The 72089-nt window shown below is 38.6% G+C and overlaps 3 protein-coding genes and 2 long non-coding RNA genes across 5 annotated transcripts; 3 read left to right on the forward strand and 2 right to left on the reverse strand.

Annotated features, from left to right (window-relative positions):
• Positions 1-30627: 30627 nt before the first annotated feature.
• LOC126597477 (uncharacterized) lies at positions 30628-35220 on the reverse strand. Its single transcript, XM_050264272.1, has 10 exons — positions 34983-35220; positions 34779-34873; positions 34593-34657; positions 34451-34494; positions 33925-34002; positions 33551-33704; positions 32580-32747; positions 31281-31340; positions 31071-31198; positions 30628-30993 (listed from the first exon to the last, which is right to left on the reverse strand). The coding sequence occupies exons 1-9, from the start codon at positions 35126-35128 to the stop codon at positions 31088-31090; spliced, it is 921 nt and encodes a 306-aa protein (XP_050120229.1). The 5' UTR covers positions 35129-35220; the 3' UTR covers positions 30628-30993; positions 31071-31087.
• Positions 35221-36659: 1439 nt separating this feature from the next.
• LOC126597480 (uncharacterized) lies at positions 36660-37981 on the forward strand. Its single transcript, XR_007614263.1, has 3 exons — positions 36660-36844; positions 36958-37043; positions 37747-37981. It is a non-coding gene; the product is annotated as an uncharacterized LOC126597480 (long non-coding RNA).
• Positions 37982-47626: 9645 nt separating this feature from the next.
• On the reverse strand, positions 47627-48654 carry LOC126597479 (uncharacterized). The gene is made up of 4 exons (XM_050264274.1): positions 48421-48654; positions 48111-48292; positions 47958-48044; positions 47627-47891 (listed from the first exon to the last, which is right to left on the reverse strand). The coding sequence occupies exons 1-4, from the start codon at positions 48482-48484 to the stop codon at positions 47856-47858; spliced, it is 369 nt and encodes a 122-aa protein (XP_050120231.1). The 5' UTR covers positions 48485-48654; the 3' UTR covers positions 47627-47855.
• Positions 48655-51806: 3152 nt separating this feature from the next.
• On the forward strand, positions 51807-55468 carry LOC126597476 (probable serine/threonine-protein kinase WNK9). Its single transcript, XM_050264271.1, has 7 exons — positions 51807-52236; positions 52352-52389; positions 52642-52869; positions 52971-53191; positions 53413-53570; positions 53654-54092; positions 54178-55468. Exons 1-7 carry the CDS (start codon positions 52162-52164, stop codon positions 55230-55232), a joined length of 2214 nt encoding a protein of 737 aa, XP_050120228.1. The 5' UTR covers positions 51807-52161; the 3' UTR covers positions 55233-55468.
• Positions 55469-65801: 10333 nt separating this feature from the next.
• Positions 65802-66724, forward strand: LOC126597482 (uncharacterized). Its single transcript, XR_007614264.1, has 2 exons — positions 65802-65918; positions 66464-66724. It is a non-coding gene; the product is annotated as an uncharacterized LOC126597482 (long non-coding RNA).
• Positions 66725-72089: the final 5365 nt, after the last annotated feature.

Below are 72089 nucleotides of genomic sequence, written 5' to 3' on the forward strand. Positions count from 1 at the left end.
TTTCCCCTTCTCCCGCCGTTGTTCAACCCTCGGTCGAGAAACAGCCTGCCCCGGCCGCAGAGACAGGTCGACCGCGACCTGTCTCTGGGGCTGGTACACCAGTTGTGCCTCCATCCGTCGAGGAGGCACCCATTCCAAAAAAGGTGGTCTCTGCGACCAAGGGAGCAGCCCCTGAAAATCCAAAACCCTCGGTCTTCATCCTGGAAGAGAGTGAAGGGAGTGACGAGGTCCCGCTGGCAGATCGCCCTCACTCTCGTCGGCAACCTCCCCCAAAGTCAGAGATGGTGGTTCAAGCCGGTCCCTCCACGGCTGATCGTGGCAAGCGCCCAGTCGAGGAGCCGACGGCAGCGGCCGAACCCCTCGCTCCTTCCCAGGATCAGGATGTTCCTACCTCCTTCGAAACGGCTGTTCCGGTCGGCCCATCTGCAGCCGACCGCGGCAAATGTCCACTCGAGGAACCCGAGGCGACGGCGGAATCGCCCGTCCATCCTCAAGACCAGGGCTTCCATATCCCTCCACAGGAGGTTACCTCGGCCTTCGTAAGTATCTTCTACCGTCTTTCCTTGATTGTTTTTCTGCTCTAGAATTCTAAACGAAGACAATACTAAATGTCAAGTGACCTTACATTCTTTTCACCGTCAATTCTACGCGCCGAAGGGTGTTATTTATATTTCTTGGCCGCCTCAGTGGCCATCAAACGTAGATAACCTCCATCGGCCGCGTGAATTGAGAAGCAATCTAAGACACTGGGCTCGGCCATTGAGTTCTTTAGGTTCGAGCAACGATCCTGGGGACATGGCCGAGGTCTCCTCTCGGCAGGTTAAAAAAAACGAAACCTTCTTGCTATTCTTGTCATGACTTTCTTTAAGCCTAACCTTGTTTGTACATGCAGGTTTCGTGGGAGGTCGAATTCAAAGCCCTCCTCTCCAGCACAACTGCAGAGTCCGGCCCTTCGGCCGCTCCAACTGAAGCTGCCGATCCAAACGCTTTAACCCAGCTGCGGGAAGTTCTGTCGCTCTCCGCGCCTCAAGTGCTAGAGCGCAATGGTCTTGATCAGCTTGGCGTATGTCTGAACGATCTTGGGGCCGACGGTCGCCTAAGTGGAGATGCCATCGTTCAGGCGTCGTCTGCCTTGGAGCGGGTTCGGGAGACATTTAGTGTCTTCCAGACTGCTCTAAAGGCCGAACAGGATCTACAGACTGCCACGGCCGTTCAAGACACTCTTCGCCCGAAAATCGATGATCTGAGGGCAAAAGGAGAAGTACTAGCCGAGCTCGATTGTCAGATGGCCGAACTGGCAAAACGTCGGTCGGCCATTGCTTCCGAGCTTGCTAGAGACTTTGAATCGGGCGGAAAGGATCGCCTTACTGAATACGTGGCTGCAAGAAAGCGGGTCGAGCGGTTGAAGCTGGACAAGAAGAACCGGCAAGCTGAGGTTATCATGGCCGACGTGCGGTGGTTGGAGTTGAAGGCCCTGCTCAGCACTCTTCTTCCCTCTTCTCCTTAAATGTATCTGAATGTAAACCAACCGACCTACTCATTTTGTAAATACTTATCAATTTTAATGGACTGGTTTACTATTCCCGCATTTCCCATGTGACCGGATAATATTTCTTCAAAAACTTCCCATTAATCGGTAATCTGTGGACCGCACCGGTTCGGTCTTTAAGATGATATGCCCATTTTCCATATACCTTATGCACAATAAACGGCCCTTCCCAATTCGGCGACCACTTACCGAACCTAGGATCTTTTATTCCTACGGGCAACACCGTTTGCCACACTAACTCACCCTTGCCGAATGTTTTCTGTCGCACCTTTTGATTATAGGCTTGCTCGGCAATCTGTTTTTTCGCCACTAATAAGTTATAAGCGTCAAGTTGTGCTTCTTCCAAATCTTCTAATTCCTGTCTCATGGACTGACTATATTCGGCGCTAAACAAACTACTTTGTTCAATTAATCGCAACGAATTTATGCTCAACTCGACTGGTAGCATTACATCGTGTCCGTAGGTTAATGCGTATGGGGTTGTCGCAGTTGCCGACCGGGGCGACGTTCGGTATGCCCATAATGCCTCGTTCACCTTCAAATGCCACATGCCAGGCCTTTCTTTTATTATTTTTTCGAGGATACCGATCAACACTTTATTACTTGCCTCGGCCTGCCCATTCGCCTGTGGATAATACGGTGTGGACTGTTCCAGCCGAATTTTCAAATTGGCCGTGTATTCCTTAAACCTTTCGGCTGTGAAGATTGTTCCATTGTAGGTTATGATCATTTCTGGCACACCGAACCGGGTCACAATGTGTTCCTCCACGAAATCGCAAACTTCTTTAGATGTTAACTCGGCATATGATTTTGCTTCGACCCACTTGGTAAAGTAATCCGTTGCGACTATTATCCATGCATGCTTAGCAGCTCCAGAAGTCGGCGTGATTTTGCCGATTACATCCATGGCCCATCCTCTAAACGGCCATGGCTTAATGACCGAATGTAATGATTCGGCCGGGACCCTTTGTATAGGCCCATAGATTTGGCACTGGACGCATCTTCGTGCAAACTCGATACAATCTTTCAGTAATTTCGGCCAAAAATAGCCGTGTCGTCGGAGTAGCCATCGCATTTTCCGTCCTGATTGATGAGCTCCGCAAATCCCTTCATGAACTTCCGAGATCGCCCGAGCACCCTCTTGGGGGCCGAGGCATAGCAGTAGTAATCCATCCTCCCCTTTTCGATATAACTCGTTCTGGTACGTGACATAGTTCGTGGCGTGAACTTGTGTCTTGCGACTATGTTTTCCATTGGGATTATCAAGGTACTGCATAATGGGTTTTCTCCAATCATCTGGTGTTGCCTCGACGGTGCAGACCTCTATAGTATCTTGTCGGTCTAACAACGAAGGTAAAGACATGACTCGAGTGCGTATTACATCGTTGCGCCGGAGGATTTGCTGGTTGACCAAGGCCGGGTATAATTGTCGTAGCACCGGTATTTCTCGGCCTAGCTTGCCCCCCAGGAGTTGTGCACCAGAGGCAATTTGAGCCAGTTCATCTGCGTCGGTATTATGGATCCGAGAAACATGCTCGAACGTAATACCGGCAAAGGACTCGGCCAAATAGCTGGCAACCATGTGGTAGGGTGCCAGGGTACAACTCATGCATCGAAAAGATCCATTAAGTTGGTTGATCACAAGTTCAGAGTCACCGAGGACGAGGGCACGGGTGGCCCGCAAGTCATGAAGGAGGCCAAGGCCGATGATTAAGGCTTCATATTCGGCCTGATTATTGGTGCAGTCAAAATCCAACTTAAGCGAAAAATACCAACGATCATGATTAGGAGATTGAATGACAACTCTAACGCCGGCCGAGGATGAAGTACTGGACCCGTCAAAATACATCGTCCAATAGTTGTCACGTGCTTCAACCATGCCGATTTCGACATCGGTGTCCCCAAAACCATAGGGGGAAGGATGGTGAGCCAGGAAATCGGCCAATGCTTGGCCTTTGACAGCTTTCTGAGGCACGTATTGTAGGCTAAACTCGGACAACGCCATCGTCCACTTCCCAATTCTTCCTTTTACGATCGGCCGGGTAAGTATGTACAGGATGATGTCGGTCTGGGCAATAACTTGTGTGACCGACGGAAGCATGTAATGCCGGAGTTTGGAGGCGGCGAAGAACACGGCAAGATAGAGCTTCTCCACGGCGGAATAATTGATCTCTGGTGGATTAAGATTTCGACTGAGGTAAAAAATAGCCTGCTCTCGCCTGGCATCATTGTCTTGGGTAAGGAGGCAGCCGATGGACTCTTCAGCCGCCGAAATATATAGTTTGAGGGGTTTACCGCGCCGAGGTGGAACAAGAACAGGCGGCGTCGTAAGGGAGACTTTGATTTGTGTAAATGCCGCCTGATGCTCGGTCGTCCACGCAAATGTATCCGAGTCTTTAAGTTTCAAAAGCGTGGAAAACGCTTTCATTTTTCCTGCCGAGTTAGCTATAAATCGGGGGAGAAAATTTATCTTGCCAAGTAAAGACTGCAGTTGTTTCTTCGTAGTCGGTGGTGGAGCATTGACGATTGCACGTGCCTTATTCTCATCGACTTCAATCCCCCGATGATGTACGAGAAAACCAAGAAAATTCCCGGCCGAGACACCAAAGGCACACTTGGCAGGGTTCATCTTGAGGTTGTGCTGACGCATGCGAAGGAAAGCCTGTCGGAGATCGTCCAGATGTGTCCGTTGGCGTTTAGATTTGACGACAACATCATCGATGTAAACTTCGACGATGGTACCAATTAAATCATGGAAGATGGTGTTCATCGCCCGTTGGTACGTGGCGCCGGCATTCTTGAGGCCGAATGGCATAACAACCCATTCGTAAGTGTCGAGTGCCCCCGGGCAACGGAAAGCAGTTTTGTGCACATCGGCTTCGGCAATAAATATTTGGTTGTACCCGGCATGTCCATCCATAAAGGAGAAGATCGCATGATTCGCCGCGGCGTCGATTAACAGATCTGAAATCGGCATTGTATACGCGTCTTTGGGAGTTGCCAGATTCAGATTGCGAAAATCGGTACAGATGCGCAATGCACCATTTTTCTTTAATACAAGAACGATATTTGCCAACCATTCGACATATCGAGCTGTCCGAATGAATCCGGCTTTCAAAAGCTGAACTAGTTCGTCCTTGATACTGAGTTGTACTTCGGTCGAGAATCGACGAGGTGGCTGACGGAAAGGTTTAAACCCGGGCTTAATACGTAATTCATGCTCGACCAGAGTACGATCTAAGCCGGGCATTTCATGATAACTCCAAGCAAAACAATCTTTGAATTCCATAAGCAAGGTACGAAACTCGTCTTTCATTCGTTGGGGGAGTAACGCACTAATAAACAAAAGCCGTGGGTCATCGGCCGTCCCAACATTAATCTCTTCCAAAGGGTCCTTAACGAGGGGCCGATGATCTTCGAGCTCGGCCGGGGCGGCTTGAATTTTATCAAAAGATAATACAGGCCCATTATCTCCCTCAGCAAGGAACTCGACGAGGTTGACGCCCGAATTTGGTTGTTTAGATATCGTATACCAATGGGCCAGCAGTCGTTCCATAGTAGATGAAACCGCGGCCCTACGTGCTTCCCGATCGGTGTCAAACATCGGCTTCGGGGAGAAAGTTAGCTAATCCGAGTCTCGCCGAATCCTGCTGGACAGTCTCGGCGCCAACCTCGATAGCTTTCTGAACGGAAATCCGAGTCGGCCGTCCCTCTTCATTGAAGCCTTGCAACTTAATATAGCCGACGTGATCGTCATAATACCGTGCTTGAATCATGTTGGCTTCGAAGGGCTGGCTATCGGCCGGATGAACAGTGACCGATTTGCCGTCCCAAAAGACAAGCACTTGGTATAATGAGGAAGGAATACAATTGGTTTGATGAATCCAATCTCGGCCGAGCAGTGCATTATACTCGGTTTTGGAATCAACCACGAAAAAGGCGGTCATATGGGTGCGACCGGCAATATTCACAGTTAACGGAAGCACACCTTTGGTGTGGGATTTGTCGCCGACAAAACTACTCATTGTGATTCCTGACGGAATAAGCTCGTCATTTGAACGGCGTAAGGCCTTCATGATGTTCAGGGGCATGATATTGACAGTAGCTCCACAATCGACAAAAACTTTAGAAACCGGATATCCCTCGATGTGTGCCGTTACATACAATGGCTTTAAATGGTGAAGCTTGGCCGATGATAAACGAGGGAACAATTCGGCCAAAGCAGCCTTTAGACTATCATCTTTTGTTGTTGGCTCGCCTTCAGCAATTGATACGAAATCAACATGGCCGGGTTCCTCAGTAACCACATCTCCATCGAGGAAATTTGGTTGAGCCGTGCTTGATTGAAAATCGGCAGGTAACACATGGACCATACTGATTTCCATATTATCCAGGACTGACGGGCCCAACTGGTCAAGACCTTCCTCGTTCGGTTGGTCAGCGACTACGGACTCAGTTATCGTCAGAGTCGGACAACGAGATTCTTCCGTCCCTTCTTCAATAATGTCACTCGGCGGAGCCGCTTCGGCCATTTGTTGGTTCTGCGTGACCGCCTCAGGTAAGGTCGAGATTGACAATGAACTTGGGGTCAAAACCTGAACCTGCTCCTGGTAGTGTAGCCGAGCATCCCTAGTGTCAAAATAAGCATCCAGACGGGCAATACGTGCGATTTCATCGGTCGTAAAGCCGAAGAGAGAAACCGCCGAAAATACTTCAAAGTGATACCGTAAATACTGAAGGTCCTCCAGCGAGAAAGGAAGGTCAGCGACATCGATATCGGTATACGGGTCGACTTCAAATCCAAAAACACGAGCTTCTCGTATGTGCTGGAACCTTGCTTTCAATCCTGGATCTGAGGTCTTCTGGATGATCCGCTCAGCATCCGGACAAGTCAGGACAAGATCAATGGTGTCCTGACATGCCTTCGGCAAACCATACAGATCGTTGGCCGAATGTTTCTTATGAAATTCTCGCATATACTCCAAAGACTCCCCAAGGAACGGGGGATGCAAATTCCGTCGAATTTTGACCAAAGGCTCTTGTATAACTAGCGGGGATAATTTGTTTTCGGCCTCTTGCCTCAAATGTTCAAGACGTGCCTTCATTTCCCCTGGTCGAATGAGAAGTTTGATCCGTTTATCAGCTTCTTCAAACATGGTCTCGACGTCTTGATCGACCAGCCTTTTCCCCTGAGCCAACTCTGTCATAATTGCTGGAGGTGGTCGCTCCTTATCAGTGGCAACTGTATCCTTCGGCCGCCACTTAGGGGCCGAAGTTTCTTGGGCTGCTTGTCGGCGAGCCATGCAATCTATCCGTTGATGCCGGCGTTTCTGAGATTTGGACAACGCGGTGTAGACGCCCTTCGAAGAATGGTATGTATACCAAGTTGATCTCTAGGCTCGGGAGGCTTGAAGGTCTTTTGACTCCGTGATGATCCTGAACTGCTAGAATTACGCTTATAGTAATCATCGTCATAAAATGAAGTTTCAAAATCGAGGCGCCGCCTGACCGGGGGTGTCTCTTCCATCCGTACTTTAGGACCGAGCCTCCCAAAAACCCCATGATGTTGGCCTTCATTGGCTATCTTTTGCCGAGTTACGGCCACGGGTTGCGAAGAAGGCTTCTCCTCTGGTTCACTGTCGACCTTCGCTCTACATTTCCTGCACAAAACCGCCGTCCCACTATGTTCGTCGGTGCTATAATCCATCATAGGTTTGACAATAGCGGGCCCCGTTAAAGCCGTAGGTAGTTTATTTGAACGAAAATCGGCCATGAACCGTGGCCAAACATTCTGATTCCGCGGGCGTTGTGTCTCAACCACTTCAGCCTTGCCTTTCCCTTTGTCCTTGGGTAGGTACGCGTCGACCATGTTTACTGTTGCCGTGGGGAACGGATCAGTATCAACACTCATCCTCTTTTCGGGGAACTTCAGTTTGCCATTATCAATCCAGTTTTGGACGTTATCACGAAATACGACGCAATTGTTTGTCGTGTGTTTGCTCGAATTGTGGTATTTGCAATACACCTTTCCTTTAAGCTCTTCGGCCTTAGGAATGTTATGACCGGGCCGAAGCTTAATGATTCTTGCTGATAACAGTTGGTCAAAAATTGCGTCAGCCTTGGTAATATCAAAAGTATAAACCTTTGACGGTTTCGATGTTCCTTCAGTGGCCGAGCGACTTTTGGCTTCTCTAGAATCAACCTGAGTCAATGCCTTGCAAATGTATGGCTTATCTATTACTATCTCAGCCGCATCCACACTAACACATTCATCATCGGTTGATGCATAATTGACAGTAGGGTTCTTGTAAATCGTTCCCCGAGTTGGAGTCTTCGAAATCTTTTCCTCGCGGAGCAAATAATCATACTGCTCGACATGTTGGGCCAATTCGTACATATCCCGAAAATTTGCCCCCAAGAATTTCTTTTTGTATTCGACGTCAAGGCCATTCAAAGCAAGCCTGACAAATTCGACTTCGGGTAAAGGCACTCGGCACCAATTCCTAGCCGATTTGAACCTGGTAAGATAATCCATTGGTGACTCATCAGATGCTTGAGCCATCCGTGCTAATGAAGAGACTGACATCTCCATCCCCGGCCGATAAAACTGCTCGTGGAACTTCTCTACCAACTCCTCCCAGTTTTGGACGGAATTAGGCAGGAGATTGATGTACCAGGCAAACGCCAAGCCGGTCAATGAAAAATTGAACAACCGTAACTTGTGGAAATCACTATTAACATCTCCGCATTGCGCGGTGAAACGAGCCACGTGCTCCAACGAAGACAGGGACGATTCACCAGCAAAAAGACTAAAATCTGGGATCTTGAAACCCTTCGGGTATCCAAACGTCTCCACGTAAGCTGGGTACGGATGAATAAACTTGGGAAACTTCGGCCCTTTCTTCATGGCCGAGTCGATCATCCGCTGAACTTCGGTCATATCAACAGGTGTTGCTTCGACCCTCTGGTCGGTCCCGTCTGACCTACTATTCGACCCTCCTCCTTTCTCCAAGTTAATTGGTTTGAGCGGGGTAGGAAGAGGCTCGGCCGGTACAATCGGTACCGGGTTGTTTCTTGGTAAACAAGGTTGGCGAAGATCGAAAGGCCTGCTGCCACCAACTTGACTAACCAGCATTTCGAGCAGCCTGGTTTGTCGATCATTGGAACTGAGTATCGCGTCATGCAGCTTGTCAATGCCTCGGCTAAACGTCTGTTCGACTGACCGAGACTGCTCGTCCAGTCGCTTTCGAATAAGCGACCTTGTTGGTGGGTCAGATCCTTCACCACCATCCTCGTCACACTCCTCTACTATCCCTTCATTCAGAACGCATGTGTTCCTGTTAGGGATCTCTAAACCACGGAGTTGACCGCCGAGATTAACTTCTCTCTCTCGGCGAGTCGCGCTCGTGGACTCAGGTGTCACAGCGCTAAGGGGATTCTGCGCCTGTGGCACACTTTGTCCCAGGCTTTGATTCGGCAAATCGGTTGTCGACTTTCCCATAGTTGTTTTCTTTTTTACCGATCGTGTTTCAATTGGCATGAACTTCGTAGTTTAGCACTAGGTCCCACTGGGCGTGCCAAAATGTTGACCCTAGAAACTACAAAGCCTACGTGGCGCGCAGGCCGAGTAATTAATGAGCTAACTACGTCCTTCGGTGAATGCGGGGCGTGCCAACTCGTCGGCCAAGCTCGGTCGAGGAGTAAATTTGTTGATGTTGCGTTGGGTCGCGCTACTGACTTCTGCGTCTTGCGATTGCGGCCGAGAAAGGAACACGTCTCGGCCTCTTGGGTTCTCGAACCTGAAGACAAGGTTACTATTCTTACGAAGTTCAAAATCAAATTCGGCTTTCAATGTGCCGAATGTAATAACTGTAACACCTCACTTCGCCGAGAAGGCTGATGAGATGACCTCGACCAATAAGGATTTAGAAACCCTTCTCGACCGAGACTTGGATAGGTAATCAATCGTTCTCGCCGCAGTGCTGTTGATGCCAACGGAAGATACTGCGAGACCGACTGACTCTACGGTGACAGAGCTATCTATGCCGACTTAAGATATCACCGGTTGCTTCCACAGTGCTGTTGATGCCAACGGAAGATGTGTCAGCGAAAAAGGAAAAAGAAAAATCACAAGTTGTGAGAGTTTGCGCAGGGCAATTTTGTATTGATTTGTGGGGCTCTCACAGTTGCTGAATGGCTTGTATTTATAGTAGCAGCACATCGAGCCCGAGTTCCAATCTTATTCGGACTAGGTCTCCTTCTCCGGATTAACATCCCCTCGATCAGTCCTATCTCCGCTAGGACTACGAATCTAGTCCTTAACTGAGCCGGATTCGCTTTCTAGGTTATTGACCTCGTCGAGAGTCCCTATTGCACTAGGATTCGACCTCTTGCGTTATGACCTAGCCGACCTGGGTTTGGAGGCCCACATACTGAACAATCCGTGATATTCTTGCCGCAAGGCCTCCAGGGCCGAGAATGACCCTACACTCGGCCCAAACTGTTATTTTGGGCCCAAACACATACATATATGTATCTTAAATTACTAGCCTTGCCACTAAGATCTCCAGATTATCCAACTCCTAATTAACCTCAAAATTATCTCAAATTTAAATCACGCACACCAAATATGTCAGTTATTTTAATTTTCAAATTTGAACATCTAAATCTGCACTGCTCACTATTGTATACAAACCCAACTAGAACCCACAAACAATTTCCTTCTGTAAAATTACCCAAGCACTCCAAAAGTTGTAGGTACAAAATCATAACACCGTTAATTGTAGTATATATGAGGTATAATTGTTTTTGTTTTAATCTTTGCACCAAAGAACCAAATTTATATTTGGTCTTTCTACTCACAAAGTGAAAATTAAACCAGCATTTTATGTTCATTTTTGTACACATTTTAATAAACGCAAGAAACTAAAAGGTTAAAACGATTCCAATTCGTATTTGCTACAAATAACATGCCTTTAACTATTCTACTAGCTCTTTTACTCATGTTTGTATTACTTTTTTACCATGCAGAAGTGAGAAGCCCATGAATCAAGTATGCATTATCGTAATTATTGCAGATCATTTCCAATCACATGGCGAAATGCAGGTGCCCTGCCAAATGAGGGCTGCATCTCTAAATGGTAAAAATAAATTACATCATCTTGTAACTTGTATGAGATATGGGGAGGTCAAACTTTGGGAGTGGAGATGGAGCATCTTTATTTCTGGATTTTGGATGAAATGATTGGAACCCTGTGTGAAAATCAATAATTATTGGAAATCCTTGTACTGTAGACGATCTCTCAGTCAGCCTTACAGATGATTGTATTGGTTCTATCAGCTGAGCTTTCGCCTTGGGCCAGAGGATTGATCCGGTTTCAAGGACACTGATTGAACCGTAGGTTCATAGTCTAGATTATTCAGGCATGGTATTGGCACATGTGTATCTGAAAAGAAACTTACACATAGCATGACATTATTACAACGGGTAGTGCGGTAGTGGTTATTCATTCTATACAAATTGCTTTCGTTTTATAGGCTTTGACCTTAATTGGTAGGATTAACTCACCAGTGGTGCAAGGGCAACCCAAATCCATTGAATCCGATTCAATTTTTTGTTTGTGCGTGAAGAACTATTCTACATTGAAAGTTTACGAAATATTGTATGTGCATATATGAAATTGAGTTACTCTTCATATTGTTAGTTGGTTTCATGGTTAAACTTCAACTACCTTCATAGTATCTAAGTCTGGTTTAGGGATGGGCAAATGCCCATCGATTATGAGTAACCGCGCGGTTAGCCGCCCATTTAAATTTCACGATTACAGTTATGGATAACCGTTTAGATAAATAAACAGTTATGGGTATAACCGTTTACCCGCGAAATTTAAATGGACAGTTATGAGTATTAACCGCGGTTATAAACGGGTAACCGTTCACCCGTTTATTTTATATATATATAATTAACACAAACCATGTTCTCTATCAGACAAAACTTAGATCAATGCTATTGACTATAGTGCAGGGTTTCTGTAACTAATATAAGATAATTTTCCTTAACGACTTTAAATTGTATGGTCCATTATATATATTATGTTAATACTTTACATTTCGAGTTAAATAACCCAAGAATATTGTATTTTAACAAATTTTGTAACCAAGAATACTTAGCAAATTTTATATTACCTTCATTGATAACAGTTACAAATATTGTTTGTAAAGTATTATTTCAATTATTAAAATGGTACAAGGACTTCAAAAATTAAAATGCGGAAATGTAGTATGAATGTACCTATAACGGTGTTTAATTGTCAGAAAAAAAAAATTATGACAAATTTTTCTTTTTTAATTTTCAAGTTGTTAAAAAAAAACACGTAGACGGGTGAAAAAAGTGTAAATGGTAAAAAAGAAAGGATAAACGGGTTAAAAAATGATAAATGGGTAAACGGGTACTAAACGGTTATGATTAAATAGGTACGCGGTTATAGGTATGGTTAATCATTTATAAACGGTTATGGGTTTGGGTATAACCATTTAGGCAATTATCCAACGAGTAAACAGTTATACGAGTATGAGAATAAACGGTTATGGATAAATAACAGCAGTTACCCGCCCGCTATAACCGTTACCCATCCCCAATCTGGTTAGCCCACATATGAAGCTTAACGACCACAAGTGCTCCACCATATCGAACTAGTGTTGTTTATGTGTTATATATGTCATACATGAAGAAATGCCTCACATAAAAAGTATAACATATCTCACATATCCGTATAAACAGGTAAACTCTTATGCCCATTTTGCTAATTAATTTAGAGTAGAACCTGAACTTTCCTTAAAATGTTTTGGCACATACACTACCTACTTCATAGAGGAAAAGTAAACTATGTATATATTTTGTGTTTCTTATTAAAGATGAGGATGCCAAATCATGACATACATTATGTTTTTAGTTAGCCAATTATAGTGTGCCATGTGTACAAAGTTTGTTTGATCTGTTAGAAAGATTATTGTACATAGTTGTGGCTATATATACAACAACTGGTGTAATTATTTGATTCATTCAATTAAATAGAAAACATTCAGAAATATAGTCTTCTTAGTTTTCTATATGGTTTCATCGCCAACCGTCTCATGACCTCTCTCGATCCTTCTCTCTTCTGCTTTACTTCTCTGATTTCTGTCCAATTCGATCGATTTCTTCGTTGATTTTGTACTCAGATCATCAATCTTGACATGTATTCTTGATCTTTAATGGCGTCTGCATCTGCGTCTTCTTCCCCCTTTGACTTGGTGCCAATTTTGAATCCCTATTCCTTTTCAAACCCTAATTCTTCTCAACCTTAACCTTATACTTCTCTCACGATCCAAAACATTGGCAGCATGGTGCCTATCAAGCTCAAGCGATCCAATTATCTGTCATGGCGCACTCTGTTGCCCCTAATTATTTGACGATATCGGTTTCTTGGTATCGTCGATGGCACAGAACCTTGTCTAGTGCCATTTTTGACCAATCGCTCTCTAAATCCGGCGTTCAAAATTTGGTATGCGAAAGATCAAAACCTCCTGATTTGGTTCAATTCCACATTGTCTGAAGAGGTCATTCCATTCACGGTTGAAGTTTCGTCCTCTCGCAATCTCTGGCTCAAACTGGAGCAAAGATTTAAGGGTGTTTCTGATACATATATTCATCAGCTTCGATCGCGACTTCAAAGCATTCAAAAAGGTTCACAGTCCATGTCTATTTACTTACAAGAACTTAAAGAGATCTCCAACTCTCTCACTGTCGCTAGAGCCTCAATATCTGATCGTGATCTGATTGCAGCCACTATTGTCGGGCTTTCTGATGATTTTAAGTCTTTTGCCGATTCAATCATGCTCTGGTTATCATCAACTTCTTTGGATGGATTGTGTTGATGCACAAAATCAGTGAGGGCTTTGGTACAACAGAAAATTTTATGTTTGTGACCTTCGCTAGATTGCTTCGGTCACGAGTGTGGATAAGTATGTAAATGGATAGAGACAGAGAAGCAAACACAAGATGTACGTGGTTCACCTAAATTGGCTACGTCCACAGAGTAAAGGAGTTCTCATTAATTGTGAAGGGTTTACACAAGTACATAGGTTCAAGCTCTCCTTTTGTGAGTACTAGTGAATGATTTAGTACAAATGACATTCAGAAATATTGTGACAGAATGATCTCTATTTATAGAAGAGAGTTTCTAGTTTCATTCTGACATTGACATGTGTCGTGTTGTGATTGGCTTATAATGTTGACACGTGTTGCGCTATGATTGGTTTCTAATGTCGACACGTGTGGCGCTGTGATTGGCTTCCTGGTTGGAGGGAAACTCTTCTGGGTCCTTGACGGTATAACATTGATCGGTGCACAGTAGTTTCGGGATTGGTCAAGTATGGTACATACAGTGCTCCCCTAAGTTCCCGAGTGAGGGAAGCTCCTCGGTTAGGGACTTGCAAGATTCAAGCCATTGAGTAATCACAAAACTTCTAAGTACCAAAGTGTGGTATCATTTTCACTTGCCTTATCTATCTCATATGTAGATATGGCATCTTCTCTGGAAGTACTTTTCCTCTATCCAAGGGTGGTATCTTTAACCGATGAAGATGCACAAGGTAATGTATCAATTTCACTTGAAGCTTACTTGTAGTTTCAGGCTTGGTCAAGTGCGATACAAACCCTATAGTAGGAGTCCCCCAAGTCGCCGAGCTAGGAGATTTACCGAAGGAGGTAACAGACAAGGTAAGCAATCAGACTTCCAAGCAAGCAACCTGGATCGGAGGTTCGACTTCGGCTTCCGGTTGATTGTTCTCCTTCTCCTTTTGTCGTAAATAGCACTAAGGATAAGAAGAAACAAATCGAGAAGAGATGATATGAGATACTTTTGCTTTTGAAGAAGTAACTTTCCACAGGCTTATTCTTGAACTGGGCTGGAGGGTTTTCTGGTTTCCTTCAGAGTATAAGGCCGACTCAAGAATTTGTGGGTCAAAATAAGTCCATCAAATCTAGAGTACGTTTGACCCTGATGATATGGGATACTTTTGCTTTTGACAAAGTAGTAGATGTATTGGCACGTGTTCTGTTACGCTTGTCTTCACATGCTTCATTGTATCCTTCTCACTTGCCCTATATGTTCCTCAAGCAGATGTGGTATCTTCTCTAGAAGCATAAGATGTTAAAAATGAGTACTCGAGAGCAATGCTAGGTAAGTAATCAGGCAAGGGGTTCCAGGCAATTAGTTCCTGACTGGAAGCTTGATTCCAAGTGTTGACTGATTGCTCTTTTTCTCCTTGTCTTGCAGGTAAGAACAAGGCCAAAGGAAAAGATAGGGAAAAAGCATGATATGGGATACTCTTGCTTTGGTATGGCTTGTTTGCAGAGGTATTATCTGAAGAAAAAGAAGATGAGTATTTTGAGTAACTCTGCTAAGAGTGCCCTCTCGGATGTGAAGAAAAGTTGAGCATTTTTTTTTGCAGGTTTGCCTGGCTGTGGAGGATGGAGGTCGACATAAATATGGGTCTCCCTAACAACAAGTAGTAGTGCTATTCCTTTACCCTTCTTGGTCATAGCAATGTAGTGGGAGTTGCAAGCTTCAAGTGTTTTAACTTTGTCAGAGCACCTTGAAAAAGTGATCTGTGGTATTTGGAAAGCTAATGTTGCGTGTGAAGATTGCAGATAAGCTTTATCCAAGGAAATCTGGCTCTCGTAGTGAGTGGTGCCTCTTCGATTTTCGAACAAGCAATTTTGTCGGGGATCTGGCTCTCGAGATTCAGAGAATTGTGCCTCTTCGATTTTTGAGAAAGCAATCTTGTTGGGAGTTTGGCTCTCAAGATTCGGAGAGCAGTGTCTCTTCGATTTTTAAGAAAGTAATCATGTCGGGAGTCTGGCTCTTCGAGATTCGGAAGGCGGTGCCTCTTCGATTTTTAAGCACATAATCCTATTAGGAGTCTGGCTCTCGAGATTCGGAGAGCAGTGCCTCTTCGATTTTTGAGAAATCAATCATGTTGGGAGTCTGACTCTTGAGATTTTGAGAGCAGTGTCTCTTCGATTTTTGAGAAAGTAATCATGTTGGGAGTCTGGCTCTCGAGATTCGGAGGGCGGTGCCTCTTCGATTTTTGAGCAAGCAATCTTGTTAGGAGTGTTTTCTCGAATGTGAGTAAAGGTTGGGCATTTTTGCCAGTCTGCCTTGCCACAGAGCACGGAGGTTGATACACATTGGGACTTTCTAGTTATCAAGCAGTGGTGCTGTTCCTTTACCCTTGTGGGTAATAGTAGGGTAGCTGGACCTTCAAAATTTATGTGTCTAAACTTTGTCAGAGATCTTTAGGGTAGCTGGACCTTCAAAATTTATGTGTCTAAACTTTGTCAGAGATCTTTGGCAAAGTTATCTGTGGTACCCGAGGAGCTGATGTTGCGTGTGGAAAGTGGTGCCTCTTCGGAATCCGGAGAGTGGTGCCTCTTCGATTTTTAAACCAACGACCATGTTTCCCTTTCTTTTATAAGGGCACCAATTGTGTGCAAGAAGTACATTCAGAGAGTAATTACTTGTAGGAATTTTCCCTTTACTTCAGAGATTTATTGCACCTCATTTCTCCTTCATCATTTCTAAGATGTCTGGCCCATCTGACCGTCGTTTTGACTTAAACTTTTGTGAAAAGACAGCCATGCCTTCTCAAGACAACATATGGCGCCCATCCTTCTTATCCCCTACTGGTCCTCTTACCGTTGAGGACTCTGTGATTAAGAATGATATAACCGCTGCGGTGGTGGCCAGGAACCTTCTCACTCTCAAAGATAACAGACTACTTTCCAAACGGTCTGATGAGTTGGCTGTTAAGGATTCTCTGGCTCTTAGTGTTCAGTGTGCAGGTTCTGTGTCTAATATGGCCCAACACCTATTTACTCGAACCCGCCAAGTTGAATCATTGGCGGCTGAAGTGATAAGTCTCAAACAGGAGATCAGAGGGCTCAAGCATGAGAATAAACAGTTGCACAGACTCGTACATGACTATGCTACAAACATGAAAATGAAGCTTGACCAGCTACAGGAATCTGATGGTCAGATTTTGCTTGATCATTAGAGGTCTGTGGGTTTGTTCCAAATGCATTTATTGCCTTCGTCTTCTAAGGCTGTACCGTGTAATGAAGCTCCGAATGATCAACCTTCGGTGCCTCCTCATTCTGGGGTTCTGCCCAGTACTGAGGCTCCGAATGATCACCCTCCGGTGCCTACTCTTTCTGGAACTCTGCCGACTGCTGAGACTTCTTATGAGCAACCTTAGTGAAGGCTCCCTCTTGTTTGTTTATTTTGATTCATGTATATGTACATATTTGTAACTTATCGAAGATATCAATAAACAAGCTTTGCTTCATTTCAACGTATTGTGTTAAATACACCAAGGCCTTCTTCACTAAGTTCTTTGAATTTTTTCTTTTGTTGAAGCTTGTATGTTGAACCTTTAAAAGTGAAGCATGTATATTGAGGTAGTGCTCCCTTAATTTCCCGAGTGAGGAAAACTTCTCGGTTAGAGACTTGAAAAATCCAAGTCACTAAGTGGTCGTGAGACTTCTGAGTATCAAGGTGCAGTAGCATATGGTAGGTGTCCCCTAAGTCTCCGGTCGAGGGAGTTAACGAATAAGGCATTTCCTTTCTAAGTGGTAGCCCAAAACTCCTCCTTCATATATATTTGTTATGAAAGTTGTTAGGCCCAAAGAAGAGGAGGTCTAGGCAATTTTTTTTTTGATTTTTTTTTTCAAATTTTCGAATTTTTGAATTTTCAAATTTCCAATATATATATATATATATATATATATATTTTAAAGTTTTGTAGGTGAAGCTTTGGTGTTGAAGCTTTGTAGGTGAAGCTTTGAGGTTGAAGCTTTGTTGGGTACCATGAATTGATTTTGCTTCACACTATTTTGATCAAGATAGTGTGAAGCTTTTGTAGGTGAAGCTTTTGTGTTGAAGCTTTGTAGGTGAAACTTTTGTGGGTGAAGCTTTTGTGGTGGGTGAAGCTTTTGTTGGTGAAACTTTTATGGGTAAAGCTTTTGTGGTGGGGGAAGCTTTTGTGGGTGAAGCTTTTGTGGTGGGGGAAGCTTTTATGGGTGAAGCTTTTGTTGGTGAAGCTTTTGTGGTGAGTGAAGCTTTTGTTGGTGAAGCTTTTGTGGTGGGTGAAGCTTTTGTAGGTGAAGCTTTTGTAGGTGAAGCTTTGGAGTTGAAGCTTTATAGGTGAAACTTTGGAGTTGAAGCTTTTGTTGGTGAAGCTTTTATAGGTGAAGCTTTTGTTGGGTACCATGAATTGATTTTGCTTCACACTATCTTGATCAAGATAGTGTGAAGCTTTTGAGAATTTGTAGTTGTCCTCCATTGATGAAGCTTTTGTTGGTGAAACTTTGGAGTTGAGGCTTTTGTTGGGTACCATGAATTGATTTTGCTTCACACTATCTTGATCAAGATAGTGTGAAGCTTTTGAGAATTTGTAGTTGTCCTCCATTGATGAAGCTTTGTTGAATTTCCCTTTTTTTTTTCTTTTTTGGGAAACTAGAAATTTGAAAATGTGGGAGAGACAACATATACAAATTTTGCTTCCATACTGTTGAGCAAGAGATTAGGATGCAAGCCACACCTTGTAGTAGTCGAAGGTTTGGATGAACCATATAAATTGAATTTGCTTTGAACAGTCTTGAATTTGCTTCGAAGGTTTGAGAATTGTAGTTGCCCTCCATTGATGAAGCTTTTATTGGCACCATAAATTGGTTTTGCTTCACATTGTCTTGATCAAGAGTGTATGAAGCTTTTAAGAATTGTGGTTGAACTCCTTTGATGAAGCTTTTGTTGGCACCATAAATTGATTTTGCTTCACACTGTCTTGATCAAGAGTGTGTGAAGCTTTTGAGAATTGTGGTTGCCCTTCATTGATGAAGCTCTTGTTGGCACCATAAATTGGTTTTGCTTCACACTATCTTGATCAAGAGTGTGTGAAGCTTTTGAGAATTATGGTTGCCCTCCATTGATAAAGCTCTTGTTAGCACCATAAATTGGTTTTGCTTCACAATGTCTTGATCAAGAGTGTGTGAAACTTTTGAGAATTGTGGTTGAACTCCTTTGATGAAGCTCTTATTGGCACCATAAATTGGTTTTGCTTCACGCTGTCTTGATCAAGAATGTGTGAAGCTTTTGAGAATTGTGGTTGCCCTCCTTTAATGAAGCTCTTGTTGGCACCATAAATTGGTTTTGCTTCACACTGTCTTGATCAAGAGTGTGTAAAGCTTTTGAGAATTTTGGTTGAACTCCTTTGATGAAACTCTTGTTGGCACCATAAATTGGTTTTGCTTCACACTGTCTTGATCAAGAGTGTGTGAAGCTTTTGAGAATTGTGGTTGCCCTCTATTGATGAAGCTCTTGTTGGCACCATAAATTAGTTTTGCTTCACACTGTCTTGATCAAGAGTGTGTGAAGCTTTTGAGAATTGTGGTTGCCCTTCATTGATGAAGCTCTTGTTGGCACCATAAATTGGTTTTGCTTCACACTGTCTTTATCAAGAGTGTGTGAAGCTTTTGAGAATTGTGGTTGAACTCCTTTGATGAAGCTCTTGTTGGCACCATAAATTGGTTTTGCTTCACACTGTCTTGATCAAGAGTGTGTGAAGCTTTCTATAAGTTGTAGTGTTTGCATTGTTACAGAGGGGAAATGTTTAAAGCAGATGCAAGAGGGCTGAATAGATTGATCTTCATATGCCATGCACTGAAGTTGTTGTTAGCTTGCAATAAGACTTTGTTGGTGACTATAACTCTTGTTAGGCATAAATGCTCCCCTAGTTGAGTTGTTAAGCTTGAGGGTTTTTGATTATTTGTGAATGCTAGGAGTTCACATGTACAAGTTGTACCACTCGTCTTCTGGTAGGTGTAATGAATGGTGAGTTGCTTTCATTACTTGGTTGGTGGTACGAAGGTGAGTTCCTTCATCACCTTTCATCACATTTCATCACCTGGTTTATGGCACAAGGATGAGTTCCTTTTTCCCCTGGTTGGTGGCATGAATGGCAAGTTGCCAAATGATATTCGAGTACGGGTTGTACATTTCATCACGTGGTTGGTGGCATGAAGGAGAGTACGGGTTGTACATTTAATCACCTGGTTGGTGGCATGAAGATGAGTTCCTTCTTCACCTGGTTGGTGGCATGAGTGGCAAGTTGCCAAATGTTATTAGAGTACAGGTTGTACATTTCATCACCTGGTTGGTGGCATGAAAGAGAGTATAAGTTGTACATTTCATCACCTGGTTTGTGGCATGAAGATGAGTTCTTTCTTCACATTTCATCACCTGGTTGGTAAGAATAAGGGCAAGGTGTCGAGGCACATTGTAGCAAATGTCGAAGACACAAAGTATGTTGAACCCTTTCGAAGCACAATTGGCTTATGTATGGATGTGTTGGAATGTATGATGTTTATGTATGAATGTGTTGGAATGTATGATGTTTATGTATGAATGTGTTGAAATGTATAATGTTTGTATTGATTGATATGAGTGATGCTTATGAATGTTTTGTTACGCATGAAGGGATCCATGCTTTTGATATGTGAACCATGTTGGTTGTAACACTTAGTATCACATACTTTGTGTCAAAGTACGCATGTTGAAGCTCTGAGTTGGAGTATAAGGGTAGGTCAGCGTAAACCAAGTGTTCCAGTGCTAGGAACGCAAAAGACTCAGAAGAAGTTGTCTGAATTCCCTCTTATTTAAATATTTGCCGAATGGCTTGTGTGATAAAAGATCTCAAGCGGTTGAGAGTCAAAACATTTGTAATGTGTATGCCTTCTATAATAGCATTTCTTTCAATATTTAGTCCTCCACTTTGAAAGAGTGAAGCTTAGACCCATAGTCATAATAGTTGACGGTATCTTCACCCCTGGTTATCTTGATACGAACTTGTATCCCTCTTGTTGTAATGGGCTTGCTGAGAGTAAAAATCCTTCCTCTTACCAAGAGACAGATACGTTTGGTGACTTAGCGAGTAGCTAAATGAGGCAGGAGATGATGCAATGGGTGTCTGAATGGCCAATATCTCCTCACTTGGTAGAACTTGACTTCCACTTCCCATTTGTTGATAGGGGTTAACCATATAGGGGTTCCCTTGGTGTGTCCTTGCTTCGGTAGAGGCGTGGTTGTAAACTTATGCCATCACCTCAGAGTAATTTTTCCAAGTATTGGCATTGATCATGTACTTGAAGAAACAATCACGTAGGCCTGCCGTGAAGGCCTTGAGGGCGATCTTGTCATCTACCTCAGCGCAACGAGAATACTTATGGCTGAAACGACCGGCATACTCTCGTAGTGACTCGTCTGGTTTCTGGCGAATAGTGTACAAGTCATCTGCAGAATGCAAGTGATCGGTCTGGAAGATGTGTTGAGAGACAAACAATTTCCTCAATTCTTCAAATGAGTCTACTGTCTCAGGTGGAAGACGGCAATACCAGTTTAGAGCTCCGCCAGAGAGGGTGGAGGGGAAGAGAAGACATCATTCTTCGTCGGTGTGCATCTGATATGCTATGGTAGACTCAAAGAGGTTAAGGTGTTCAATTGGGTTCTTCCTTCCAGTATAGAGTTGTAAACCAAGCTTTTGTTTTGTTTTCTCTTGAAGGGGGTGTCGAGGATCCTTTTTGTGAGAGGGCCAGGCCTGGGTTGGTTCCAGTCAGGTATCTCGGCCTGACGTTCGGCCTTCAACTTGTTTACTTCCTCAAAGAGCTGTAGGACAAGGGGGTCTTAAGTGGAGTCATGTACCACTGGAATTTTCTTTCGTAAGTCTCCATCGCCTCTTGGAAGTAGGAAAGTTTGAGCAAGGGCGTGTGGTTTTTTCTTGGACTCGCCGTATTGACTTTTAGGGCGAGCCTGTTAGAATACCTCAGAGTCCCCCGTACCTTTATGTTCCTCTAGGACTTGTCGTTCCTTCCCTAGATTGACAGCTGGCCTGGGTCGTGGGAGGGGACCAAGTCTTTCAGAAACCCTTGGGTCATTGATCTTCGAGCATATGTAGAGGGGATTCTCTCGACGTTGCTTTAGGAAGTCTCGGCAGTCACGATAAAAGGCTTCGATCCTTCCAACCCTTCTGCAAGGAGGTGTCTTCCTCCACTTCTTCTACTTTGGGTCGAAGCATCTGGGATGAGAGAAGTCTCATGTTGATCAATGTTTTGATGATTAGCTCGCTCCTTATCAGGGATACCCATGTCGAATGGAGATGACCCTCCGTGTTGGAGGGCACCCAGATGATGGTTGATGTCCACATGGGCAACAAGCTCGCGTGTTTGAGTACTCCTAGTTTCGTGAAGCGTCTCAAAGAGCTTCTCATACTGCTCCTGGAGGTCATCATTCTTCATTGATATCTTGTTGGTCTGAGCTTCTAGCTCATCAACTTTAGCTTGAAGAGCAACCCTTTTTCCTTCCTTCTTTCGTTGTTTCGCACTAGGTGCTAGATGGGTGTCATACTGTGTGCTGTGGCTTCCTTCGCTCCCCATGTTGGAGAGGGATGCTTGGTCAAAATAGAGTGTACGAATAATGGAAACCAGCTTGGCAAAGCTAAAGAAAGTGGGAATAAGTGTCGTTCCCACAGACGACGCCAAATGTTGATGCACAAAATCAGTGAGGACTTTGGTAGAACAGAAAATATTATGTTTGTGACCTTCACTAGATTGCTCCGATCACTAGTCTGGATAAGTATGTAAATGGATAGAGACAGAGAAGCAAACACAAGATGTACGTGGTTCACCCAGATTGGCTACGTCCACGGAGTAGAAGAGTTCTCATTAATTGTGAAGGGTTTACACAAGTACATAGGTTCAAGCTCTCCTTTTGTGAGTACTAGTGAATGATTTAGTACAAATGACATTTGGAAATATTGTGAGAGAATGATCTCTATTTATAGAAGAGCGTTTCTAGTTTCATTCTAACATTGACACGTGTCGTGTTGTGATTGGCTTCTGATGTTGACACATGTCGCGCTATGATTGGCTTCTGATGTCGACACGTGTCGCGCTGTGATTGGCTTCCTGGTTGGAGGGAAACTCTTCTGGGTCCTTGACGGTATAACGTTGACCGGTGCTTAGTAGTTTCGGGATTGGTCAAGTATGGTACAAACAGATTGCATGTGTAGTTACTTACCAATAAGCTCTCTATGAATCGTCGCAAGAAAGTTGTCTCATCCAGTAATATTGAACTTTTTCATGCTTTATCTGTCTAAGCTCAACCACCGCTCATTCCCACATCGCCTCAGGCGTATGCAGTACAAAATCCACATCTTCAGAACTCTTTTCGTTATAATTCAAATTGAGGAAAGACCAATCGTTACAATAATATTCATGGCACTAAAGGTATCTCTCGAGGAAATCATTATACCAATGGCTTCAATCGCAACAATAACATCTCTCATTCTCGTGGTCAACTTCTAGTCCTCGAGCTCCATGTCAAATATGTGGCAATCCTAGTCATGAAGCCCTTGACTGTTTTGATCGCATGAATCCAGAGATCTTTGGTCATATTTCTTCTGCCAAACTTTAAGTAATGTGTGCGCGCTACACTGCAAAGCCCTCTCCTTCTTAGCTGATCGACTTTGGAACCACCTCGCACATCACCAATGAAATCTCAAACATTAACTCTCTTACTCCCTACACTACTGAAGAAAAAGTATACATCAGTGACAGTAAAGGTCTGTCAATTTCACATGTTGGTTCTTCTAAATTACGGACACCTGATGCTTCTTTTAAATTGAACAATGTTCTTCATGTTCCTCACATGAAACACAATTTGTTGCCTGCCTTTCAATTTCTCTGAGACAATTATTGTTCATTGACCCTTGATTTTGATGGATCCGTTGTTAATGATCGTTTTACGGGGAAGACGCTTTTGCGGGGCTCAGTTGAATAAGGTTTCTATCCTCTGCAATCTACTCCTATAACTAGTCATTCTACTTCTGGTATTGTTCCTCATTCACTCACTGCATCAGCTTTAGTTAGTATTAAAGCTCCAGTAAAGATATGGCATAATAGATTGGGTCATCCCTCTTCTCCTATATTTCGCAAAGTTATCTCTGGAAATAAACTTTATGTGCAAGGTGCATCTTCAGTTGAATTTTTCTGTTCTGATTATGCTATAGCTAAAAACCACAAGCTTCCTTTCAAGGCTGCAAGTTCCTTTGCATCTCAAAGTTTGGCATTACTTCACTGTGATGTTTGGGGACCTGCCCCTATACTTTTTGTTAGTGATTTTCGCTATTACTTGTTGATAGTAGATGATGATATTAAGTAGAGCTGGTTTTTCCCATTGAAAGCAAAATCTGAGGTATTCTACATTTGTAAACTTCAAAACATATGTAGAAAATGCTATTGGAAATAAAATAAAGGTTATCTGTTCAGATTTAGGGGGTGAATTTGTTAGTTCTTCATTTCAAGCTTATCTCCGTTTGCATGGTATTTCTCATCAACTTAGTTGTCCATATACTCCTAAGAAAAATGGTTGTGTAGAAAGTAAACACAGACATTTAATACAGGCAGCTCGAACTCTCTTAGTTGCATCTCATGTTCCTCACAAATATTGGGTTAAAGCTATATCTACTACTTTTTATTTGATTAATCAATTGCCTATTTCTGGTATTCTTTGTTCTCCATGGGAATTATTGTTTCATATCTCCCCCCAAGTATACTAGCTTAAGGTCTTTGGTTGTAGCTGCTACCCTTAGTTAATACCCTATCTTTCCTCTAAGTTGGATGGTAAAAGTAAGGAATGTGTCTTCCTTGGATATAGTTTGCAACATAAGGGCTATAGATGCTTGGATTTGCTCATGGATCGAGTATACATATCTCGGCATGTCTTGTTCAATGAGAACTCTTTTCCATTTCAACAAGTTCATCCTCCACAGTTCTCACAATCCATTATCATTGTTCCTTCTATCATTGATCTTCACTTTCCTATTTCTCAATCATCACCTTCGTCTACTACTCAATCCCCTACACCTGTTGTTCAACATGTTCCCTCAAGCTCATTATCTCAACCTATTGATCAAATCCCTTCTCCTACTTCTGTTGACCATTCTTCTCATGCACTAGTCACCAACATTCACCTAATGGTCATTTGGTCCAAAAATAGTATTTTTCGACCCAGAGCCTTCTCTGCTACTAAACATCCTTGTCATCCACTATCGATTATTTCCCCCTACTTATAATCAAGCTTCCAAGCATAGCGAATGGAGATTAGCTATGCAAAATGAGTTTAATGCCCTTCAATCCACTAGAACTTGGTTTCTAGTTCCCTCATCACCCTCTCAGAATGTGGTAGGTTGCAAATAGTTTTTCGAATCAAGAAAAATCCTAATGGTTCTATTGAAAGGTATAAGGCTCAATTAGTTGCCAAGGGTTTTCACCAACAAGAAGGGCTTGATTATCAATAAACTTTTAGTCCTGTAGCAAAGCCAATTACTATTCAAATTTTGTTAACCTTTGCAGTTCAATTTAATTGGTTTCTGCATTAGCTTGATATAAGCAATGCATTTCTCCATGGCGATTTAAAGGAAGAGGTGTTTATGCAACAACCTTCTGGTTTCACTGATCCAAATTTGCCAAATCAAGTGTGTAAACTCAGGAAATCCTTGTATGGACTCAAACAGGCTCCCCGGGCATGGTTTGATAAACTTTTTCAAGCTCTCAAGTCATTTGGATTTACTCAATCTTGTTATAATGCCTCTCTCTTTGTCATTAAGGATCATGCTCTTGTTATAGTCTTGGTTTATGTAGATGACATATTGGTCAGTGGTTCAGACTCATCTGTGTGTAATTTGTTTATCCAGAAACTTGGTTCTCTATTTCCCGTCAAGGACTTAAGTCTTCTTCACTATTTTCTGGGGTTGGAAGTTCAAAGATCATCACAAAGGTCTATTCCTTCATCAAGGCAAATACCTTCTAGATTTATTGCAGAAAACAAAGATTGAGGGTGCTAAGTCATGTTGCACACCTCTTGGTACTACTAAACTAGATCACAGTGGCATTCCCTTATCAAATCCCACTGAATATCGATCACTTGTAGGTGCCTTGTAGTATTTGACATGGATTAGACCTGGTATTTCTTTTGCTGTAAATCAAGTATGCCAATTCATGCTTACTCCCACTGATCTTCATATACAAGCTGCCAAAAGGATTCTCAGATTTCTCAAAGGCACATCCTTACATGGTTTGTGGTTTCAGAAAAGTAATCTCAATCTCTCAACCTTCTTTGATGCAGATTGGGCCTGTTGTATCTTTGACCGAAGATCAAGTAGTGGTTTTTGTGTTTTTCTTGGATCTAACTTAATCAACTAAGGTGCTAAGAAGCAGCCTACAGTGCCCAGATCTTCCACTGAAGCTGAATATCGATCCTTGGCTCATATTGCAGCTGAAATTACATGGATCTGCAAGGTTTTTCATGATTTTAGCTTTCCCTTATCTCTTAAACCTATAATCTGGTGTGATAACATATCCGCTATCTCTCTTGCTTCTAATCATGTTTTCCATACTCGGACAAAGCATGTTGAGATTGATTATCATTACATTAGAGAGTTAGTTCTTGCTAATCTTCTTCAAGTTCAGTATATGTGCAGTGAGGACTAAATAACAAACATTCACATTAAGTCGTTAACCAAGAACATGTTTCTTCTTCTTCAATCCGAGCTATCTCTTGGTACTCCAACTTCTTCCAAGCTCAGCTTGAGGGGGTGTAAAGATGAGGATGCCAAATCATGACATACATTATGTTTTTAGTTAGCCAATTATAGTGTGCCATGTGTACAAAGTTTGTTTGATCTGTTAGAAAGATTATTGTACATAACTATCACTATATATACAACAACTGATGTAATTATTTGATTCATTCAATGAAATATAAAACATTCATAAATATAGTCTTCTTGGTTTTCTATACTTATTACCAAGCACAAATAGAAATATTTGTCTAGCAAAAAAAAAAAAAAAAAGAAAGAGATTCTTCATGAATCATATTATTGTACTACGGAGATTTTAAAGTCAATTCTCATGGAAGGCGAGTTTCATACCAAATTATTTTAATCTCGTTGTGTTCAGAATTAGGGATCCTCCACCATATCGTATTACTTTACAAATCAAATTACATAAGCGGAATTTAAGACTTACAATAAGCATATACTAAAGTAGAAAAACCACTATTTTGCGAGAATGGAATGTCCCCATTTGTTGCCCTACTTTGGGGTTTTGTACTTTCCTCCTGTTGCTGCTATTGCTTTTGATGCAACGTTTTTGTTTCTGGTGGCTGCAGCTTATGCTGCTTGTTTTGTATAGTTTCTTTTTTTTTTAAATATATTTTTATTTACAAAAATTAAAGTTGCAAATCAACTACTGTATTTCAAAATAAGTGTTGGGCTTTCTGTAGGCCTATTATAGGAGCCAGTTTAGTGATTACGGGCTTAAGGCCCAACGACGTGGATAAAATAAAAAAGCCCAATGCAGCAACATCGGAAGAATAGCAGCTGGGAAAGAGTTTTGGACTGGTCTGCAGAAGATGGTACTGCTGTGATTGGGCTAGACTGAAATCCTCATTGTTGATTAAGAATCGAGCGAAATTTAAGTATTTGATAAACCAAACTGAAGAACTTAATGAATTGAATGAATACAAGAAACTAATGTGCTACGTAGCTGATGTTTACTTTATAGTAAGCCTCAACTCAATTATTGCCCAAGAATTAGACCAGAAGCAGTTTTATAACTTTTATTTACTTTTTCTTTCAAAAGCAATGTCTCTTTACATAATATGGATTCCAAACATTCATGACCTGGATGTGAATGAGGCAAATTACTTAGACCGATTGATCATAACAGAGACATATGATATAGATGCTAAACGCCATTTCTCACCTATGAGAGGAGGAGATTATGTTTTGTGCTTCTTATTTATTAGTTTGAAGAATGTGCTATTCAATCATGAAGGTCATTTCCCTAATTAGAAAATTAGGACTAATCAAAAGAAAATTAAGAATGGTATGGAACCAAAGGGTTGATGAGTCAGCTAGGAAACCATGGCTGAGACACTTCTAATGCAACCAAATTGGAGTATGGGACAGGTTGAGGTACTGAAGACAGATACCTTGTACACGAGTCCAATGAGAAGCTTGGGGGTTTACTTAAAACGCAAGATGTGACCTAAAATGTTAAAACAAAGAAGGGAACTGATTTCCGTACAATTATTTTTATTTTTTATGCATATTTCTGTTTAGTTTTAGCCTTTGGATTGAATAACTCAAAGGAGAATAAAGAGAAAATAATAAACAAAGTGTGCAAAAAGTAAAAAATTGAAAAGGAGTATGCGGGAATCAGAAAATGTGGCTTGAGGCATAAGGAACTCAATTCACAAGAGAGAGAGAGAGAGAGAGAGAGAGCGCGCGCTGTGTAGAAGTGTGTAGAAAAGCAAATGTGATTGGTGAGGGTGGCTGAGTGGCTCCTTGTGTTTTAAGATATAAAAGGGGGAGGGTTTGACAAAGACATGGCAGCAAGAGCAACATGTGATACGCGTGATTGGCCTGCATTGCAAAGGGAATGAAAGTAAAACTTGTCTTAGAAAACAGTGACTTTAAAAACTTCACCCCTTCTCTAAGCAATACCTACGTTTCATTTCTCTCATTCCATTTCTTTGTCTCTTTTTGTTTATTTTTCTTCTTCTCATTTGGTTTCACCTACATGCGTGTCACACCCTCTTCTGCAAATGGGGTGGCTGCACTCCCTCTTCTCTCCTCTTAAGAAGATGTGGTTTCGCCTCCATTCCGGTCCAAAGAAAAGTAAGTTCCCATCACTCCCTCCAACCATTACATTTTCTCCGTACTTCTGCACACTCAACTACGCATTCTAGTTTCATGTTCATGCACATAACCTGCATTTCCCTCCACTTTTGAGTCTTCTGCACAATATCAACGTCTTCTTCAAACTGTCGCGCACGCACACACAAGCCTTTTTAAGATCTACAATCTATTGCGATTACTAATATTTGGATCTCTTTGTGGTTGTTTGTAGCAGGAAGAGGGATTTACATTCTGTACGAGGATGTAAAATCCTGCCCCTGCGAGGATGTGCATGTCCTGTGGTCAATACTAGTGGAGGCCCATACACATACCACACCTTCTTTACCACCACCAAAAGCATGAATTCATATGAAGGCTCCATTGTTCTCCATCGTATATGAGTGAGAGTGATTTCGTGCTGCCAAGTATACATCCTATTTATATACATTTGTGTATATATACATTTTTTATACTGGAGTACATGTAAAAGGTCTTTGTCCAGTAATTTTTTTTTTTCCAGTTACCTGTAAATGCAATGCATTAAAATATTTTGCCTTTCTTGTGATTTAGGAGTTTTTGAATGGCTTCAAAGATGAACGAATCTTTCTTCTACATAATCAGATATGCAGTATGCTTTTCTGAAACGAAACGACATATTTCATAAGTTTACCACAAATTAATCAAGGGGCAGTTCTTTTTAGTTGTTTTCTGTTTCTTCCATGTGGTTTTTTTTTTGTTGTTTTGTCTATTTCCAGTGGTTGAGGTGGCTCTTTTTGTTTCTTCAGTTTGTCTATCAACGAATGGATGGGACAACCTACATGATTTACATGTCTTATATTTTTTTAGAAACTAAAAATATCAAATCTGTAAAGTAGTTTATGATTGCACAAAAATGTGAAGCAATCTTTAATAATGTGATTTATTGACCGACTGATTCTAGAAAAAAAAGTAGGGAGGAACTTTCATGTGTAGTTTTATACTTGAAATTTGCGATGTCGTGGGTTCTTTACGAAGTGATCGAAATAATAGGATAAAGGTCGTACCCAGTGCACAAGGCTCCCGCTTTACGCAGGGTCTGGGAGTGATCGAAATAATAGGATATAAAAGTTAAAAGATTTGGATCAATATGTAGACAACTTTATGATTGTTTGATAACAATTTCATTTTTTAATTGAAAACTTAAAACTCATTTGATAACTACTTTCAATTTAAAAATAAAAACTAAAAACCAAAAAATGAAAACTCTTTCTTGAGTCTTTAAAATTTGGCTTTTCGGGTTCTTGGTTTTTAATTAACAAAATTTAAAAAATTAAAAACTGAAAATTAAAAATAATCTACGAAATCGCGCAAGGTCGAAAGCTATAGATTCGTGTCGAGCTCCTAACTAGTTGACGAATTTAAGTGATTTATTGTCGATCTCGGTCAATCCCATCCACCCCCAACGTCGGATAGGATATCAATCTCTTCCTCTCCTCAAGGGATGTAGCTTTCTCGAAATTTTCAACTTCTAGATTTGAGAATTTCTAATTTGAGTTTTTATTTGATTCCTCTTCATGCATGTTGTAAGATTCTTGTTCGTGGAGGTGATTTGAGATGGATTTCAAGCTGAGCTGCAGAAATTTGATTCAAATTGGTTGATTTGGATAAGAAATTAAGAAACCCTAATATTTTCTTTTGGTTTTAAGAACTGAAATGGACATGCATGTACTTCTCTTTATGAGAGAGAGGAGTTCTAGTTTTACCCCTTCTTTTTTTTTTACAACAATATATCTTACACTAAGGGGATGAGGAGTTCGGCTAAGCCACACAATGAGCAACCTAATTTGGTGTCAAATTCGTCATCCACGAGATTCGAACCTACAACCCCTACACTTTGCTAGTTACATACTAAATCTTGGCGTCCACCGACCTGGTCCATGGATGATTAAAAAACAGTAATCAAACTGTCTTTAGGTCATTGTTTTTATGTGTGACTCGAAACCTTTATGACTAATTTTGATGTAATTATCTCCTTCTTTTCGGTTTTTTATAAGTGTGCGTTGGAAACACAAGACACCTGGTCAAGTTGGTAGCAACAGCCACTTTCAGGCCACTAATATCTGCTAATAAGGTAGTGCGATTTAGCCTAATCTTTTTTACTAGATTTAGATATTTTTACAACTTTTTTGCACTTTGGGCAAATACAACTTCAACACGTTATATAGGACATGACAAATCTCCTAAAGTCTCATCTCTCAATATTTTCACAAAATTCGACTTTAATTAGGGAGAACAATTTACATGACATTTCATACATTGTCTTTTACTAATAAAATAAAAATCTTTAAACTTATACATGTCACATATCGTTATAACAGTATATCCGTATATTATAAGTCATTCTAATCACTGGAAAATACTTGTGTAGGACAACTGTTCATGTGTATTATGGTGAGTTGCCTCACCACGGCTGCCCAGCCGAAAATAATACCTGAGGAACTTTGCAAGCGTTTTGGTGACACGAAGACTCAATTGGCAACGAATTTATTTCAGGCACTCAATGTATATAACACTTTCATACTAATTCGTAAAAGCAGTGCAAAGACCAGGTTTGATCACACAAGTACCTAAAAATTATAAGGTTCAAAATTAACAAATATAAAAGAATTTCAAACTTATGAAAACTTTACTGTGTTGTACTAACCAGGTCGTTCAATAGCTTTATAAAGCCGATGGAGAGGGGCGCTCAACCACGGTTGGAAGCCACTCTTTTAAGTAGGTCTGGCATTCTATCTCAGCATTAGAGATGGCACCAAGAGGAGTGACAGTAATCTGACGAAATCATGAGTATTGTGTTAGCGTATAGTGATGCAAACTACAAAGATACGTCTGCAGAAACTAAAATGATACGCACATATCCTTCTTGAAGAAAGCGGTGGTCATTATCATCCTCATCAGCTTGGGCACCCCTTACCTGCAAAATTGGAAATAGATTACCCTGAAATGATGCACACAAACCAGGAAAACATTCCTTTTAATTTTGGCTGCTCTAAACAGCATCAGATTTGTGCAACTCATTCACTCAAGTCAACTACAATCAAAAGAACGAGAGAAAGGTAATCAAACACACGAAAATATCTCAGAAAGTATTGCACGTTGCGGAATGAAAAATATTAAAGAATGCAATTTTTATCATCCTTACTTCCACCATCCAAAATCTTAATTAGCCTTGAACTGAATGCTGTTTAAACCCTGTACATTATTACCATCATTTCCCTCCTTACTATCTTTTTGGCAACCACTGCCACTAATACCAGTATTGCCACCATCATTACCACCTCATGTTCAGACATAGCCAAATACATGCATCTACCATCAGTCATTGGCAGCACCACCTTCCACCACCAAGACCACAACCACCAAATTATCAGCCTTCTTATCTAGTCGTAAGCAATTAGCACCAGCTTTCCCATACTCGGAACTATTTTCAACTATTAACCAAAAAGGTGAACTTAAATTAGTTCTAGATTTACAGCAATTCAAATTTCAGCATCGATAACCCAGCATTTAGCACTAAACAATTTCAAAGACTACAACTTTAAACTACAATTTATCATTCTATGCTTAAATTTGAGTTTTATAAATAAGGCCCCTGACCACCCTTCTCCCCATATTTTCTGGTATTCGAAGATACCTCAATTCAAGAATTGCAGTTCCTTTTAAAGGAAGAACAAAAGCATCAAATGTGTTCGTCAACCACCCACATTGGTGTACCCCAAAAAGGATCAGATTAACCGATAGTTGTTTCAACCAAATATACAATTACAAGAGCGCCAATAATCCCATGGCCACTTTTTAAAAACTCTTCTTCAAGGAAATGATAGTTTTCTGTTTGAAAGATGGAGAAAACCCAAAATTCTAGATGGTGTACTTTTAGACTAGTTTCTAAAGAAGAACACAGACTAGCACCAACAAAAAGACACCAAAGACTGCACTGCTTGATTATCTAATTCCTTCATCAGTTTGGATTCGAGATTTCTCATTCAATGATGTAACCAAGAGAACTAACAACAAGCCAACTATTATGTTTCTAAGGAAGAAATGATAAGGAGGTAAACAACTAATCAAGTTTTATTTAAAAGAAAACAAAAGCAATGGAAAAGGGAAACAGCCTAGAATACAGTAAAGCAGAAAGAAAGAGAAAAGGACCCACTTCTCTCGCGAAATAAGTATTTTCAGCTGGTGTGGTTGATGTAGCAATTTCAGCTGATGCAATCGAATTTACCATTGTTGACAACATTTTCCCGCCTTCCGAGTCAGAAGTAACTTGCCTCCACCCCATTTTTATTATGCTTTTACCTTGCTTAGTCAGCTTATACCCCTATTAAGGCACAAGAGAAGAGAACAATATTGCAAAGCCATATGTTAAAATCAATGGATAATACAAGGGATAATGCTCCTGTCATAAAACTGGAAGCAGCATCCATTTCACTAAGGGTATGTTTGGGTGAGGAACTTTGAAATTCCAAGAGATTTAGGCATAGTGATGAAGAAATGGACCACAAAAAGCTTGACAGGGGGATTAGACATGCACCACATTAGCATTATAAAAGATATGATAGAGGAATTTGAAAATGACTACTTGGAATCATTTACAAATCTCTATCACATACCTTTGTAATGCTCATGAGGTGCATTTCTAATTCCTCCAGTCTTAACTTTCTGTCCATTTCTTCTTCACTTTGCCTAAATGCCTTGGAATTTGGAAGTCCCTCACCCGACCATACCCTAAGAGAAAACCAAACTTAAGTGCAATCCAGTAACGCTCACTAAAGCATAAACAATAAACAAACTGCCTACAAATCTTTCATTGAAAGGTATTCAGAGTAAAAGAAAACGAGAGACAAAGAAGGAAAGGAAAGAAAGAAAAGCTACTGATACAAATTACTTCAGTAGTGAAATAGCCTGGATAAGCATGTTCATGCACAAATACCACTGCACCTATCAGAGTTTTGTCTTCTGCAGTATAGTGAGTCTTAAAATGACTCAATACAAGCACATGGAAAAGAGAAAAGACAGAGTAGGCGTGGAAGTTGGCAAATGTAGTTGTTAAGGAGAAACTGCATTTGACGAGGGTTGCTATACTGAATATTACAGACACACAGCATGCATCCAGAAATTTACCTTATGATTAGCAACATCACATGGCAGATCTACATTCAAGAAATATCTTTGAGGATAGGTTTTGTTTCTTAATTCCACCAGGACTCCATTTATGATGGGTAAGCAAGCCTCGGCAGCAATTGTGAAATCATTAATATTGCTCTTACCTCCAACCCTGCACGGCCAGAACTCAACGTAGTCATACAGGAGATTAAAATAGGTAAAAACACACAAGAATTTGCTTTTTCTCAAAGTAAAAAAGGAAAGAATAAAATTACAAGAAAAATATAATAGCGGCCCTAACAATTTGAAATGTTCATTGAGATTCATCATTCATTCATGTGCAGAGAAAATATTGTTCATCAAGCAATAAGCCATCAAACCAGCACACTTACCAATCATATGATACAGATATTGCAGGCACACCGTTGAAAAAGGCCTCGCGAGCACCAGCCACCGTTCCAGAGTAAACACTACAGTTACAATAAAGAACTTATTAATAATGTTATGGGCTGAAAGAAGCAAGAAAATAAAACTAGCACTTTGAAATTTTTAGGGACAACTAGATTTGTAGGCTACTCTCGAGAACAAAACTTATTGGGTGTTTGTCTTTTATTCATCAAGATAATAGATCTTCATAACTTTTTGGGAAAAGATTACATCTTTGTGAGAAGTTGTGCTTGGAATAAAATCATTCTAGTTTCCTCATTATACCATCTTTTGGAAACCCAAATCTTTTCGAAAGCAAATAGTTAGTATAAAATTACATTGGGTTTCAACAATTAAAAGATAATCATTTCAGTTTCACTGGACAAAGCTGATGCAACTTACACATATCTTTGTGTTTAAATATTTTGAGACAAAATCTTAAAAAATGATAACTAATTATCGACAGGAAACAGAAAACAAAAGATTACTAACATGTGATAACCGCAGTTGCTGCCCATGTTTATACCACTGATTACCTGTGTGTATAAACAGCAACACATGTAATTACAAATCAGAAAAACCCCAGATAAGAAATGTGATCAAAGGCAACAGCGCAGAAGTAAAAAATATTTACCAGGTCAGGAATTGTCGGAAAAAGCGTTTTGGAAACACCCAAAGAAGCACAATCAGCTGGAGATCCTGCAAACAGAGTTGATCAAGAACAAAGCTTTTTTACTTTTTACCTATCTGGGTGAAAAGGGAAGTAATCACTTTGGAAAAAAACTGGAAAAAACATTCTGGGGTTTTGAAATTTCCATACCAGAAACAGCATACGCTGTTGCTCCATCGATATGCACTTTCTTGGCAGCAATCGGATGGCGCCATGTGATGCAGTGACTCACTGCTGACTTCTCCCTGCAAAGGCATACGAATTTTGAATCAGCAAAAATGAAGGATTGGATTTTGATTGGAGGAAGTGAAGACCGAAGAGCATTTAAACGTTTAATTCTTTTCTTTTACGTACGAGTCGGGGGCACAGACGAGAACATTGTAGCGATGGGTGGAGACGAGGACTTGGACGAGAGCGAGAAGTCCTGGCCCTTCAATTCCGTCGTCGTTGGTCACCATCACGGTGGGCTTGTCGCCGGAGATGACAGTGGCGTTTTCCATTTCCTTGTTTCTCTGAGTTTTGGTTTCGGAATTTGGAGGAAAATAGACTGCTAATGATAGAGCAAGAGTAAAATACGGACGTATGAACTGCAACAGTGTTGGGCACATCATATATAAAGTTTTGCTTTTTACCTTTTTAACCTTTCATAGAGCAAATGAGAATCCAACTCAAATATTTCAATAATTATTTTATTTTTTTAACAAAACATATTATCTATAGGAAGAGAATAGGAGAGTTGGAGCTTTGGCAAGTATCGAATCTAAAATTTTTTACTTATAAGTGAACACATATATTATTAGACCGTAAAATCATGTCATAACTCATTCATTTGAGAGAGTAGGTAAATATTGTGGTCAGTTTTACTTTTAGGTCTAGTTGGATTATTAGTCTTTGATGTGATAGTGTAGTAGTTGAAAGATAACTCTTGTGGTAAAAAATTAGGATTTAAACCATGTGGTGAAGTCGTTAGGATTTAGGCTCAAGTTTAAAAATTTCGTCAACTTTCCGTTTATTGTTAACACATAAAAACTAATAAACTTCACTACAGGAGCTTAAATCCTAATTTTTTTTATCACAAAAATTATCTTCTAGTTATTATATAACCACGAGACTAATAATCCAATTACGCCTTACTCTATTTATACAGAAGGAATATTCCTCTACAATTTTTTTAAAAATGGCATATAATTCATAAAATAGTAAAGAGGAGCAAAAGGACTAGAGAGTCAACACTGGGGGCTGCGTTCTGTCCAAGCGGACCATTCAAGGTCGATGCTGTACGTTGATGCCGTTCTGGTAAAAGCGCATACAGGTAATTCGATTGGGGAATTTGAAAAAATAACTAAATTTCGCATTCTAAATAGAATTCTAATTACCATTTTAAATTTTTAATCAGGGTAAATTACATTTTACCACCTCAGGTTTGAGGTTTATTATAACCTCATACAACATCTTCAAAATATTTTGATTTTATACATCACGTACTATTTTATTTCAATATAATACATCCGTTATATTTTCTATCTATTTATTCATTAAGAGCTAACGTGGCTGCCATATTTGTGCCATATGACTGTCAAATTTGTGCCACGTGGCAAAAAAAATAATTTTTTATGCATTAAAAATATTATAATATTTACCCTATTTCAAAAAAAAAAAACAACAACAAACCTAGAAATCGTCTTCCCCACCCAAAATTCCATGTCTTCCCCTTCCCTAGGGGTGGGCATAAAAACCGTAAAACCGCATCGAACCGTATGAAGAAAAAAAAAACTAAAAAGAACCGTGTTGACCGAAAAAGTCAACTTTGGAGTAAAAAACCAAACCGGATCGTTTAAATCGGTTCCGATTCCAGTTTCAAATGAACAAGAATCGGTCAGAACCGAACCAAACTGTTTTATTAATAATAAATTAATTAATCATATATATACACACATGTCATGGTATAATAGGTTGAAAAATTAGTTTCACCAAGTTGCAAAGTAGTGGATCCCATCCCAATTAAGGTTCACTCACCTCACCGGCTCACCTCACCTCACTCACGACCTCACATCCCCATTCCCCCATTTCACATAGCTGACGACCCCTCTTCCTTGTCGACGCTGCTTTTATAAGAAGAAAAAACAGATTTATCCATTTCATCAACCGTTGCTTTTGCAATCACACCAAAAACACTTCTCCACGGAAGAGGAAGCTGCTTTCTGCTTTCTTCATAGGTAAAGATTTCTTCTCTCTCTCTCTCTCTCTCTCTCTAAAATCCACTGTGTTTCTTCAGAGGGAGTTTTCGAGTTGGGTTGATTTCTATCACTTCATGGTTGGATTGTTTCAGTTTTTTTATACCTAAATTAAGCTTTGGTTCGCCCACAACTCCAACTCCCGTACAGCGTAGACTTGTTGTGGACTTGGTTTCTGGAGGTAAAACTCCATTTTCTTCTCCACTTGTTTCGAGATATCTTTGGACCAACGTCTAATTTTTGTTATAATTGTTAATCAGATCTATTGTACTCTCTAATCCCAAAAAAAAATTAAATTAAATGAAGTTAAATTAAACCTGTATTTGTTCATGCGAGATGTCAGATGTGGATGGCTATGTGGAATTGTTTTGGGATTATAAGATTTGTTAGGTTTTCAAGTGTTGGGTTGTTTTGTTTCAGATTATTTTGGAGTACCTCTCTCTTTAAACCTACATATAAATAATTTATTAATTAATTGTACTAGTTTGTGTCTTTGATAGACCTAATGGTTGTAATTTGTAATTCAAAAACACCTGAATGGTCACTGGTGTTGGATTTGTTACTATTTTGTTTAGTGATTTGTGTCTTGTTATGCAATTTTTTGACCCGGTATCTGAGATCTTTTTTGTGTTAAGTCATTTGGAGGCTCCCCTGTACCGAGTCGTGTGACTTCTCAACTGATCTTTCTTCATTTGTTGTTTGAGTGTTTTATTTTTTTATTTTTTATTGTTAGAATCTACTCTAAGTTTTGTATTCGGGTTTTATACGGCTTTGCTTATGTGGATTTCAAATTGATGTTGCTTGTGGATCAGTTTGTGGTTCAATTTCAATATGGATGTGAATGACAAACTCTGTGTTGAATTTGGGTTTTGTTTTTTGTCCAGTTTAGGAATGACGAACCAATCTGCTTTTTCATCATCACCTTCGTCATTACCGGGTCCAACACCATCACCACAAACTCTATGTATGAAACTTTAATTTTTTAGCACATTCCTTACTAATTTGAGTTGTAAGATATATAATTTTGAATTCAACGAATAAGATATATATATATATATACACACACATATATATATATAATTAACTAATACATGAAGGACATCACATGGGATAATTAAATTGTTTGAGATCATGTTTTGTATAGCTAGTGTAATGAAAATAAATTTCATGGTGCTCAAAACTTTGTTGACCAATTGCTCTTAGCACAGGTTTGTATCACTAGTGTAATGAATACAAATTACATGGTGCTTAAATTGTTTGATTATATGTTGTTTGATTGTGTACAGAAGCTGCTATTTGAAAAAGAATCTGCCACTGCAAAGGATAATTGGATTTTTGTTTTTGCTGCTTGCTACTGCCAATATCAGGAGTTGTTGCTTGTTTGATTTTTGTTTTTGCTGCTTGTTGACTTGGTGCCACTGATCAAAGACATTTGCATTAAAAATGATATGTGTTGTATGCAACTTTATATAAACAGTTTTAGAAGATGTATTTGAATGCATGATAATTTGGTGTTCAAATAATTTAGTATTCGGAACCGTAAACCAGCAAGAACTGAATCGAAATCGGTGTAGACTGAACCGTATGGTTCTAGTAATAAATTTAAGCGGAACTGCACCGAACCGAACTGTTGATATTTTAAGGTTCCGGTTTAAGGGTGGAACCGCACCGAACCGCACCGTGCCCACCCCTACCCTTCCCCATCCCCAGCCGCATTCACCCAAATTCCGCCATTGCCAAATTCCTTTCCTTTCTCCATTGTACTTCGCCGCTTTTCTCCATTGCCAAATTGCTCTCCTCTTTAATCTCATCATCCCCATCATCAAAATCCAAAATAAATTGGCTCTAATTATTAAACAATTCAAGAGGAACATCGACGAAAAAATAGTCGCACTGTTCCTACCTACCATACCCGCACCGCGACCATGACCCACATCCATGCGATTGCTTTGCCTAGATTAGTTCTTGATTTGTTGAAGGCTTGAAGCTAAGAAACCCGACCTTGGAGCCTAAAATCCGACGACCCGCGAAGCGCCAAAAGAAAAACAATAGGGAAAATAGGGGAAAAGAGAAAGAAAATGGTACAAAGAGAGACGGAAGGGAGAGAAACTGTGAGATTGTGAAACATTTTAGAGAGAGAAAGTAGAGAAGAGCGAAGAAGGAATGAGATTTGATCGTAGAGAAAAGCAAACGAAGCTCGAAGCTTGAAGCTCTACCCCTTGTGGTTGTCAATGTTGTAAGCCTAACTCCCTCTATCTAATTTGCTGTAAGGAAGCCCTAATTGGAGTTTTGTGTTTTGTGTGTGAGATTTGGGAGAAAAATTAAGGTTTTGTTAATTTATGTTTTATTTTGTCGGATAGGGGAATAAACCCTAGGATTTTGTGACTTTTGTGTGAGATTTGGGGGGGGGGAATTAGGGTTTTGTAGGCTTTTAGATGAAGGGAGGGAGAAGAAGTGAATGCGGCTGGGGATGGGGAAGGGGAAGACATGGGATTTTGGGTGGGGAAGACGATTTCTGGGTTTGGTGTTTTTTTGTTTTTTTTGTTTTTTTTTTGAAATAGGGTAAATATTATAATATTTATAATGCATAAAAAATTATTTTTTTGCCACGTGGCACAAATGTGGCAAACACGTTAGCTCTTAACGGATCAATTGATGTAAAAGTGAGGTGACACCCCGACTTGGAAAGGTCGAAGCATACTGGTCATCACCGTGAGGTGACGTAACCATAAGGGTAAGTGATGTAAAAGTGAAAAATTTCAAGACTAATGGAAACTAATTATACTAAATAGTGAAAAAGTGCGCAATCGTGGGAAGAACCCACTACAATTATTCAGAGCGTAATAGACAGTGAGACTACAGAAGAGTAGTCAAAACAACTAAGTACACTTATTACATAATCGTGATAAGTTCGTACGTTTAAACAGAAGAGTATGTCAGAACTGCTGTGATTCCTTGAATGCCACAAAAAGTACAACTATCTAGGTCCTGGAGGGGCAAAAAACAAAGTTGAGTGAGTCAGCAAAACAATGCTTATACGAAATCCTTTATTTTCGAATATACTAACCATTCGCCGTAAAACAAGTATAGTTTCCTTAAAACATACTACGTAGGTATGTAAACAATAAATCAACAGCATTGTAATAATAATATAACCAGAAATATGCCAAGTTATGATGTATCAAATGCCACAATAATATAATCATGTGATAATCAAGTATAGCTAAGTGCTCATCCATCTAAGCTGACACACAAGTTCAAACAGATAATTTCTGACACGAACAGGATTGGGTGTAATCAATATGCTCTAGTACTACAATCATGTGAAGGCTGGTGCAGAAGCACGGTCACATACAAGTCGAATTGCCTAATGCAATCTACCCGACAGGACTGGCACCTAACTTGGATACAAGACGAGCGAATGGTGCGATGTGAACATACACGTGAATGACTGGCCCTAGCCCTAGGGCGACTACTAACACCAGTGCAGCAAGATGAGCATGTACAAATATATATGAATATCATGACAGTAATATCTCAATCTTATAGCAGCATTTATCATAATTATATCACAATAACGGATACTTGGCAATATAAGCGTAAAAGTGAAGTAAATACGCATTTATGGAAACTATAATTATGTATAGGTATAAAAACAAACTACCCACTCACAAGTACGTCGCTGGGTCATAGCCATCGAGCCTAGCTTGGCCTCGAACGTCCTCGGGGATACGTTTCCCCTATATGTGAAATAACTAAAATAGAATTAATTAAAGCACATATACGGAAACCTAAATAAAACCCCCATAGTTTGCTCAAACCTAGGGTTTAAATATACCTTCGTGACCTACTCGACGTCACGAACATCCCCAAAATTTTAAAATAATTTTTGGACGGCTCATGCGTCGGCAATGGCACGGCCAGACGCGCCCCCACGCACAGGCCACTGTCGTCATTTAGTCTGACGCCGTCAGGAATATTCCGTCAACTATGACATAATATTCTGTCTCCTTCTCCAGTTTTCCTAGCTGTCGCCGCATTCCGCCGCAGTCTACAACTTGGTTTTTCACTTGATTTCTGGAAAATTTTCAATCTCACTATTCTAATTCATTTCTCAACCATTTTTTACGTACTTTATATGGATTTGAAGCTCGTGAAGAGTAGAATCACGTTATACCTGTTTGGAGTCCAAAAAGTGGACAAAGATCATTGGAAAAATCCTCGAAATTTCGACCAAAAGTGAACTCTTCGAAACTCGATCGTTTCACTTCCAAATTTCTCCCAAATTGTTGTAGGAGCCTGCGTAGAAGCTTCCCCAAGCTTCAAAACTTCCTAACTAGTTCGAAAACACGTCGAACTCAGTTTGCCCAAGTTTGGACCTCACGAGTTCAACGTTGAAAACTCATCCATTCCAGGTTTCAAGAACATGGTTATGTTATTGAGGATGAGATGAACGCGAAAATGAGATTCTTGGGTTTGATCCGCGAGCTTTGAAGCTCGTTTGAGGGTTTGCATAGAAGGAGAGAGTATACGGGAGAGAGAGAATGAAGAGAGAGATTTCCTTTTCTCTTTTTCTGATTAGGGGACAGAAATGAGGGAATGAATGAGATTGGTGAGAAAGTGAAATAATGGAGGAGGGTGCACATGATAGGCTAAATAAAAGCTAGGGATAGGGTTTTGGATTTTGTACAGAAAAGAGTATCAAAAATCTATCCGGAATAGTGTTTCCATACTGATAAAGTTTACGTACAATCACAACGTGTACAATTTAAATGTGATAGCGAGAAATAAAATAAAAGCGATATGAATACGTCCACGTCACTTGCCAATAAGGGCATAACAATCAATACACATCCTAGGGGAGAAATTACATAAGAAAATTAGGGACGGGTCGTCACATATGTCTTTTATTGCCATCTTTGTCCTTTCTATAGTATAGACGATAATTCAAAACCACATAAACCCAACCCATCACATCCCAACCCAAGCACAGCCAGCCACGACGTTCAACACGATCCCTCTCTCTTCCTCTTTTATACTCTCACACACAACCTTCATTTAGTTCCAAACCCCCAAAAAAATTTCGCCCTCTTCCACACGAAGACGACTTTCACTTTCAGTCTCAGTCAGCTTTCTCGTCTACTCTCCAATTTCTGATTTTCAACTACGACGATGTAATCCTTGAGTTCGAGCACTTGCACCACCAAGCTTACAATAAGGCCTTCGCTCACTTTCAATGTCCGCTACCCTTCCTCAACATCTATGCCCCTGGGACTTCCACTTCTAAGATTTAATATGAAAATACTAATACACCCTTAAAATAAAGTTTTCTAAAAAAAATAAAATAAAATAAACCAAAAAACAAAAGGCTCGACTGTTTTTTACCGCCATCTATGTCCTTTATATAATATAGGCGATAATCCAAAACCACAGAAACCTAACCCATCACATCCCAACCCAAGCACAGCCAGCCATAGTGTGCATCACGATCCCTCTCTCTTCCTCTTTTATACTCTCACACACAACCTTCATTTAGTTCCGATCCCCTAAAAAATTTTCGACCTCCTCTACACGAAGACGACTCCCACTCTCAATCTCGGTCAGCTTCCTTCTCTGCTCTCCAATTTCTAATTGTTAGCTACAACGATGTAATCCTTGAGTTCGAGCACTTGCACCACCAAGCTTACAACAAGGCCTTCGCTCACTTCAGTGTCCGCTGCCCTTCTTCAACATCTTAGCCCTTCAATTAGGACCTCCACTTCTAAGATTTAATATGAAAATACTAATACACCTTTAAAATAAAGTTTTCTAAACAAAAAAAAAAAAAACAAAAAACAAAAGGCTCGACTGTCTTTTACCGCCATCTCTGTCTTTTCTATAGTATATACGATAATCCAAAACCACAGAAACCCAACCCATCACATCCCAACCCAAGCACAGCCAGCCATGGTGTGCATCATGATCCCTCTCTCTTGCTCTTTTATATTCTCACACATAACCTTCATTTAGTTTTGAACCCCCAAAATTTTTATGACCTCCTCCATATGAAGACAACTCTCACTCTCAGTCTCGGTCAACTTCCTCCTCTGCTCTCCAATTTCTGATTTTCAACTACGACGATGTAATCCTTGAGTTTGAGTACATGCACCACCAAGCTTACAACGAGGCCTTCGCTCACTTTCAATGTCCGCTGCCCTTCCTCAACATCTCAGCCCCTCAATTGGGACCTCCACTTCTAAGATCGGCTCCACAACCAAATTGTTAGTGAAACGCCCAAAATGTGATGGTCCCTATCTCTTTCTCCCATTTTCTCCAAAGGTTGAACTTTAGATTTTGTTTTATTCTATGATTGAATTGGGGTGGTTCTAAAAGACGCTAGGCGCTAGTTGAGTGGTGGGTTAGGGCCTAGCGCCTAGGCAGACAAGGCGGATTTAAGTAAATCTATTATATTTCATGTAAATAAGTGTCTATTTATACTTTAAATATATATATATATATATATATATATATATATATATTCGTCATAAACTACAAAATAGAATGACATATATATTATGAAGTATTGGACATAATGAAAACATGGGGAACAAGCATATAATGTGTTCATTTAAGTATTCAACAAGTCTTTACAATTTATTGAAAAAAATTAAAATAAAATGCAAAATGAAAGCTATTTATTTTTTGTCTAAGTGAGTTGCAACCTAGTTAGTGCCTAGGCGGGTTTGGGCGGGCTAGGCGGTTGCCTAGGCTGTCTAGGTGAATGCCTTAGCAGGACTAGTCGTCCTTTCTTAATTTTCAAATGCCTAGGCATTAGTCTGGGCAGTGGCCAGCCGCCTAGCGCCTAGGCGGTGCTAGGCGGGGATTTTTAGAACAGTTTGTCTAACGAACTTCAAGGAGCACGGGTGGCTTTGAACTTATTCAATTCTACTTCGAATCTCCTTATCTCAATTGATCTTGCTTTGTTTAATTTCCATGGATGACAATTTTTTTATTTTTTTTGGTTGAGAAAACTTTATTTGAAGTGTGTATTAGTACTTTCATATCAATTTTTGGTTATAATTATCATAAATTTAAAAAGGTGGTTAGAATTCTATTTAGGGTCCAAAATTTGGTTAGTTTTCCAAATTTCCCAATTCGATTCCCACCGTAATGTCACATGTCACATGTATGTCTTGACCTAAACCAAACTAAAACAGTAGTAAAGTGTCATATGCTTTTATCATATTGGACCAGCTTCCACTACGGTGTAGGCTTCACATTTTTGAAGACTGCTTAAGGCTGCTTATGGTCCAATCAGGGCCGGTCTAGAGATTTTTGAGGTCTAGGGTGACGCCAAAAAAATGTGCCCTCACTTTATATAAGAAAATTATTTGTTTTCACACGTAAGACATCGATAAAATTATACTTAGAAAATCACTTCAAACTTAATAATTTAGAAACACGGAAAAACTATTTCATTTTGTATCGTGAGAAGGAAACAAAAAAACTCCAGGTTTACAAGTAGATAGATATGAGTTTTGTTTTCCATTTGAACTTTTAAAGTGTTTTTGTATAAATCATGAGGTGTTTTTTCTTATTTACTAACCTTGTCAATATGGGATTAAAAAAGTAATGATGTTTTTTTGTCTTTAATTGATATGTATAAGTAATAAATGAGTATTAAATTAAATTTTTTGATGACACGTCATATGATTTGCAAATTTGGTCTAAAAATTTGGCCAACGCATTACTCTTTGTTGAAGATTAGACTTGAATTGGAACAAATGTTTAAAAATAACAATTCACATAGCTACTAGCTACTAATTAAAAATAAATTAACAACCAAACAAAAATTTGTAAAAATTGAAAAGAATAAACATGCACTTAGCATTTTGAACTTAGGACATCTCGTTAATTTTAAACAACAAAAACTATTAATTCTAGTTAAACTTCTTGATTATTTAGCCAAATTTTATATATTTATACTCTTATGAAAAGAAATTTGTAAAAATTGAAAGGGAAATAAGCACACATGGTGTTTTGAACCCAAGAACTCATCATTAATATCAAACAACAAAATCATTAGTTCTAGTTAAATTTCTTTGTCATTGAACCAAATTTTATAAATTTATACTTTTATATGAAAATATGTATAAATATATCACCCTAATAATTTTGAAGCCCCCAATTATTTTGGGGCCCTGGACGGTCGCCCTGCCAGCATTAGGCCTAGGTCGGGCCTGGGTCCAATTTATTTGTGTACCTGCATGTACTTAACTTATTGTTTTTTAACGAATGATATTATTTACACTAAAATCATCTCCAACTCTTAGGTTAAAATCTAAAATTTTAAACTCAAAAATATTGAAAATCACTAAACCAACACCATGAAACTCATAGAACAATACGAAAGAATATGAAATACATAAAAGAATTGTTTTAAATTACTTGAGCAAATTTTTTTTTAATTACTTGAGCTATTGGATTAAATTTGGACCATTAGATCTTTTTTAGGCTTAAATGTCAAAATGGTCCCTGTGTTATAGCCATATGACCAATTTAGCCCCGTGTTTTCAATTTGGCTAACTTAGTCCTCGTATTTCTATGTTAAACAATTAAGGACATTTCATCTAATCTCTTTTAAAAATTCATAATAAAAATGTATGAGATATAATTACCCTTTCTCTTTACAAAAAATGTAAATCAATGAGAAATAACACATAAGAGATAAAACTTCCAATCTGAAAAATGATTAAGGTTGTGACATAGAAAAGAGAGGGGGTAATGTTAGGGAAGAGGTAAGAGAGTTGGGAGGAGAATAATTTTTCTTTTAATTTTTATTTAATTTTTATTTTTAAATATTTTAAATCAAATAAATTATAATTTTATTAATAAGTTATAATAATTTATATTTTTTTTACAAAAATTAGACAGAACTGTCCTTAATTGGTTAACAGAGATAAACACAATGACCAAATTGTTTAAATTGAAAACACAACGACTAAATTGACTCAATGACTAAAACATAGAGACCATTTTAACATTTAAACCTTTCTTTTACCATTGGATTTAATCATATTAGATCTTAGTAGTTGGATTCAATGAATTTATAAATTTAAAACTAAAACAAATACACATATATGGTGGGGCAGCCCCACTAACCCAGGGGAATCCTGGTCTAAATTTGTCCTAGAAATAAGTTTTGGGTTAAAACTCATATTTGCCCCAAGTTAGGGTAAGTTTAGAACCTAAAATTTGAGTTTTACTCAAAGGGTTGGAGTAGGTCTAAGGGGTGGAGGAGTGAGCTCACAAGGGGCTAGCAATAATGTAGTTTAAATTCGCCTTTGACAAGAATTGAACATAAGACCTCTCACTTACCAGTGAAGAGAAATACTACTAGACTGTAATATTGAGTGGTTGTTTGGGAAAGGATTTAATTAGTTGATTAGTTACTCTCAACATCCAATTTTCAACTACTCTCAACATCCAATTTTGTAAAGGAGTGGTGGTTGTGTGTTCAATAAAGGAGTGGTGTCCCCCCTTGGCTCATGGTATTATGACATTAACAATTCAACACAGATGCCAATCTGCTGCGGGCCTACAGCATGATTCGTTTCGACCATAAAACACAAAACAAAAAACAGCATGACTCACGATTATTAATTAAGAACTATATATACTCTCTACTTAATCTAGTGATGAACAAAACAAAACAAAACATCTCCAGGTCTATGGTTTTATAAAATCGTATCACAAATCACCGAGTGAGAACCGATACAAATTATCTTGTCTGCAATGCGATGCGTGTCAATGTTTTATTCGAACTTCTTATGTTTTTGTTCTTTTCACTTGCAACTTAAAAATAAATACAACACCTGCTCCTTCTCGGATTATAAATTTATTAAAAGAACCAAACAAACATTACAAAATGGTTGATGAGACAAATAGAACAGTTATAAATACTGTGTGTAAAATCAAGGAAACAAGCGTACACATAATACAACAAAGATCCTAATAGAGAACTTCAAACTGTTGTTCTACCTTTGGCAAATCATGTAGGTTTATAATATAGAGGACCAAAAACGAACATATTATCAACAAAGCAGACGAAGGACAGCAATCATGCGTGCCTATTTTTATACATTAACAAAAAAAAATATTATTTATAATTCCCATTTTACCGTAACACATTAATAATCTTTCTACTCCAATTTTCAACACAACTGCTGAAAACCCATCCCCCACCAGACATCGCGCCACCACCCAAACAACCACCACGTGATTCCCTCTCAACTTTAGCATCGCCATCTTCTCCGCTAACAAAAGTTACGCACGCGATCCCAACACATACTCATTAGTGGCAGAGTTCGCATTTCATGTGAGAAGAGGCATCTCACACTACTACAATATACCTTATCAGTGGCGAAGCAAAAACCGACAAGAAATCAATTTCTGTTGGAAATTTAGTAAAAATCCGACATAAAACAATGTAATGTCGGATTGGAATAGCGACACTAATGCTGGCGTCACGAAAGGGCTTCAGTGTCGGTTTGTACGCTTAATCCGCCAGTACGCAGCGTTGGCTAAAAGCGACACTGACACTGACGTCGATTTAAAGCGATGCAAACTTCAACATTACGTCGGTTTAAAGAGACGCTAATTACCAATTTAATTATAAAATATCCAAACTACCATCGATTTTGACCGACATTACATAACATATGGATACATATTTTATGATGTCGTTCATGAGTGACACCAAATATATTAATAATAAAAAAATCATTTTCCGTTTTTAATTAATAGTAATTAAAAATTATTATATAAAAATAAATCCCACCATATGTCAATGAAAAAACAAACAATTTTAAGCAAACTTCATATTAAAAATAAAATTTCTACCAACTATATATTAAATTTAAAATTAACTACAATTCCTAAAAATGTCCAACTCATACAAATTCTTCCCGAACTCTTGCAAAAGATTTTGAACCGGTTGTGTGGTTCAGAGTTTTCAACTGCCGATTATGCTTTTTTTTCCGGCAATCTCCTGAAAAATAAAAGAATTTATTAGACAAATTTCAAGGTATAATAAAATAAATCATGAAACGTTTACCATCATTTTTTCTTTATTCCAGTATGCCACCATCGAAATATTTCTGTAATCTTTAACCTCTGTTATGCTTTTTTTTTCGGCAATCTCCTGAAAAATAAAAGAATTTATTAGACAAATTTCAAGGTATAATAAAATAAATCATGAAACGTTTACCATCATTTTTTCTTTATTCCAGTGTGCCACCATCGAAATATTTCTGTAATCTTTAACCTTTGCCGCTACACGTTTCAAAAACGCACTAGAATTATAACTAATGCATTTTCCAGACGAATCAAACGAACAAGGTTGTTCTTTCCAATTCGGAATTGAGGGTCCGTATCTCTCTTGAGTTGATCCTTATAAATACAGAAAAAAAAATTAAAAACCAAGAAACAAAAATAAATTTTCAATTTAAGCATAAAACTAGTTAGAATACAAAACAGAAACTAAAATTAATAATCATAATAATTTAAAAATGAACCACCTTCGAGCTCTTCCTCTTCGAATTGGAGTTCCTCATAATGTTGATCTTTAAAATGGTGAGCCATAGCAAATGGGGAAGGAGAAGAGGAAAACCTGAAAAGGAGGAAGAAAGGGACGCAGAAGAAGAAAGTCTGAAATTGGGGGAGAAATGAAAGCACAGATGAAATGGGAAGGAGAGGGGTTTAAATATGGGTACTTAGTTTGCATCGGTTTAAACCAACACCAACTTCTAACACACTTTTTGAAATTCACATAGTGTCGCTTTAATGAAACTAGCGTTGCTTAAAACCGATGCAAACTTCTGACACACTTTTTGAAATTCACATAGCGTCATGAAACTAGTGTCTGTTAAAACCGACTCCAACTTCTGACACACTTTTTGAAATTCGCATAGCGTCGCTTTAATGAAACTCGCGTCGCTTCAATGAAACTAGCGTCGATTAAAACCGACACTAAGTTTCTCCATCCATGTCCTCGTGCAAAACAAGCGGGAAATTTCCCGCCTAATATTTCAAATACTATAATTTATATATATTAATTTTATAATTTTATAACCCTAAAAAATACTATAATAATTATATATATTAATTTAACAATTTTATACCCCTAAAAACTATAATAATTATATATATTAAATTAAATTTTAAAAATTGGTGACCATTGGATCGGCTTAAATATACATACCATTCAATTTCTTAAGTGTTATACGTACAAAATAAATAAATTTAAATCTACTTAATATATATATATACACACACACCATTGAACTTGATAGGTAACGAATTCTACGAAACTAATTTCAACGATCCAACTGTCAAACTTGTTTATATATGCTTCGAGATCTCATCGGCAAAAAATCTCAAAAAACAATCATTCAGAGATCAATTAACAAGACAAAACTTTTCGACGGTTATAAAATGAAAAATCACGATTTAACGGTTATTTTAACTCCGATTTGACATAGATATTTAAAAAAAACTAAAATCTATGTCGCTCAGAACCGACGCAGGCTTTAAAATATTTAAACACAATACTTTATGTCGCTTAAAAGTGACACTGTTTTGTTTAAAGCGACACCAATATTTAAAAATTATTAAAATATATGTCGGTTATAAGCAACATTAAATGTTTACGTCAGTTTAAAAGCGACGTAGACATTTTATGATCCTTATAAGCGATAGTAAATATGACGTCATGTTCAGTTATTGTCGCAACTGTCTTATCCGCCACTATATTATATTAAACCGACACCACTTACTGACACTATAAGGCCCTTTTCTAGTAGTGTCACAAATTTAAAAGGAATTAAACGGATGGTATTTACAAAGTTACTAACCAAAACATCATAAATTTTTTTAGTAGTGCTGCACTTTTTTTATACGGATAAAATTGAGAGTTTAGGTGTAAAAATATTAAAATTGGGTGTAGAATGAGAATAGTTGGGTACAAATAAAATTTCACAAACTAAATTCATTTAAATTAAAAACACAAAAATAAGTGTGTAACTCACCCAAAGAGCTAAGAATTTTTTAGGTTAAGTCTCCACTAATATAATCCTAACTCATATTTCACTTTTCAATTTCATTGTATTATGCGACTCAAGTGAAATAAATTTTGAGTTTTTCTTTATACAAGTAATATTTTAGACTCAATTCATCTAAACTATGGAAAGAAATATTCAAACTTACGTGTAAAGGAGCAAAGATACTGCTCTAACAAACTTAGTTAAATTCATGTATATATGCATCATTTATGAGTTGAAAACTTCACAATACAAATCTACCACAAGATAACATGAATCTAAAATGTCATTTTTATTGACACGCACGTTAAAACACCAAAATTAAATATGATTACAACACAAAAGCTAAGCCATAATTAGTCTTGAATTTGGTTGAGTATGTAGGACTCCTATGCATGTGCATCTCCAGTCTTTGCTCCTCTTGCCCGCAGCAGTACATGGACGGAACGTATACTCAATTATATGCTCTGGTTAGGTTTTTGTGTAGATTTATTAGTTTTGCGAACGGTAGCTTCTGTTATATAGATGGTATCATTCACCTAACAATACTTGGCACGCAGGACCTGCATTGCATGGGGACCGATATTCATTCACTGCAGGCTTTGACACAAAAGTATAGACGCATCGACTTTTTATCATATAAATCACATGCCATGCAATCGTGAGGTTTCTACGTGCTCGATGGAAAAGTTGGAAAGAGAACTGTACGATTGAGCGTAGATTAGAACCCATATTCAATGTCATTATAAAAGAAAAGGAAAATAAATATAATACCCGAAAGGTACAACAAAATACAAGAGATAAGAGGAGATTGTTTTTCACACCCTGTTTAGCCTTTGTTTTCAAATCGAGCCTAATATACATGGCTTGTCTAAAAGTACTTTTGTAGAAGCCACTTTTGTTTGCAAGTGCTTATTGTATAAGCGGTATTTAAAATATAACAAAATGTTTATAAAAAGGTTCATGTGATTCCTAAAAGTACGTTTATAACTCAAAACATTTTCTTCCCAAATACGTTTTTTTTTAACCAAATAAACACTTTTTAGTCATTCTGAAATATTATCAAATAGGTCGATAAAATAGAACAAGCCAATATAAGATGAACAAGGTAAAAAAAAAGCATGGTATGAAGTTTTCTGTAGGACCAGAGTCGAGTCCTCATCACACCCACCATTTTCCAACTATAAAGTCTTTCACAAGATTTTCGTGATTTAAATTTAAAACTTTCCCCGAAATGAAAAGGTTCCACGTTCTCATTTGTACCACAAAACCATAAAATAGCACATTTACATAATTATAAATCAATTTTGTATATAATAGATGAAACTTTCACACACTAATTGTCTCTTCTTGTACATTTTTATTTACTTTTAGTTGTAGCGGTTATTTGGATAAAAAACTGAATGTATGTTGACACACTCTTCAATGCATATGAAACCAACATATAAAATAATAGGGGTCGCCTCCATATGTGTCAACTTTGTTGTGAGCATTTCGCTCACCACATTTTACCGCTGGATTAACTATTGTTAGATAAGTATTAGTTTTGAAATTTGTGTAGCATATAAATTAAACCACATCATCAAAACTGTACCACAACTTCATGGTGGTGATAAAATAAAATAAACTCCAATATATCAAAGTAGTCTATTAATTTTTAGCCTTTAAATTTAATTAAGAAATTATTTAAAATAAAAAATAAATAAATGTATGCAGAATAAGAAAAGATTGTTTGGTTTGGATATCGCTTCCATAATAAATACGTTAAAGAAATGAAGATAAAACTTAAAAGTTGGGAAGCTTGGTTGGTTGGTCCATGTCGTGCAAGTAGTTGGTTTAAATGTTTTAACTGCAGCTCGTGAAGAGATAGGGAAGGACAGGAAGGTGAAAGGGATTTGTTTTGTCAGGTTCTGTGGTTTTGGGGCCTGTTGTTTCTGAGTAGTTGTTTGTTGTAGTTGGCAATTATCTTTGTCCTCCTCCTGATGGACTCTCCAAGGATCTCTGCTTTCTTCTTCTTCCCTCCACAATAAACAACTAGCATTCTATTTCTTCCCTGCATTTTTTTATTAATATTCATTACCATATCAGCCTCCATTAGCATTCTCTCTCTCTCCCTACCTGTGACTGTATATTGATTGAGATAACAAGAAACATTTGATATATATGGTGAGAAGAAACAATTTAACATAGAGAAATTAATAGGTAAAAAGAAAAAAAGGAATGAATGGTGGTACAGCTTCTGAAGAAGAATTCTCTGAGTTTGTAGAGGTTGATCCTACTGGAAGATATGGAAGAGTAAGCTCCTCTTCTCCTTTCCTCTAATTTGTTTTCAATTTTCATGACTTTCTGCCATTTGGGTTAGTTTATAATTTTGTTTTTAACTCCAAGATTGCTGTTTTTGTTTTTGCAGTACAACGAAGTTCTTGGCAAAGGAGCTTCAAAAACAGTGTATGGTTTCAATACCCTTTTCAAAGTAATGCATAAGTTTGACTTTTTATGTGGTTTAATCAAAACCCCTCTCAAAATACTGCAGAAGTTTGAATTTTTATGTGGTTTGTTCAGTCAAAACCCTTTTGAATTTATGCACAAGTATATATTTTTATGTGGTTAAATTCAAAACCTTTTTCAAATTAATGCCCAAGTTCGAATTTTTGTGCAAAAAAATGTATTTTTGTTCATAATTTGTGTTGATTTTTGCAGATATAGGGCCTTTGATGAGTATGAAGGGATTGAAGTGGCATGGAATCAGGTGAAGCTTTATGATTTTCTGAGAAACCCTGAGGATCTCGAGAGGCTATACCGCGAAATTCATCTACTCAAGACCTTGAAACACAACAATATCATGAAGTTTTACACCTCTTGGGTTGATACTACCAACAGAAATATCAACTTTGTTACTGAGATGTTTACTTCTGGTACTCTCAGGCAGTAAGTTTCAGTTTCACCCTTTGTTTTCTGGTCCGAGAATGTAAATTTTTTGTTGATTATTCAATGTGGGGGGTTTTTTTTTTATTGGTTTTTGTGTGTAGGTATAGGCTAAAACACAAGAGAGTTAATATCAGGGCAGTGAAGCATTGGTGCAGGCAGATTTTGAAAGGGCTTCTCTATCTTCACAGCCATGACCCTCCTGTGATCCACAGAGATCTCAAGTGTGACAACATTTTCATCAATGGGAACCAAGGTGAGGTCAAGATTGGTGATCTTGGCCTCGCTGCTGTCCTCCGTAAATCTCACGCTGATCGTTGTGTTGGTAAGTCATTTCGAGGTGCTTGAATGTCTTTTCAGTGATTAGAATATCTAGAATTGCTTGACAATTTGAGGTTCTTCAAGCATATGCCAGTGTTCATAACGAACTTCCGGATATTTGTTTTTCGCACATGAACTAATTCGATAGAGTTTTTACTCTTTGAGATCATCTCATCTTTGTCTTGTTTCTCTCTCTTTCCCTTTGGTTTCTTTCCGCTTGCTCAGGAACACCGGAGTTCATGGCTCCAGAGGTTTACGAAGAGGAATACAATGAGTTGGTTGACATTTATTCTTTTGGGATGTGCATCTTGGAGATGGTTACCTTTGAATATCCATATAGCGAATGCAATCATCCTGCTCAAATCTATAAGAAAGTTATCACTGTAGGAACTCTGAACTCTCAAGTTACTTTTCGAGTTGGTTTTTGTTTCTTCCAAATGATTTATGTATTTAATTTTTGATATAGGGGAAAAAGCCAGAAGCCCTATTCAAGGTGAAGGATCCTGAGGTGCGGCGTTTTGTTGAGAAGTGCTTAGTGACCGTGTCTCGTAGGCTTTCTGCTAGGGAGCTTTTGAGAGACCCCTTTCTCCAGGTTGATGACTACGGATACAATTTAAGGCCAACAGAGGATCAAAGGGATATGTATGAAATAGGGCCTCTCTTAAGACAACCTCACTCTTCACTTCATCAAAGTAACAGCTCTTTGAGCAACGGGCATGGCAATTATCTTGGTTACGAAACAGAAAATGATTTGGACTACAATCCGATTGATTATGGATTGAGCGAAATTGATCTCTTCGCTTGTCAAGAGGATGAGCATTTTGGAGATGTTGACCTCACAATCAAAGGGAGGCGGAGAGAAGACGATGACATCTTTTTAAGGCTCAGAATTGCAGATAAAGAAGGTAAAAGTTTCAGTCTAACTGCATACATGTGCTGTTATGTCGTGTAAAATTCTGAAATGAAACTATACGTTCCTTTTCTCTGCAGGCCGCATCCGAAACATCTATTTCCCTTTTGATACTGAGAATGACACGGCATTGAGTGTTGCCAGAGAGATGGTTTCTGAGCTTGATATCACAGACCAAGATGTTACAAAAATAGCAGAGATGATTGATGGTGAAATTACTACCTTGGTACCGGAGTGGATTAAGGGACGTGGCATAGAAGAAATTCCCCATTGCAATAATGCAAGTTTTTGTCAAAATTGTGCTTCGTATGGTTCCATTTTGGATTATGCATCACCGGATATTCCTGGTGTCAAGCACCTCCAAGTTCTTCAGTGCTCAAAACACGGATCAGCTGCTGTCCATGGACGTTTCGAAGAGATTACATACCAAGTTGAAGGCGCAGAGCGTGGTCTTACAGGTGCACCTAGAACATCAAACCATTCTGATGGCTTGCACTATGCTGATATCTGGGCTCAAAGAGAAGGACCGGAATTAAGCTCACAAGGTTCAGGAGATTCGAGTGATATCCAATGCAACGAAAATCATGAAACATTGGATGTAACAAACTTTGGAAAGGAAGAGAGAATTATAATGATGGACAATCGGAGTGATTCGAAAGCAAGAAATTCTATCTCAGAGAAACTTTCAGCCACTTCTGATCGGTTAGATGATTATGAGAATGAGCTTCGCCAAGAACTGCGATGGCTCAAAGCAACGTATCAAATGCAGTTGAGGGAGATTAGGGACCAACAGCTTGGAGCTAGACCGAAAGCTTCAAGCCTAATTCCAAATTCAAATCACTCAGAGAACAGGGAGACAAATGGAGCTTCAATGTCCTTGGCTTCGCCCCAGCGGACAAAAGAAAACAAAAAACCTTCCTTGAAATCCTTTTCCTCGGGGAAGCATTTCACATATTTTCCAGTGGATGCTGAAAAGAAACATTTGGCAAGCCCTGGTGTCCAAAATCACGAGGCATTTGATGGGGCTTACAGTCCTGAACAAATCATTACTGCAAAGAGTTTCTATATTGGTGCATTGCTTCCACACTCTCTTCACCGGGCAACTTCTCTACCGGTCGATGCTATAGATGTTTAGGGGCCTGCCAACTTCTCTATTTCTGTCACCAGGTTTACAGTACACCCTCAAATAATACTAGCAGGTGCCTCTTTTCACCGATACGAAAAACAAATGTGATGGATATTACTTGTACAAGCTGAGATTTAATTTACAGCCTGTAGGTTTTGTTCTCAGATGAAACAATTCCAGGTAAAAAAATTGAATCAATGTACATTACCCACTAACATGAAAGTAAGAAGGCTTGATTACATGAATTTGTGTCTCATGTCTCAGAAGGTAGGAGATAAGAGTTAATGTGATTTATGATGACTGCAGATGATAGTGAATCAGTGATGGGAGTAAATTAGTTGATACATTTCTTTCTGGTCTATAGAATGCCTTTACAAATGAATACACCTCGTGACATGTAAGTTCATCTCGTCCTTGAGACAAGTTCCCAATACTTTCTCCCAGTACCACAAGATGTCAAGAATGGTAGACAACCACTAGAGGAATTTTATCTCGTTTCTTATTCCGATGATATTAGATTACAAAAGCTTAAGCCGCCTAAAATGAGACAACAATGTATATAACTTAGTATAGCACCTAGAGGAATACTAGGTCAGTGTATCAACAAGCAACAGCTACAATTTAGTCTGCTGTTAATGATCTACTTCCTTTTCCTCCACCCAACCTTCCCTTTCTTTTTCTTCTTTACATAAGGTAAAAGCTCCTAAAAAATACCACTTTAAGAGGACTGTATGATGGTTGCTGGTTTTACAGAACAAAAATAGAATGGTCCAGCTGAGAGTCTACTATATAGCTCCACTGGTTTAAATGTCATGGACCTCACTGCAGGGCCATGTGAATTTTGGCCTCACCAAGTAATCAATTTGTGCTATGATATTTGAGGATGAACATTTCCTCCAAATCGGGTATCACTACACCAAATGACTATTGGTCGTAACCATATTCAAGGACTATTTCAAAGTTACGTTGAGGTTAAATATGAAAAACAGTAACAACTCTCTACGTGCAATTTTAGTATTCAATGGTGGATGTACACTAGGGCAAGCGATGGCTATTGCCCATGTTTGGCTATTGCCAATGTTTGCCATTTTGTACTATCCTTGAAATTGCCTCACACTACATTAATGTACTCTTTGAGGATATATTTCATTGGAGCAAGGTGTTCGACAAAATGTCAGTAAAAATGTTGGAACTAGTTATTTTAGAAACTAGATATTGTGGTAGGGAATACTTCCGACCTTCTCTTGAAAATCAGTGTTTGAACGTCTCTAATCTTGCCCCAACATGAAAAACTCATGAATACTCGATTGCCAACACAAATCGAAGATCAATAAGTAAACAATAATCCAGAGCACAATGATGCATTATTAAAAACGTTTTTGAGTGTATCAGGCTTTCGTTTCACTATGGTAACCAATGTATGCTTGATTGCATATCTATCCCCCCGCGTGCAGCACGAAAACATTGATACGGCTTTCTGCCTTACGAGCTTTAGAAAAAGTGATTGTACGATAAGCACTTTCACACGTAGACAGATTCCATTTCTCATCACTCTTTTAAAAGTGCTTCTCAAAACAACCTTCCCATGTTGAGTGGGTTAAGTATCAGTCCATCAGAAGAAAATAGAAAGAAAGAAAAGAAATCATGGAAAGTAAAGCCGTACAGAAAAGAAATCATTGATCACCAACAACCACCACCACGACGCATTGAGTACATGTCCAGCTCTTGTCATCCTCGTCAGCCCCTAACCTCCCCACTTTCCCATTTAAACATCTATGACTTTTCCACACCAACAGGTGATCAGAATTTCAGAGTCGGTGACGTTAACCACACAAGCGCACTATTAGAACCTTTGTTATGCATGTTTTTTTTTTAACCACAACGGTACAAGGAAAATTTATTGATATAAAAAAAGAATTTATATGTAGTCAGAAGGGACATAAACCTTATTTCTTATAGGCAGAAAAAAAAAAAACAAAATACAAGAAAAGAGGGGGGAGGGGGGGGGGGAGGGGGGACATACAATTTACCCCTCTTGAAAAAGAAAATACAAGAAAAAGATGAGGGACATAGACCTTACCTCTCTTGAGAAAGAAAATACAAGAAAAAGATTAGGTGAAAAAGAAAACCACGCATCAAGAAGGGGAGAAACCCGTAGGGTGGCATGCCCAAGAAATCTGACTGCAGAATATGAAGAATATCTATAGGAGGAGCGGCATGCCAAACAAGTGAAGACGAGAGAACCTTAAATTGGCTAATTTGTTAGAAACTGCATTCCATTCTCGAAATGTATGAGAGCAATAGAATACCATGATCTGCCATAGAACAATACAATTTTTCCAATGTGTCTAGAGTGACAAGGAGGAGAAAAAAAAAATTCCAAAAGCAAAACAAGATATCACGCTAGAAAAGTCACTTTCCAGCCATAAATTTTTCCAACCCTGCACGTGAGCTAACTCTACAGTAAGGATGACAACATGAAGCTTCGCATAAAAAGAAGTAAGATGGAGAAACCACCAAGAAAATAACCCACAGAATCTCGGAAAACCCCACCACAAGCAGCATAACCCGGGTTACCTTTAACAAGGCCATCAATATTCACTTTGACCCAAGAAGATGGAAGGGGGTGCCAAAGAATAGGGACTATAGAAGGAGCTTTACAAAAACTCATCCGAAATTCCAAGAGAGACTAAAAGTTGCTTATCCAAAATACCTCGTACCTGACCAAGGGTGAAAACTCCAACCTGCCTAATCCAGGCCGAAATGGAACGTCAAAGGCGTGAGAAGGAAGGGGGCTTACTTTCAAACCTCACTTTGTTACGCATCTTCCAAGTAGCCATTAGCAAGAAAAACCTTGAAGTTAGCCAGACATTGCGAAGTTGTGGAGAAAACTGCTTTGACACAAAAACAAGCAATAAATCTGAGAATGAACCCGTAAGTGGAAGAATTGTGCCAATTTGGGTAGCTAGCCAACACCTAGCACGTTGTAAAAATTATCTCTGCAAATAAATAAATAAATAAATAAAACTAAATAAAAATAAAACTAAGATCGTTTAGTTAATTAATTGTAGTATATAGATACAAGACTCGTAATGCTTTTACCAAATCTGTCCATCTAATTTTAAACAGTTTAATGACTAAACGATCTTAGTTTTAATTGATTTTTTTTGGAGATGATGTTTAAATAGTAATTTATAATATGAACATTTCCAATCATAAACATGAAATACTGTGAATAGACCACAAGGTGTTATAAGAAGAATTATCCTTAATCCTTGAGAAGCCAAGTTTTCTCTTGGAAGAGTGCCTATTTAGTAAATACTAATTGGTAATTAATAAGGTACTAACTGTTGTAGGCATAATTTACTGAACAATTATGGAGGCCTTAGAGAGAGGGGTGCAGCAATGTTAGACAGAAAGAGAGAGATGTGTAATTCTGAGGTGTGTTCTATTCCACCCCATCGTGCCTTTATTTATAGTAGTAGGGAAGGTTAATTCCTTACCCTTTTAGAATTACAACTCTAATAGGATATTAACTACTGAAGAGAATATTCAAATATATACCTAGATACACTAGGATTTACACAATCACATTCCTATTATAATAGGACTGCAACACTCCTCCTTGAGTGTGTAAATACTCAAGTAAATGGTGCATCAAGTCTTCAATGATGAAGTAAGTTCAGTTGATGAAGTCGTCGGCACAATGAGTGAATGCGAGTTTCAAATTAACCGAAGAATGCATAAATAGGATTGGCTCACAAAATATCGCTATGGTAAACCCCCAAGGTGGGAGAAAACCCATAGACTAAGGAGAAAAGTGAGAAGTTGCATTAAGTCAAAACTATACGTCTTCTGGACGCAAGTAGAAGAGCTTACAAGGGTATGATCAGCCCAGGATAAGTGCCACGTTAAAACCTAGAAAGGTAGCAAAAACCCAGTGGGAAAAATGCTCTTAATCGTAGGGAAAAACAATACACTAAGATCAAGTGAGTATACTTCAGAATACTCCCCCTGAGTTTTATAGAACTTCCAAGTGAGAATTACAAGCATTGCATATGAATAGTTAGGCATACCAATTCCTCAGACAAGCTTTTGGAATGTTGACTTCTGCAGTGACGTCGTGAAGAGGTCGGCAAGGTTATCTAGGATTGGCTTACAAAACTTCAATCTCCTGATGTTTTGCTAATGTAGATGTAGACGCAATATGTCTTGGCGTTGTCTTCGTTGATGTATCAAGTCTTGGTCGGGTGGATACATGCGGCATAGTCTTCATGGATTGTTGTTGGGACTCAACGATAGATGAAAACACAGCAAGTACTTCGATTATGCTCAACAAGAACTTCTAACCATGTCTCACTTGTGTCGTAGTGAAGTGAGGTGAGTTTTGAAACAATTTGAATGTTTCGCAACTAAGGTCATATCATGGACCTCCAAGATATTACGATATCCCTTAATGGTAAAGACATAACCATTTGGGGATTTTTCCTTGTGTGGGTTTGATAAGTAACCTGTGTCAGCATAACAAACAAGGCAAGCATCATTTCGAGGATCATGAGGGTTGGATTCACTCGAGATGCGTTGGGATTTGCCCAAATTCGTAATACCTTTAGGGTACGTCTTTAATACCAATTCAGTGGTTACATGTAGGCGCGATGCTGCATCTTTACCAATAGATCAACAACAAAGGAGATATCATGTCTAATATAATGAGCTAAGTACAACGAAGCGCAAAGTTGAACTCAGATATGGAATTTCTGATTCCATAACCTCTTCAAGGGTCTCATTTGCATATAATGTATTGACGATCATAGGTATACCCCAAGGTAACACATTCGGGGTGTAGTTCGACTGGTAGACCAAGTTACCGTTAGAACAACACTTGAACTTCATGTCAAGGCATAAAAGAGTTTTCCTAAGATCCTTCATCTCAAATTTCGTCTTAAGGTGCGAGACAGTTTTCTCAAGCTCTTCTAGAGTCTTAGTGAGATACATGTTAACGACATAAACTGTAACTCTAGCAATTCAGAATAAGACTTCATAATTTAACATGCAAGGGCATTCATTCAATCCCTGACTGATCGAATAATCACTTAGACGAGTATACCACATCCACTAGATTGTTTCAATCCATAAATGAATGCCTCAAATAAGTTAAGAGGGTGTTCCATGGTTTGGAACTATTTGAACCAGTCCATGTAATTCTTCAGGAACTTACATGAAAATCTCCATATTACTATCCTCATGGAGAAACACTAACCACATTTTGTAATGCTGTTATCAATCACAGAACATTTAAGAGAAACCTTACGCTATAAGGCGTGCATCATATCACACTATTTCATTCATCTCATTACGTTTCCTTTCCCACTTGTAACATAACATGGTTACTTTAGGGAGTGTAGGAACGATAAGTCCAAAACACACTTTGGTAAGGAATTTGACCCGGATTATAATTTCAGTTGTCCAATCAGTTCTACGTTGTCACTTAATCAATGGACCATGGTTCAATATTGTTGCTTTTCATTTATGTCGGTAACTACCATATAAGTGAAAACATCATCGATGGTAATCTCATTTTAATTCCATTTAGCTTATCCAAACTAGTATACTGTACCAAGAACTTCAAGTCTCGAGAGTAATTCGGATTAATCTCATGAGATGGAAATGATTTGAGATAGCAATCAAGTATGGATTCATTTTGTGTCGTGTCTTCCTCTTCTAGGGAAGTGAATCCTATGAACCTAGTGATCTGTCCAACAATGACATATAAACTGTCCAACAATGGCGGCATACCCTCCAAGTATGTTGACTCAACGTCCGTTAAGTACGTTTATCCTTGTAGGCATGTTTGCAGCTGGTATATGATCTCGTCACTTTAGCTAAATCAGAAGAATGCGTCTAGAGAAACATTTTGAAAGCTAGAATTCATTGCACTTGCTTATCACACTTATGCGGTATGGGGATTGAGATGAGACATAGTGGGCAACGTCCACGCAAATTCGCGCCGTTCTACAAGAACGTTGATGTTCTTATCTCCCCCTAACAACAGGAAGATTGTCTCATTAAAGTGACAACCCGCAAATGAGCGGTAAAGAGATTGCATGCAAGGGCTCGAAGAGAGCTAGTGTGAAGGAGAATCATGATCGACAAAGATTCACATCCTTCTTTGAAAACCTATGTTGGTACGTTGCGGCAGCTCAACTTAGCACATGGAATGCACACCCAAATGCGTAAATATGAAAAACGTCAAGTTCATACCTAGTGACCAACTGTAACGTCAAAATGGTTGGGTGGCAATGGGCCTCAAGGCGGACCAACATAACTGCGTACAAGATTGCATAGCCGTAGGCAGAAACCGAAAACTTTGTACGCTTACCAAAATCCGGGCAGTCATTGAAATTGCGCTTTATGATCGCTAGGCAAGGCTATTTGAGGTGAACATGGGAATTCGATGTTCAATTATAAACCCAAAAGACATGCAATACTTTATTGCAAAACCGTCAATATAAACTCTCTGGCATTATCTAGTCTCCGGGACTTTATGGGATAAGTAGGGTGGTAAACCCTTAATCGGCCATGGGGTTTAGCAACAATGTGTGTGGACAAACATGTGACCAGTTTGTCGATTCATCAACCAAAACCATAAGTATTTATATGGTCCGCATTTTGGTTGGATTAGTCCACATATATTCCCTTGAATCCACTGTGAAAAGAGGGTCGTTTCGTATCTTTGTGAGGGATGATTTAGAAAATCAATTTCCCTAATGAGCAGGCTTGGCAAAGTGTGTTTATAGGTACAAAATCCTTACTCCGGGTGAGGAGATGCGTTGTAGCATCATTGTTCGACCTAAGTGTCCCAAAAGGTCGTGCGAAAACAAGTAAACTGCTCAATCACCAGGCTCCTGGTCGGCCACATGTGGTGTGTTCCTAGTTGGAAGACAACCCATTGGCCCCAAATCATAGCTTCAGGCTCATTTTTAGAGGTGGTGCAAAGATATGCAACTCTATTTTCTTTAGTGGTTTCATTTATGATCATTGTCATCTCGAATATCCTTAAAACCCCAAAACGGTGAGAATATAAGGCCTTTTAAATGGTAATTCAGTACCATTCATACAACGAGGAGTGTGCCAATGCTCTTAATCAGGTTGGATAGACCTAAAGTCGCTGCCAGAGATGTGATTTAGGTGTAAAGTTAATGGGCGTAATATCACTTTCATCCAAACAACTAACTTTCCCACATTCCTACCTAATCACGTATTTAATTGAATTTGATCACATGTATACAAGAAACATGATTCAATTAACTCGTAATCGAGGACAATATCAATAAGATTATCTATAAGTAAAACAAACACCAAACATGAATCTAAGAACATAGAAAAATGTTCACAAAGTAAATGGTTTACTAAGGGGATTCGGCCAACAAGGTCATCCATGTCAAAATTCTGCTATTCCAACGGTGTTTGGTGGAGCAAAATTAGTCTCACATATTGACTACTAGAATGGTACTCCTCAACAATATTGGTAGGGGCAAGAATAGGTGCATAACCAATGATCTATTCCATCAAGACAAAAGTAGATTCTGCATGGTTAAGGTTCAGAAATATTATCCCTTATTCTTGAAGTTTTAGGTCTTAGATGCCAAAGATCATGCTTCGGTCATGATGCCACACCCTGGCAGGCCTTGATTCTACCATATGTTGTAAAAACAAACTCGAAATTGGAGTGTGAGAGACAGACCCAAAATTGGATTGGGTAGGCTTCAGCCGAAGCTGGAGGGGTTTGTTCGGTAGGCCTCTGCCAGAGCAGAAAAGTACAATTCGGTGCACCTCTGTCGAAGCAGAGCATGCCCTTCAGTGCATCCCTGCCGAAGCAGGGCATCACCGTTTGGTAGGCTCTGATCGAATTGGGTTAAGCTGTGCGGTAGACTCTAGTCGAAGCTGGGTCTATACCGTTAGGGATACTCTAGCCGAAGCTGGGTCTATACCTTTTTCTCACGTTTGTGGTAGTAATCAGATCCGAGAAAGTGGTAAATTTCCGCTTTCTACATTGTTGCTTTAGGAACGAGTTAGAAACAAGGAAGGATGAGAAAAGTATTATCTAGTCAAAATTTGATCAGATTTATACGCAATATCTCGCATGATCAGACAGTTCGTAGGAGCGAGCCAAAGAGCCATGAAATCCTTGTTTGGGAAGTACTTCTGTTTGTAATGCTTCGGGCATAAGTCTTTGAATGAAGATCATGACGAAGGCTTATTCAGCTCTTCCATGCCATTGTTGGCTACAATGGTTTCTCAGCTTCTTGATAGTCAAATGTAGATTCACGTCTTGTACCCCACATAAAGTGGTTTCTATTAGAAATGTCCAAGTCAGAAAAATCGAACTTGTGACGGTTCGACAATCCACTGAATAGAGGGAACAAGACTGTGATTGGTGTTATGGGAATGAATCATCCACAAGCATCAAAATTAGAACATTCAAGTTCTAAGACATGGTTTTCATGAAAAAATTCGAATTTTCATGGGTGTATTGTTTTATGAAAACTTCGGGTTTCAAAGGCACTAAATTTGATACTACATGTTTAATTTATTTTATGAACATTTAGTTCATAACAAAGAGGTTTCTGCAAGATCACAGAATGCAATATGTTGATTTAAGGGTAATGGATTTGAGTTGCTTCAGGAACTAAAGTGTGAGTGCTTTAGGACTACGAAAGTGAGTCAACAGTTCAAAGAAAAGAAATAAAAATATTGAATCGTTAATGTCCAAAAGTGATATTCAGGTTAATAATTTTGGATTAATTATCAGATTAATAGACTACATGTCACTTTTAATTAATTCAATAGATCCAAACCATTCGGGGTCGATTTTAGAAGCAAAATAATGACTTCGAGTCATATTTACTTTAGATGACTTCGAGCCAAATAATTAAGAAAATATAGCCTAGTGCGGCTTTAACAAAAATCATCCAAAAAATATTTGGGTATGGTTATGAAGCGAGAATGCCAAAAACAGGGGATTGGGTTCGGAAAAAAAATCACAGCACAACATATGTGGGCTGGTTGTGTGAGGCACGGCCCTGCAGTAAGCTGCAGGCCTTGGGCTACATAACATAACTGCATATCAGCCCATAAAAGCACGCAAGTTGTAGGCTTGCAGCAGAGGAAAATAAGCCCAATAGGGCTGTGAGGGAAAGACACCTCAGCCTTAACTAGGTGTGGGTTGAGTGCGCAAGAAAAGCCCAACTGTGCTGGCTTGGTCCCAGTGGAAAAAAAAATTGCTGGTATGTGGGCCAAAAGTTGCAGGTCTTCAGTAAGGAGCCCAGGCGCATGCCTTGCCTGGTTTTCACGCACATGTAGCAAGCCCAAAAAGGTTGCTACCTCACAGTTCCAGCGTTCAAGCCTCAAGCTTAAGGTGAGGTTGGCGTGGTGGCGCGGCTCCAGGCCGCGACTAAGTCGTAGATTTTCCAAATTTAAATATCCTGTTTTTATTTTTTTTAATTCTAGGTTTGTAAAAAAAAAAAAAACCAAAATTGCTTCTATTTTCTTTCAATTCTTTGACTTACAAATTCCACATAGCAAAAATTGCGTAATGCATGAAACGTATGTATATATTGACAAATATATGAAACATATACAATATATATATATATATATATATATATATATCGGAAGGAAACTATAAATATAGGGGGTTCATGCATCATGAGAAATGCTTTCATGCTTCACGGTCATTTCAAATATCTTCCTTTATTTTAAGCGTACCTAATTGGCAGAAAATAACAAAAGCCTTTGACTTTGTAGATCTTTCTTGAAAAGTCGGAATTGCATCTTCAATGCGTTGTATCACGTTCAACAAAGAGAAATTAAATTGAATCAATCGCATGTAGATCAATTCAATAAAATAATAAATTAATCATAAAAAGAACGATTAAAACATAATACTCCCCTTATTGAAGATCAAATTCTCTTTAGCGCAGCGTCAAAAATGTGTTGATAACGTGTTGTAGGCATAATTTACTAAACAATTACGGAGGCCTTATAGAGAGGGGTGCGGCAATGTTAGAGAAAAAGAGAGAGATGTGTAATTGTGAGGTGTGTTCTATTCCACCATATTGTGCCTCTATTTATAGTAGTATGGAAAGTTAATTCATTACCTTTTTAGGATTACAACTCTAATAGGATATTAACTATTAAAGGAAATATTCAAACATATACCTAGATACATTAGGATTTACACAATCATATTCAGATTCTAATAGGATTGCAACACTAACTTTTTTTCCGAACGATAATAAGGTACTAACTAACCACTATATTTTAGGAGTTGTAATGGTCGGAACCTTGTAAAGATGTAAAATTGGATATGTTCCCCTTACATCGACTTCTTTCTCCTTGTGAAGGAATAGGGATTTTTTTTATTTTGGTAGAAGTATATTGGGCTTCCGAGTTCTGATCCAATATGTTCCTTTGCAGATGGATTGGGCCGGTTAGTATCCTTGGTATGAGGCATTTGGGCCTTGACTAGATAATGTGGTAAAAAGAAGGAATAAAATTAAATTAAAAAAAAAAAAACGCGTGAACAGCAGAAAGGAATCCTCTCGTTTCTCTCTCAGTCTTCAGCCAGAGTCGCCTCCTCCTCCTCCTCTCAATCTCATCTGCTCCGCCGTTACTGCTACTGTTTTACCAAAGGTACCTTATTTTTCTTCCCTAATTTCTGAATCTTCAAGATTGTCTTTGATGTTGGACAAACCAAGGGCTTATGGAGAGACGGGGGATATATAACCTGGTAATCACTCAATCAAGACCAACGAAGCTCGCTAGACATTACTAATCATGGATTCACTCACACAACCAAGCCAAATACTTGATTTGAGAAGAAGAAAAATACTCTTTTAAATTGCACAAAACAATATATTTTAATTTATTCAAGTCTCCCTTAAACATACATATGAAGTCCTTTAAATAGAGAGGTTACAATACATTAGTAGGATAGATACTTAATACCAATATTATAGTTTCCAAGCATGTAATTAAAACATGGCTTTGATAAAAAGCCACGAACAACATGGCATCAATTCAAACTCCTAGTTCCCACCGCAAAATTTCACTTGATTGTTATGTGTCAGTTTTATGTGTTTATCTAGTCTGTATATACACTTCAAGTTATACTTTGAAGACATTTGCACGTTGAGAGTCCATTAAGTCTGTGTCTGATATTTTGTCCTCTTTGTTAGGGACATGGTGACAGTGGTCTCGACCGACTATGACAGACTAAAAAAACCTAGAGCTAAGCAACATTCGAGCGATATATCAGTCTGTTATCTACTATTTCTTCCCTCCGATTTCTGTTCTTGAGGATACAAGTGTTTTTTTTTTTTTTTTTTGGCAAACAAGGATACAAGTGTTTAGTATTTGAACAAATGTATAACCATGAGCATTTTTTTTGTTTTCATTAGTATTTTGACAATTAATCTATGAAAAAAATACTCAAAGATTCAATTGTATTGCTCAATTTAGGATAGTGTTTCCACTGGCAATGCATCATGATCTATATGTAATCCATAACTAAATTCATAGTTCCGCAGTCTACTCAAGTAACTGAATCACATTAAACTAAATAAAATTTTAAACCAAATGTAGAAATTGTACTAACTTGAAGAAGCCATGGAAATTGAATCAAAATGCTCTTCTCCTCTCTGTACTCCAAAATGTTTAAGCTCTCGATAGGGCAAGCAATCAGTGATATGAACTTGTGAATAAGAGAGTATAAACCATTCCTAATGTGACCAAAATTCTTATCAACTCTTTGGTGTAGTTGTTTCAAGTTTTCCAGGTTTTGTAATTGCGGTCTTGTATACCATGTTTTCACAATTTATATGTTGCCTGCATATATTTCTGTTGTTCTATACAAGAGAAGCTATTGGGGGAGGGGGAATCGAACTAAGGGCTCCAAAGCATGGGGTAAATGCTCTTAACTACTTCGGGTAAGGAATACAAAATGCTCTCTCATGAGTTGTTAACCGCTTTCGGGTTCACACCAAATAATAGAGGCTTGCTTGCCGAATTATTATGAGAATTGATTTCTCTTATTCCATATCGTAGTTTCCACCAAACAAACGTGGCCTTAGATATACAAGTGACCCTCTACCACAGTGGTAAAAGAGAGTGTTATCATTGCACAACAGTGTGGGTTTGGACCCTGTCGGTTTCCTAATATAATATCTAATTTAACAAATCTCTAGCTTGACCAACAAAAAAAAAAAACGTGGCCTTAGATATTTCTTTTCAATCTCCACAACAGGTTTTTGTGTTTCACTTATTTAGTGTGTGAAAGGCAGACGAGGCGTCGATACCGGTGGCCAACAGAAGGGAAGCTAAGCTACATCAACTACTGGTAAATTTACCAGAAACTGGCACTATCAAGCCAAAATTTTCAACATTCAAGTTGGAGTTGGTGGCCTAATTTTGATATAGTCAGCCTTCAGTATAGTCAAGTGGAAATCGGAGTTAGGATATAACAACACAAAATTATAGAAAATATTGGTTGTGCGCTCCAAAATTCGAAGAAATTTAATGAGCTGATTTGAACAACTTTTAAAAGATAATACTCAACTCTATGAGAAGAATTGAGTACAACTAAAATCGAGTTGTAGTCCATTGTGAAGCTTGCCCACATCGTTTGTTCAAATAAAAAAAAAAAAAAAAAGAGTTGTAGCCACCCCTAAAAATAGTGCAGCAAAAACGTCTCAAGAGGCTGGTCTGTAATAAGGGGAAGTTTTAACTAGGGTGGTAGTGCTATATACACATCATTTTTTTACCTTTAAAATACTCTTTTCAACATTCGACGATCAGATCGAAATAATTGATGAAGACCAAATGATAAAAAATAATAGGGGGTGAACGAGAGATTAAAAAAGGTGTGTGAATAATATTACTCTTTAACTATACCTATACACTCAACCCCAAAACACCCTTTACTAATTGAGCATCTGTTTGATTACCACTTTATATTTAGCTTTTGGTTTTAATTTTTTTTGTGTTTAGATAAGTGAAAGTATGTGAGAGAAATGAGAGATTAAGAAGAGTGATGGGCGAGAGAGGATAATAAACAAGAAAAATTGAAAACAAAATCTTGAAAATGTTACTTAAAGTTGTATTTGGCTTTTTTATTGGGGCGTTTTGATATAGGCGCCTCGTTTTTTAATTTTTTAGACTAAACATACACTCCTTTTGAAAATTTGATTAAACATTTTCCTAAAATTTTGGTTATTAATTTCAGCTTTTTCACATAAGTTCAATTTTGTTTAGAATTTTAGTTTTTCACAACTTCTTTTGGGCATTTCATTTTTTTTTCTTTTCCTATTATCCCTATATTTATGCATTTATTATCCATCTCTATGCATTTTTTTTTATTGTTTGTTATAATTTTTACTTTTTTGTGTGAATATAGTAGAATATTTGTAAAAAAAAAATTGTCAAATTTTATTATTTAGAAGATCCAACACATAATAAATATTTGTTTGATTATATAGCTACGTCTAGTTACCTATAATATGGACACATTTAGTTTTATAGTGGATTTGATTTTTTGTATTTCTCGGTACATTTGGAATGTAAATGTACCAAAAGGGTTATCTAATATAGCATTTGATTTTGTGGTACATTTGGGATTTTTTGTTCATTTGGTCTTTTGGTACATTTGAAATCTAAACGTACCAAAATGGTTACCTGACAATGGGCACATTTGGATTTATGGTACATTTGAAATTTTGGTACTTTTGATTTGTCTGTATATTTGAAATCTAAACGTACCAAAAGGGTTACATAATAATGGGTACATTTGGTTTTATGGTACATTTGGTTTCTCGGTACATTTGAAATCTAAACGTACCAACAGTTGATACTTTTGTTTTCAAATGTACCATAAGTTTTAAGTATATTTTTTATATATCTATACGTGAAAAAAAAAATGTATTGAAGACTTTTGTTGAGACATTTTTAATAGAAATATATATATATATATTTTTTAAATACTGATAATAAGGAAATGAGGAATTAGTTAATTAATTTTTTATTTTATTTTATTAAAAAATGTCATTTAATGCGTAGAAGGGGATTAACGAAATTAAATTCCTATATTATAGGCAATTAGTTGCTAAGCTACCTTATGCCTCTATATAAATGCATTTAAATTAAGGAAAATTAATGATATGAAAATTAAATAAATAGAAAATTATTGAGGTGGCAATTGATCAAAGCACCTTAATCAAATCTTTAAAAGAGATGCATGTTTAATCTAACAACTATAGAAAAGATGTAGGACATCTTTAAAAGATGCATGTTTAGGTCAAGTTTGGGAGTGAGGTGATTAAAAAGAAAGCTGGTAGCAATTTTGGTGTTTGGTAAACTTTGAAAAACAACTTTATTTCAAAGTTGAGGGTGAAAAAAAGCCCAAATCCTGAAGCTGCAGCTTCAGAAAACAGCTTATTTTCAAAACACTGAGCTACAGTAATTCTTTTAATGAAATTTTCAAATTACCAATGCTGCCCTCGTTTCTCTCTGCCTTCTCTCTCGCACGCCCTCCTGGAAATCACACATTCACGCCCTCTTCTCTCTCACACGCCCTTCTGAAATCGCCCTCTTCTCCTATGTTGCCTCCAGCTGCACCTCTTCTCCTCCTCTTCCTTTTCCTCTCTCTCCGTCGGTCTCAACGCCAGCCGTCGCCTTCCCTCCTTCTATCGCCGTCGCCTTCCCTCTTTCCTCTAGTAAGCTTCTCTTCTCTAAAATTTTGTTATTTATTTGTTTGGATTTTTTAATTTGGGGATGGGGAGAGTGAAAGAGGGGTGGGAAAAAGCAAAGGGATGAGTGTATGGGTGTCGAGAAAACTGGGGATGGAGAAAACAATTGGGGAAAAATTGGGGAAAAAATTAGGGTTTGTGGAGGAAACAAGAAAATTTGTGCATTGGAGAGAATGTGTATGTTGTATGCTGTATGCTATATGTGTAGAGTGCTCTATGTGCTAGGGAGAACCCGGCTGGCTCACCGAAACAGAAAAATGGGTTCAGTGGTAGATTCATGTTTAGACCCAATTTTTAGATTATTGAATATATATGTCCAAGAAATCTTTGTGTTAGTAAGATTCCGAGAGTAGCAGTAGATTTCATTATCTTCTTAGTTAAGCGGGAACGGGCGATGAGGTTGGTAGTCAAAATTTCGGGTTTTTTGTTTTCCATGCTTAATTTTGTTGCATTTGTTGTGACCAACTGGAGTCAATAAGCGATAGCTTCTTACGGGATAACACTTGTTTCGAATTCATTGATATCTATGATTGTGAAAATATTTACTGCCTATATTAACTCAGTGTGAAGTTTTGGTGGGGAAGGTATGGATACGATGGTAATGAAAATCGAAGTTCACATTTCTATAGTTAGGTTAATGGAGAGCTCAATATTGGTGTTATACTTTTTGAAAACTAACACATTCATGTTGTGAACTTTTGTTATGAAGCCAGTTGTTTAAGAAAGTTATGGTTTATGGTTAATTTAGTTTCAAATGCTGTGTTCTGCAGCCCATCATGACTTTTAATTCCTAGTTAATTTAGTTGGAGAACCACACTAGTTGTGCTTTACTTTGAATTTTGCTATGATCACTTAAACTATATGAGCAATGATTCATATGTGGTGCAATATTTCTGTCTGCTTGTTTTTTCCTTGGTGGTTCCCATTTTTGGGCTGCATCAACATGGCAAGAGTTTGTCACTCACCATTCCCTTCCCCCAAATAAAAGGAAAAAGTATGTGGACCTAAATGCTTATTTAGTCATTTGCTGTTAACCACTAAAGTTTTTCATTAAAAAGAATAGATCAATACAGGGGCAAAGTTGCCCACAAATTTATTGTCTTTTGTAGTCATTCATATGTGAGATTGGGTTCCTAATTAAGAAAGAGATAGAAAATGGAGGGAGTGTTCTATGTTTGGTTTGACTGAGACTTGTACACCTAAGCTTTGTGATTGTTCTTCCGTGGAGGTCCATTTTTTTCTTCTACTTCCCCTTTAATTTGTATTGTTGCTGATTTAATTTGCCTTTGTGTAATGGAATTCCTGAGCATGCTTCTGATTGCTGCTATTTCTCATTTTTGGTTCAATTGTTACATCAATTTTTCTTTTGTTCTCTGCTACTTGGTGATCGTGAGATGTGAATTGGGAATTTGAATTTGTTTGTGTGAGAGAGATATTGGAAGCTTTGTAGGATGTGTAGACAAGTATATGTATAAGGATCGATTACAACTAAACCAACATGACAGTGCTTAAAACGATAATCGACTTTATATGCTGCAACTTGATAAGCTCATATTTATATATATTTTACATCAAATTCACTTGTCTTTTCTTAGTTAGTTCCTTATATTTTTGAGCTATTTACTTTGTTTTTGTGTTTAGTAGGATTTGTCAAGCAAAGAAAAGAAAAATAGCACAAGTTGGATATTAAGTGACAAATTCGTCAAAACTGCCTGCGCAGGTCAGCTGACTTTGGAAGCAAGTTTTGAACAGCTCAGAATGAATTAGAGAATGAGCCTTATATTCTTAGAAAGCTACGAATGTCTATTTTTCTGGAGCATTTCGCGGATTGTTAATAGCATTTTTGTAGAAGAAGTTATGGCCGTTTTAACACTGAAAGGTTTCCAAGACGCTGTGCAGTTTGTAACTGCATTGAAGGCAATAAATCCAATAAAACTTGCAGCCAAGAACAAGCCAGCTGAAATCTCCTCAAATATCAGATGAAATGGAATTAAAGATGAGGATTAAGTGGGAGTAATTGGCATAAAGGTTGCCCAAAGAGTTACAATTGTTTTACAATTTC

This window comes from Malus sylvestris, chromosome 13, assembly GCF_916048215.2.
Source record: "Malus sylvestris chromosome 13, drMalSylv7.2, whole genome shotgun sequence".
Classification (NCBI taxonomy): domain Eukaryota; kingdom Viridiplantae; phylum Streptophyta; class Magnoliopsida; order Rosales; family Rosaceae; genus Malus; species Malus sylvestris.

What these genes read in the sequence shown, in the direction of transcription:
- LOC126597477 (XM_050264272.1), bottom strand. Translation starts at nt 35,128, where the DNA reads ATGGAAAACGCCACTGTCATCTCCGGCGACAAGCCCACCGTGATGGTG. An exon ending in GTGATGTTGCTAATCATAAG is followed by an intron (nt 32,748 to 33,550) that starts GTAAATTTCTGG and finishes GTGCCTTAATAG; the next exon opens with GGGTATAAGCTGACTAAGCA. An exon ending in ATACTTATTTCGCGAGAGAA is followed by an intron (nt 31,341 to 32,579) that starts GTGGGTCCTTTT and finishes CCAATTTTGCAG; the next exon opens with GTAAGGGGTGCCCAAGCTGA.
- LOC126597479 (XM_050264274.1), bottom strand. Translation starts at nt 48,484, where the DNA reads ATGGCTCACCATTTTAAAGATCAACATTATGAGGAACTCCAATTCGAA. An exon ending in CGAAGAGGAAGAGCTCGAAG is followed by an intron (nt 48,293 to 48,420) that starts GTGGTTCATTTT and finishes TGTATTTATAAG; the next exon opens with GATCAACTCAAGAGAGATAC. An exon ending in GGAATAAAGAAAAAATGATG is followed by an intron (nt 47,892 to 47,957) that starts GTAAACGTTTCA and finishes TTTATTTTTCAG; the next exon opens with GAGATTGCCGGAAAAAAAAG.
- LOC126597476 (XM_050264271.1), top strand. Translation starts at nt 52,162, where the DNA reads ATGAATGGTGGTACAGCTTCTGAAGAAGAATTCTCTGAGTTTGTAGAG. An exon ending in TCACGCTGATCGTTGTGTTG is followed by an intron (nt 53,192 to 53,412) that starts GTAAGTCATTTC and finishes CCGCTTGCTCAG; the next exon opens with GAACACCGGAGTTCATGGCT. An exon ending in TCTATAAGAAAGTTATCACT is followed by an intron (nt 53,571 to 53,653) that starts GTAGGAACTCTG and finishes TTTTTGATATAG; the next exon opens with GGGAAAAAGCCAGAAGCCCT.